General features: G+C 40.3%; 3 protein-coding genes across 3 annotated transcripts; all 3 read right to left on the bottom strand.

The window, feature by feature from the left end:
- Positions 1-35,805: 35,805 nt before the first annotated feature.
- LOC133799371 (uncharacterized) lies at positions 35,806-38,101 on the bottom strand. Its single transcript, XM_062237395.1, has 2 exons — positions 36,940-38,101; positions 35,806-36,722 (listed from the first exon to the last, which is right to left on the bottom strand). Exons 1-2 carry the CDS (start codon positions 38,099-38,101, stop codon positions 35,806-35,808), a joined length of 2,079 nt encoding a protein of 692 aa, XP_062093379.1.
- A 6,274-nt stretch (positions 38,102-44,375) lies between these two features.
- LOC133800808 (WRKY transcription factor 28) lies at positions 44,376-46,744 on the bottom strand. The gene is made up of 3 exons (XM_062238872.1): positions 45,835-46,744; positions 45,573-45,740; positions 44,376-45,134 (listed from the first exon to the last, which is right to left on the bottom strand). The coding sequence occupies exons 1-3, from the start codon at positions 46,599-46,601 to the stop codon at positions 44,675-44,677; spliced, it is 1,395 nt and encodes a 464-aa protein (XP_062094856.1). The 5' UTR covers positions 46,602-46,744; the 3' UTR covers positions 44,376-44,674.
- Positions 46,745-57,322: 10,578 nt separating this feature from the next.
- Positions 57,323-57,935, bottom strand: LOC133799370 (uncharacterized mitochondrial protein AtMg00810-like). Its single transcript, XM_062237394.1, has 2 exons — positions 57,582-57,935; positions 57,323-57,427 (listed from the first exon to the last, which is right to left on the bottom strand). Exons 1-2 carry the CDS (start codon positions 57,933-57,935, stop codon positions 57,323-57,325), a joined length of 459 nt encoding a protein of 152 aa, XP_062093378.1.
- Between the last annotated feature and the right edge of the window lie 14,154 nt (positions 57,936-72,089).

Below are 72,089 nucleotides of genomic sequence, written 5' to 3'. Positions count from 1 at the left end.
GCTCACGCCATAAAGGTCTTAACCAATCATCCCCTGCGGCAGGTGTTACAGAAGCCCGAGTCATCGGGAAGACTCCTGAAGTGGGCCATGGAGCTGAGCTAGTTCGACATATCGTACGTGCCCAAGGTGCCCATCAAGGGACAGGCCCTGGCCGACTTCATCGTTGAATGTTCCGGGATTTCTCCGGAAGACAGTATTCCCGAAGCCCCCACGGCGCCCTTGTGGAAATTCTTCGCGGATGGAGCCTCGAACGAGAATGGGGCCGGAGCCAGGATCATCTTGGTGTCACCACAGGGGCACCAACTGCAAAATGCCCTCCGCTTCCAGTTCAAAGCATCGAACAACGAGGCGGAGCATGAAGCTGTCCTAGCCGGCCTGCGCTTGGCCCGGGAGGTGGGGGCGGCGAACCTGGAAATTTACAGCGATTCCCAACTAGTCGTCAGACAAATCTCGGGGGAATATCATACCAAAGGAGAAAGAATGGTGGCGTACGTGACTCAAACGAGGGAACTGCTACAAGCGTTCGCAACACATTCCATCCGCTAGATCCCCCGGGAGCAGAATGTCTTCGCGGATACCCTGGCCAGGCTGGCCACCGATGTCGAATCAGAATTGGCCGGACTGGTTCCCGTCAACCATCTCCCCGTCCCGAGCATCATGGTTCCCGCCGTCCACGCCGTTGACCACTCCGCTTCCTGAATGGGACCACTGATCCGCTATCTGTCTACCGGGGAAGTTCCAACTGACCGGGCCGCTGCCAGAAAACTCCAATATCAAGTCCACCATTACATCATGATGGATGGAAAGCTCTATCGCCGGGGTTTGTCCATGCCTTACCTGAGGTGTGTGTCCGGGACTGAGCTGGGCGCCATCATGCATGAGGTGCATGAAGGTTTTTGCGGAGATCACACTGTCGGGCCCAGTCCGTCCAAAAAGATCCTGCACCAAGGATACTTCTGGCCAACCATGAAGAAAAACTGTATAGACTACATCCGCAAGTGCGAACAGTGCCAGAGGTACGCGAAGATCCCACGGGCCCCCCGACAGAGATAACCGTGATGAATAGTCCCTGACCCTTCGCAGTGTGGGGGATCGATCTTGTTGGATCCCTCCCGACCGGGAAGGGAGGGGTTAAGTATGCCATTGTGGCTGTGGACTATTACACAAAATGGGTCGAGGCAGAGCCCCTGAACACAATCACTTCCAAAAAGGCCTTAGATTTCGTCATCAACAACATAGTGTGTCGAAATGGCCTCCCCTACAAAATCGTGTCTGACAATGGGAAGCAGTTCGACAGCGCCCACTTCACGGATTTTTGCGAAAGGCACGGTATAGTGAAGAGCTTCTCTGCGGTTGCCAGACCTCAGGCAAACAGGCAGGCAGAAGTCGTGAACAAAATCCTAAAGGGGACACTGAAGAAAAATCTCCAGGCCTGTAAGGGCAAATGGCCCAAGGAACTCCCCCGCGTACTATGGGCTTACCGGACGACCGAGCGGACGTCAACCGGCCACACCCCCTACTCTATGGTCTATGGATGTGAAGCCGTCATCACGATCGAAATGACCGTCCCGTCCCACCGACGTGACACGTATGATCCCGCCCAAAACCACGCCTTACTCCAAGAATCACTAGATCTCATCGAAGAGATCCGGGAAGAGTCGCAGGTGCAGCTGAAGATGTACCAAGGCAAGATCGCACGACACTTCAACTCCAAAGTCAGGAGCCATAAGTTTGAAACCGGCGACTTGGTCTTGCGGAGAGTCTTCCAAGCCACTCAAGATCCGAGAGTGGGGGTTCTGGGGCCGAATTGGGAGGGGCCGTATGAGATCCAGCATGAGGTGTGCCCCGAAATGTACCGCTTAAAGCGGCTCGATAGCTCGGATGTCCCGCGAGCCTGGAATGCAGAGCATCTCCTTTCCCAGTGTAATATTTTCGTTGTAAACAATTTACGCCTCAGGGTGAATTTCTTTCAAACAATGGAAATGACGTGTGCAAAACGTCATAAAGGGTTATTGTCAAAACGGTGCTAATCTTTCTCAAGTAACCCCAGACCTGTCTCCGCTCACTTGCGGGGGTATCATCCCAGGTATAAGCAAACACCTGGCGGGGCGCAAGCTTAGGCTAGTCCCGGCTTGGACCACAGTCCGGGATACACAAACCCCAAGGCAGGTCCAGCCCCGGACGAACGATGTCCGGGGGCATAAAAGAGGACCGACCTAAAGGTGGTCCCACCCCGGACGAACGATGTTCGGTGGTATAAAAGAGGACTGACCTAAAGGCAGTTCAACCCCGGACGAAGAATGTCCAGAGGTATAAAAGAGGACCGTGCTAAAGATCGGTCCAGTCCCGGACAAACAAATTCCGGGGGTACAAAAGAGGACAGATCTAAAGGCCGGTCCAGCCCCGGATGAATGGTGTCCGGGCGTATAAAGAAGGACCGACCTAAAGGTCAGTCCAGCCCCAGACGAATGGTGTCCGGGGTATAAAGAAGGACCGAGCCCAAGGCCGGTCCAGTCCCGGACGAACGATGTCCACGGGTATAAAAAAGGACCGTGCCCAAGGCCGGTCCAGCCCCGGACGAACGATGTCCGGGGGTATAAAAAAGGACCGTGCCCAAGGCCGGTCCAGCCCCGGACGAACGATTTCCGAGGGTATAAAAAAGGATCGTGTGCGAGGCAGGTCCAACCCCGGACGAACGATGTCCGACGGTACAAAAGATGATCGACCTAAAGGCCGGTCCAGCCCCGGACGAATGATGTCCAGGGTATAAAAAATGACCGTGCCCAAGGCCAATCCAGCCCCGGACGAACGATGTCCGGGGGTATAAAAAAGGACCGTGCCCAAGGCCAATCCGGCCCCGGACGAACGATGTCCGAGGGTATAAAAAAGGACCGTGCCCAAAGCAGGTCCAGCCCCGGACGAACGATGTCCGGAGGAATAAAAGAGGACCGACCTAAAGGCAGTCCCACCCCGGACGAACGATGTCCGGAGGTATAAAAAAAAGGGGACTGTGCCCAAGGCCGGTCCAGTCCCGGACGAACGATGTCCAGGGGTACAAAAGAGGACCGACCTAAAGGCGGTCCCACCCCGGACGAACGATGTCCGGGGGTATAAAAAAGGACCATGCTAAAGGCCGGTTCAGTCCTAGACGAACGATGTCCGGGGGTACAAAAGAGGACCGACCTAAAGGCGGTCCCACCCCGGATGAGCGATGTCCAGAGGTATAAAAAAGGAACTTGCTAAAGGCCGGTCCAATCCCGGACGAACGATGTCCGTGGGTACAAAAAAGGACCGTGCTAAAGGCCGGTCAAGTCTCGGACGAATGATGTCCAGGGGTACAAAAGATGACCGACCTAAAGGCCGGTCCAGCCCCGTACGAATGGTGTCCGGGGGTATAACGAAGGACCGTGCCCATGGCCAGTCCAATCCCGGAAGAACGATTTTCGGAGGTATAAAAAAGGACCGTGCCCAAGGCCGTTCCAACCCCGGACGAACGATGTCCGGGGGAATAAAAAAGGACCATGCCCAAGGCCTGTCCAGCCCCGGACGAACGATGTCCAGGTGTATAAAAGAGGACCGACCAAAAGGCAGTCCCAACCCGGACGAACGATTTCCGTGGGTATAAAAAAAGGGGACCGTGCCCAAGGCCGGTCCAGTCCCGGACGAACGATGGCCGGAGGTATAAAAAAGGACCGTGCTAAAGGCCGGTCCAGTCCCAGACGAATGATGTCCGGGGTACAAAAGAGGACCGACCTAAAGGCCGGTCCAGCCCCGGACGAATGGTGTCCGGGGGTATAACGAAAGATCGTGCCCAAGGCCGGTCCAGCCAGGGACGAACGATTTCCGGGGGTATAAAAAAGGATCGTGTGCGAGGCAGGTCCAACCCCGGACGAACGATGTCCGACGGTACAAAAGATGACCGACCTAAAGGCCGGTCCAGCCACGGACGAATGATGTCCAGGGTATAAAAAAGGACCGTGCCCAAGGCCGATCAAGCCCCGGACGAACGATGTCCGGGGGTATAAAAAAGGACCGTGCCCAAGGCCAATCCGGCCCCGGATGAACGATGTCCGAGGGTATAAAAAAGGACCGTGCCCAAAGCAGGTCCAGCCCCGGACGAACGATGTCCGGAGGAATAAAAGAGAACCGACCTAAAGGCAGTCCCACCCCGGACGAACGATGTCCGGAGGTATAAAAAAAAGGGGACTGTGCCCAAGGCCGGTCCAGTCCCAGACGAACGATGTCCAGGGGTACAAAAGAGGACCGACCTAAAGGCGGTCCCACCCCGGACGAACGATGTCCGGGGGTATAAAAAAGGACCGTGCTAAAGGTCGGTTCAGTCCTAGACGTACGATGTCCGGGGGTACAAAAGAGGACCGACCTAAAGGCGGTCCCACCCCGGATGAACGATGTCCGGAGGTATAAAAAAGGAACTCGCTAAAGGCCGGTCCAATCCCGGACGAACGATGTCCGTGGGTACAAAAAAGGACCGTGCTAAAGGCCGGTCCAGTCTCGGACGAATGATGTCCGGAGGTACAAAAAAGGACCGACCTAAAGGCCGGTCCAGCCCCGTACGAATGGTGTCCGGGGGTATAACGAAGGACCGTGCCCATGGCCGGTCCAATCCCGGACGAACGATTTTCAGAGGTATAAAAAAGGACCGTGCCCAAGGCCGTTCCAACCCTGGACGAACGATGTCCGGGGGTATAAAAAAGGACCATGCCCAAGGCCTGTCCAGCCCCGGAAGAACGATGTCCGGGTGTATAAAAGAGGACCGACCAAAAGGCAGTCCCAACCCGGACGAACGATTTCCGTGGGTATAAAAAAAGGGGACCGTGCCCAAGGCCGGTCCAGTCCCGGACGAACGATGGCCGGAGGTATAAAAAAGGACCATGCAAAAGGCCGGTCCAGTCCCAGACGAATGATGTCCGGGGGTACAAAAGAGGACCGACCTAAAGGCCGGTCCAGCCCCGGACAAATGGTGTCCGGGGGTATAACGAAAGATCGTGCCCAAGGCCGGTCCAGCCAGGGACGAACGATTTTCGGGGGTATAAAAAAGGATCGTGTGCGAGGCAGGTCCAACCCCGGACGAACGATGTCCGACGGTACAAAAGATGACCGACCTAAAGGCCGGTCCAGCCCCGGACGAATGATGTCCAGGGTATAAAAAAGGACCGTGCCCAAGGCCGATCCAGCCACGGACGAACGATGTCCGGGGGTATAAAAAAGGACCGTGCCCAAGGCCAATCCGGCCCCAGACGAACAATGTTCGAGGGTATAAAAAAGGACCGTGCCCAAAGCAGGTCCAGCCCCGGACGAACGATGTTCGGAGGAATAAAAGAGGACCGACCTAAAGGCAGTCCCACCCCGGACGAACGATGTCCGAAGGTATAAAAAAAAGGGGACTGTGCCCAAGGCCGGTCCAGTCCCGGACGAACGATGTCCAGGGGTACAAAAAAGGACCGACCTAAAGGCGGTCCCACCCCGGACGAACGATGTCCGGGGGTATAAAAAAGGACCGTGCTAAAGGCCGGTTCAGTCCTAGACGAACGATGTCCGGGGTTACAAAAGAGGACCGACCTAAAGGCGGTCCTACTCCGGATGAACGATGTTCGGAGGTATAAAAAAGGAACTTGCTAAAGGCCGGTCCAATCCCGGACGAACGATGTCCGTAGGTACAAAAAAGGACCGTGCTAAAGGCCGGTCCAGTCTCGGACGAATGATGTCCGGGGGTACAAAAGAGGACCGACCTAAAGGCCGGTCCAGCCCCGTACGAATGGTGTCCGGGGGTATAACGAAGGACCGTGCCCATGCCCGGTCCAATCCCGGACGAACGATTTTTGGAGGTATAAAAAAGGACCGTGCCCAAAGCCGTTCCAACCCCGGACGAACGATGTCCGGGGGTATAAAAAAGGACCATGCCCAAGGCCTGTCAAGCCCCGGACGAACGATATCCGGGTATATAAAAGAGGACCGACCAAAAGGCAGTCCCAACCCGGACGAACGATTTCCGTGGGTATAAAAAAAGGGGACCGTGCCCAAGGCCGGTCCAGTCCCGGACGAACGATGGCCGGAGGTATAAAAAAGGACCGTGCTAAAGGCCGGTCCAGTCCCAGACGAATGATGTCCGGGGGTAAAAAAGAGGACCGACCTAAAGGCCGGTCCAGCCCCGGACGAATGGTGTCCGGGGGTATAACGAAAGATCGTGCCCAAGGCCGGTCCAGCCAGGGACGAACGATTTCCGGGGGTATAAAAAAGGACCGTGCCCAAGGCCGGTCCAGACTTGGACGAACGATGTCCGGGGGTATAAAAAAGGACCGTGCCCAAGGCCGGTCCAGCTCCGGACAAACGATGTCCGTGAGTATAAAAAATGACCGTGCCCAAGGCAGGTCCAGTCCCGGATGAACGATGTCCAGGGTATAAAAGAGGACCGACCTAAAGGCCGGTCCAGACCCGGACAAACGATGTCTAGGTGTATAAAAAAGGACCGTGCCTAAGGCCGGTCCAGCCTCGGACGAACGATGTCTGGGGGTATAAAAAAGACCGTGCCCAAGGCCGGTCCAGCCCGGGACGAACGATGTTCGGGGGTATAAAAAAGGACCGTGCCCTAAGCAGCTCCAGCCCCGGACGAACGATGTCCGGGGGAATAAAAAGAAGGGGACCGTGCCCAAGGCAGGTTCAGTCCCAAACGAACGATGTCCGTGGGTATAAAAGAGGACCGACCTAAAGGTGGTCCCACCCTGGACGAACAATTTCCGGTGGTATAAAAGAGGACCGACCTAAAGTCGGTCCCACCACAGACGAACGATGTCTGGGGGTATAAAAAAAGACCGTGCTAAATGCCGGTCCATTCCCGAACGAACTATGGCCGGGGGTACAAAAGAGGATCGACCTAAAGGTCGGTCCAGCCCCGGATGAATGGTGTTCGGGTGTATAAAGAAGGATCGACCTAAAGGTCGGTCCAGCCCCGGACGAATGGTGTCCGGGGTATAAAGAAGGACCGTGCCCAAGGCCGGTCCAGTCCCGGACGAACGATGTCCATGGGTATAAAAAAGGACCGTGCTCAAGGCCGGTCCTGCCCCGGACGAACGATGTCCGGGGGTATAAAAAAGGACCGTGCCCAAGGCCGGACCAGCCCCGGACGAACGATGTTCGGGGGTATAAAAAAGGATCGTGTGTGAGGCAGGTCCAGCCCTGGACGAACGATGTCCGACGGTATAAAAGAGGACCGACCTAAAGGCCGGTCCAGCCCATGACGAATGATGTCTGGGGTATAAAAAAGGACCGTGCCCAAGGTCGATCCATCCCCGGACGAACGATGTCCGAGGGTATAACTGGTCCAGCCCCGAACGAACGATGTCCGGGGGTATAAAAAAGGACTGTGCCCAAGGCCAATCCAGCCCCGGACGAACGATGTCCGCGGGTATAAAAAAAGACCGTGCCCAAGGCAGGTCCAGCCCCGGACGAACGATGTCCGGGGGTATAAAAGAGGACTGACCTAAAGGCAGTCCCACCCCGGACGAACGATGTCCGGGGGTATAAAAAAAAGGGGACCGTGCCCAAGGCCCGTCCAGTCCCGGACGAACGATGTCCGAGGGTACAAAAGAGGACCGACCTAAAGGCGGTACCACCCCGGACGAACTATGTCCGGGGTATAAAAAAGGACCGTGCTAAAAGCCGGTTCAGTCCCAGACGAACGATGTCCGGGTGTACAAAAGAGGACCGACCTAAAGGCGGTCCCAACCCGGACGAACGATGTCCGGGGTATAAAAAAGGACCTTGCTAAAGGCCGGTCCAGTCCCGGACGTACGATGTCCGGGGGTACAAAAAAGGACCGTGCTAAAGGCTGGTCCAGTCCCGGACGAATGATGCCGGGGGTACAAAAGAGGACTGACCCAAAGGCCGGTCCAGCACCGGACGAATGGTGTCCGGGGGTATAACGAAGGACCGTGCCCATGGCCGGTCCAATCCCGGACGAATGATTTCCGGAGGTATAAAAAAGGACCGTGCCCAAAGCCGGTCCAACCCCAGACGAACGATGTCCGGGGGTATAAAAAAGGACCATGCCCAAGGCCGCTCCAGCCCCGGACGAACGATGTCTGGGGGTATAAAAAAAAGGGACCGTGCCCAAGGCCGGTACAGTCCCGGACGAACGATGTTCGGATGTATAAAAAAGGACCGTGCCCAAGGCAGGTCCAGCCCCGCACGAACGATGTCCGGGGGTGTAAAAGAGGACCGACCTAAAGGCAGTCCCACCTCGGACCAACGATGTACGAGGGTATAAAAGGGGACCGTGCCCTATGTCGGTCCAGTCCCGGACGAACGATGTCCAGGGGTATAAAAAAGGACCGTGCTAAAGGCCGGTCCAGTCCCGGACGAATGATGTCCGGGGGTACAAAAGAGGACCGACCTAAAGACCGGTCCAGCCCCACACGAACGATGTCCGGGGTATAACGAAGGACCGTGCCCAAGGCCGGTCCAGCCCCGGACGAACGATGTCCAGGGATATAAAAAAGGACCGTGCCCAAGGCCGGTGCAGCTCCGGACGAACGTTGTCCGGGAGTATAAAAAAGGACCGTGCCCAAGGCAGGTTCTAGCCCCGGACGAACGATGTCCAGGGTATAAAAGAGGACCGACTTAAAGGCCGGTCCAGCCCCGGACAAACGATGTCCGGGGGTAAAAAAAGGACCGTGCCTAAGGCCGGTCCAGAGTCGGACGAACGATGTCCGGGGGTATAAAAAAGGACTGTGCCCAAGGCCGGTCCAACCCCGGACGAACGATGTCCGGGGTTATAAAAAAAAGGGGACCGTGCCTAAGGCCGGTCCAGTCCCGAACGAACGATGTCCGGGGGTATAAAAGAGGACCGACCAAAAGGCGGTCCCACCCCGGACGAACGATGTCCGGGGGTATAAAAAAGGACCGTGCTAAAGGCCGGTCAAGTCCCGGACGAACGATGTCCGGGGGTAAAAAAGAGGACCGACCTAAAGGCGGTCCCACCCCGGACGAACGATGTCTGGGGTATAAAAAAGGACCGTGCTAAAGGCCGGTCCAGTCCCGAACGAATGATGGCCGGGGGTACAAAAGAGGACCGACCTAAAGGCCGGTCCAGACCCGGACGAATGGTGTCAGGGGGTATAACAAAGGACCGTGCCCAAGGCTGGTCCAGTCTCGGACGAACGATGTCCGGGGTATAAAAAAGGACCGTGCCCAAGGCCGGTCCAACCCCGGACGAACGATGTCCGGTGGTATAAAAGAGGACCGCGCCCAAGGCCAGTCCAGCCCCGGACGAACGATGTCCGGGGGTATAAAAAAGGACCGTGCCCAAGGTAGGTCCAGCCCCGAACGAACGATGTCTTGGGGTATAAAAGAGGACCGACCTAAAGGCAGTCCCACCCCGGACGAACGATGTCCGGGGGTATAAAAAAAGGGGACCGTGCCCAAGGCCGGTCCAATCCCGGACGAACGATGTTCGGAGGTATAAAACAAGACCGTGCCCAAGGCAGGTCCAGCCTCGGACGAACGATGTCCGGGGTGTAAAAGAGGACCGACCTAAAGGCGGTCCCACCTCGGACCAACGATGTCCGGGGGTATAAAAGCGTCCGGTTTACCCCGGGGCTAAGCCAGAGTCTAAGACTGATAAAAGGAGAACAAAACTCCAGGTTAACCAAGCCCCGAGGGCCCTGGATAGGGTGCCAGGATTAGAAACTTGGAAAGTTAAGCCGTTTGGTCTAGTCCAGGCCGTTGGAACCGGAACTAAACCCCTGCAATCGGTTAGTCGCGGCAACAAAATGAAATTTCTACTGAACAATGGAAGGAAGCCTTCATAAAAACCAGAGAAGGTAGCAGTGTTTTAAATTTAAGTACAAGCCAAAAACACAAATAAAAACTACAAGGTCGGTGTCTAGGCCTACAACGCATCCGCCCGGAGGTCTGCATCCTCCCTCTCCTTGGCCTCGTACTCGGCCCGCTTTGACTTAGGATAGGGGAAGACAAGGAGATTCATGCTCTTATCCTTGCACCAGGCCATGTAGATGGCCTCGTCAAAGGTGACATCTAGTAGGCCTTCGACCTCCTTCTTTTCTCGACGGGTCGTTTCATGGGCCGCCTTCTCCTGGAGAAGAGAATCGCCCAGCTCACAAACTCGGGTTTTCAAGGCCTGGATCTCCTCCTTATCCAGGGCGAACTGAGCCACGGCCGTCTCCAAGAGCGTTGCCCGCTCATCGATCTCCTTTATCTTCCGGGACAGCTCCTCTTCCAACCCGACCTTGGCGCGGCCGAGCTCCTCGCTCTCTGCCTGCACTCGGGCCACCTCCTCCTGGAGGCGGGCCGTCTCCCGGCCAAGGGTCTCCTTGGCGGCCTCCCTCTGATTCGCGGCCGCCTCTAACTTCAGCTTGGCCATCTCCATCTTTATGGCAAGCTCGGCCACCAGATCGGCACTTCATTGGGACAACAGATCAACCTGGAGCAAAGAAAAGTTAGAAAACAAAACCATCATCAACAAGTGAGGTAAGGTAAGGAGTGTAAGAGAAGTGAAAGTTACTGCGGTGGCCTGGTGGCGAAGAGCCTGAGAGATGAACAGTACGCCCGGGTTGGCTATCGTGGCGTACCTCTTGAGCTGAAGGTTGGACATGGTGCTCCTGACCTGGTCCAGCAGGTCAGCCGCCAGGGGGGCCGTGTCCTGGCCAAGTTTAGGGCGGAAGCCCGCTTCGGCGACTAGCCGGTCCACGATCGGCTGGGGAGCGCTGAACTCGGCAGGACGATCTGAGAATTCAAACTGGCGACGGATCGTCAGGGCCTTGTAAGTGTCATCTCTCTAGCACCGGCCGTTTTCCCAAGTCTGGTTGATCAGCCGGGACTGCTCATCCCGCAGGGCTAACTCCCCCTCCTTCAGAAGAGTCGGGCGTAGGGGAAGAACTGGAGGTGGGGGGATTTCCTTCGCGGTCGGCCGACTCTCCCCATGTGACTCTTCAATCGAGCCGGCCTGCATCTTCCGGGGCCTCTTCCCGGCGTTACCTTCTCCAGCGTCAGCATCCGGGCCCCTCTTCCCGGAACTCCGGCTGGCAGTCGCGCCCGCCTCCAAATCAATCACGGGGGGCGGGTCGGAGGCGAAGTTTGCAGCAGGCTCCACGCCTTGGAAAGGGACCACGGCCAGAGCTCCTTCACCTGGACGGAGCTCCGTCCCAGACAGTTCCTCGGTAAGGTGGGGCTCCGGGCCCGTCTCCTCGTTTCTCTTCCTGTTCGCCTTCTTGGGCGCCCTATCCTTGATGAGCTGCCTCATTTCACTGGCCGGGTTTGACATGTCGGTGTCCTCTGCAAAAGTACAAAAAAAAGGAGTTAGGGCGGTAAATCAAACAGATGAAAACACAAATCAAAGTTAGAAATGGCCCGGGACGAACCCTCATCTAGGCCCCGGGCGAGACTCAATTCCCTTAAAGAAAATGAATGGACCTGATCCCCTATGTCGTCCGGGTTCAAGAAGCCCCCGTACTGGAGGAACCCGGGTAAGAACATGAGGACCTCTGAGCCTACGAGGACGGGAACTGAAGGCCTCATCTCCCCATCGGCCCCAAACGCGGGGCCCGGGGGTACTAGCCTGTCCCTAGCTAAGTCCCCGATTCGGGGAGCATAAGTTAAGATTAAAGGGGAGTTACCTCGCCCCGATACGCTAGCCCCGGGAGTCCCGACGTTTGGTAGGGCATCTTCGAAAAGCTCCTCCAGCTCTTCTGAGGAGGCCACCTTCGCCGGAGGCTGGTTCTTCTTTCGCTGGGCCGCGTCCGCCCACGCCGCCCTTACCACAGTGGCAATGTGGTCGAGGGCCAACTGCTCCCAGACGTCGACGTTCTTCTCACAGGGGATGCCCCGAAGATTCGGGATAACAATGGTCTGGGTGGCCGCGAGCATCCCAACCAGCCGGAGGTTATCGTTCGTGACGTAGCCCCCTACATCCAGATCCTCTGCGGTCAACTTCGCATAAAACCTCCTCTTGTCCAGGATGAACTCGGTAAGGGGGGTTTAAGCGAAGGGCCCTGCCACTCGGAAGACATGATAAGAGACGAGTAGAAAAGACGAATAAAAGAGAGGTCCAGGGAAATACTTACCCACTCGCTGGAAGTCCAGCAACAGTGTGGGGTTCTTGTCTACGAGGAACCCGGATGTCATAAACCAATAATGCCTGACGTCCGGGGGGTGCCTCTAGGAGCTGGTAGGAGCGGGATAGCTGCTCCGCGGCTTCAGCCTGTAAAAGCCGTCCAGGGTCTTGTCCTTGACGTTAACCTGCAGCTCCAGCTTGTAGAAGTACAAGACTTCCGCAGGGGTGGGCTCCGCGATCTCCTTCGCGGCACAAAACACCTTCCACCCAGCGAGTAGACGGTACGATTGTGGCAAAAGCTGGAACGTTGCGATTCCCATGTACGTCAGGAACCGCACGAAAAAGTCATGAAGCGGGAGCGTAGCTCCCGCGCTGATATGGCCAGTACTCCAGGCTCCGAATCCTTCCACGGGCGTATGCGCCCGCTCCTCTAGCCTGGCCAGCCCGTTGTGAAAGAGGCCCGGAGTTGATTCGATGCCCAGACGCTGCTCCAGAAGCAGCATCATCCGGTAATTCCGGAACGAGTTGGTCGTCACGTCCATTTCCCACCTGTTGCCCTTAGGCGTCTAGGATCCGAGAACGGTGATTGGGGCCCTATTGATCTCTTCTTCGGAATGGAGCGTAACGCCCGTTGCCATAATTGACGATCTGGGAACAAAGAAAGAAAGACCAAGCAGTCAGTACCTAAACCCAAGAAAGTCGGTCAAGGTACGGGGAGTCTCCTAAGGACTGCTTGGAGTCCCGTCGGATCAGGCCCGGGACTCCGAAGAGCCCCGGGACCCTGATCGGGAGAGGAGACTACTAAGGCCCGCCCCTCATCCGGGAGGCATCCGGATACAAAGCAACCCGAACCAGGCAGCCTTCCTAACAATTTCTAAAGCACAGAGTCTAAACGCACGCATCAAAAGAACATAAGTTCACAAAGTTACCAAGAGAGTTAAAAAGACTTACTGTGTGGTGTCGATTGTAGAAGACGATGGCTGTCTGACTGTAAGGATGGCAGAACCTTGTTCTTGAAATGGTGCAGCCGATGTAGTAGCTCGTCGGCAGGGCAAACCCAAGTTACGTCTTCAGGTGGAAGAGCGGAAATTGGGGTTCTGGGGAACAGGCGGCGGTGCAGAGTGAGCAGGTGGCGATGTATGTCGTTGGCGATGTCGGACATGCAAGGCTCGAGTAGTGGTTATCGGTTCTTAAGCTGGTTAGAAGAGGTAAAAGTGCCAAATGTGGTTTTCGTGGGGTATTTATGCTGGCCACAAGTTTTGGCCCACGATCCAACGGATAGGTATCTCTTCATCAGACGGTCAGGAGTCGCGCAGAGACATTTATGAGTCCTGTCAGGTTGGATCCTCGCCGTCTCAGATCTGACGGCCCAGGTGTGGCGGATGCCAAGGGTCACCCCATCCTACGGTCCACCTCATTCCAGGGACATTAATAATTACCCCCCCCCCCTCCCGGTGCGGATGGGACGCCTCGAGACGTGCACTGACACCCTAGTCTAGGCCTAGCTACCCTTGGGAGGCCTAGGCGACCTTTCAAGACCCGTGCAGCAATCACCTGAAGACACGCATATCCTTGCTCTAAAGCGGGACAAAGGTAAATGCCCCCGAATCGTGGTAAACAATCCGGGCTAAGCACCCAACCAATGCCACGGCCTTCGGCCCGGACCCACGAATTCGGGCAAGAACTGGGGAGGCAACCAAGCGAGCGTCGTGGGGACGATGCAACCCTCCTCCTGTCAAACCCAGGCAAAGGCTTGGGGGGTAAATATTATCCCCATTTCCTGCCTGGGCTCGGGGCCTTCATCAAGGCCCATCGTCATGGCCAGGTCAGCACGCGGGCCCAGTTCAAGGCCTCTTTGTATGAAGAGTGCCCGAAGGGAAGGGTATGGACCGGGGTTTCGTGTCTGGGCCCATTGGAGGGGTCCGAAACGTCTCTCCGGGTCCATCCTCCGGGACAATAGTCCGGGCTGTGTGCAGAGCGTTCGAACCACCGCGACCTATGCGTCCCGATCCCGGACCCCTGGCACGGTCCGGGCCTATGGTAAACGAAGCGGGACGAAGGTAAATGGACCCGGGTCACCTCGCCCCCGGTTGAAGGGCCAGGCGTCCAGGACCCTGACGCCGCCTCGCTCCACGTGGGCGTTGTCCCCCACTTTTCACCTGCAGAAATGACCACCTCGGGATTGCACGCCGATGTGTCAGGACTACGTAGCCAAGAACTCTGACTGGTCTTGTCTCCTGAATCGGCCTCGTGACTCGAAGTGATCAGACCAAAGTGTCGTTTTTTCGGGCGAGACATAGTTCTAAGGTCAACCTATTGAGCCTTGGCTGGCTTGGACTTCATGTATTAAGTACCTTTTGTATTGGGCCTCCACTAGAAAGGCCACTTATATCCATTTTTCTGATGGGCCTGGGTCGGACCCGATCCGGACCCGGTGTTCCCATAAGCCTATAAATATAAGCTACAGAACACTGTAATAGGGGTCTCCTTTCACCAGAAGAACATAAACTCTGTCAAAATATAGAGAGAAAACTCCACCGTAAAAGGTTCTTCAAGCTCTAATAATATAGACTCGTGGACTAAGGCTAATTAATGCCTCAACCACGTAAAATCCCCGTGTTAATCTTCTGCTTTCATTATAATTGTCAGTAAATATTAGTCATTAAGAGAGTTACCGAAAATCTCGGTTAACAGCGCCATATCGAGGTAACGGCTCATAGGTCAACCAAAATTGGCCTTCCAATTACAGCATTATACGCTAAAGGACAATCAACTACTATGAAAGTAGTGAGTGATGTCCTGTTTGTAAGTGCAGCTCCTGCTGTAACTCGGAGCCTAATCGATCCCGTCGGGGCGAGCCCTTCGCTAGAAAAACCATATATGGTTTGGTTGCATGGCTCCAGATCCTTGACAGACAACTTCATCCTTTCCAGTGAAGACTTATACAAGATGTTGACTGAGCTTCCTGTCTCAACCAACACCCTTTTAACCATCATGTTGGCGATTTTGACGTCAACGACCAGTGGATTGGAGTGTGGGAATCGAACATGCTGAGCATCGTCTTTAGAGAAGGTTATAAACTCCTCCTCTATTTGAGCTTTCTTTGGTGCTCGATCCTCCACACTCATCATCTCGATGTCCTGGTCGTGGCGTAAAGTCTGAGCATATCGCTCCCTTGCTTTCCCACTATCCCCTGCAATGTGTGGGCCGCCACAGACGGTGAGTAACGTTCCTGTCACAGGAGATGGCTGTAAAGGTGGTGAGCGTTGGCGTGCAGGAGCCTGCTCGTTGCCGCCTAGAGCCTCTAGTTGAGAACCTCCTGTGGCTCATACGTATCTCCTTAGGTGTCCCTGCCTGATCAGGAACTCAATCTCATCCTTCAACTGGTTACACTCATTGGTGTCATGTCCGTAGTCGTTGTGAAAACGACAGAATTTTGTCGTATCTCTCTTGGAGATATCCTTCCTTATAGGTGTTGGTCGCTTATGAGGGGCATTAGAGTTGGTTGCCTGGTATACCTCTGCTCTACTTTCGACAAGGGTCGTATAGTTTATTTTCAGATGTTGACGGCTCATTGCCTACCCTTTTTCCACCATTTATGCCATTTCCGTTCTCGTTGCCTTTACCATTGCCATTGGGTTTATCCGACCTGTTGGCAGCCTTGGCGGGATCTTCCTTCGGTCCCTTATCTTTTGTGGGTGACTTCCCTTCGTTGGTGATCGCATCTTCGAGCTTTATGTATCAATCAGCTCGATCTAGGAATTCCTGGGTACTCCTTACCCCATTATTTCTCAGGCTGCTCCAGAGAGGGGAATGGCGTCTAACCCCGACAGTTAGGGCCATCATCTTTCCCTCACCGCCTACTGTTTTGGCTCCAGCCACTGCTTGCATAAAGCGCTGGACATACTCCTTTAAGGGCTCTCCCTCCTTTTGGCGTATCTCGACCAGCTGGTTGGCCTTAGTGGGGTGTACGCGACCTGCGTAGAATTGCCATAAAATTCCTTCACTAACATTTCCCAGGATACTATACTAGCAGGAAGGAATATAAAGAACCACTCCTGGGCGGTGTCAGATAGTGTGGCGGGGAAGATCCTGCAGCGGGCATCGTCCGACACCTTCCGAATATCCATTTGTATCTCAAATTTGTTGACATGAGATACTGGGTCCTCGTAGGTCGACCAAAATTGGCCTTCCAATTATAGCATTATACGCTAAAGGACATTTGAACTTGTTGGGGGTTTCTGCCACAATAATCCTCTGCACAAACGGAGTGCCTCTCCTCTGGTCGTACTCTATGTGGGATGTCTGGCTCTCGACCAGCTGTTGTACTTCCTGGTTCAGAGCATCAATTTGGGCCTGAACTGCGTCTAGTATTGCTGGGACAGCTGGTGCTGGAGGAGCGTACTCATTGTGCCTCTCGCGCCTGCCATTTAGTACGTCTCTCAAGTCATCATCCCTACGCCTTTGCTCGCTAACTTCTAGCCGATCAAAGACGTTATGCTGTCTGGGTTGCCCCCCAGCATTATGGCTTACATGCCTATTGTCTCTTGGTGGGGGGTTCCTGTCTTCACCTCTTTCTTCATGTCTTCGACCAGCATTCCCCCTGCCGGAATCGGCCTCATTGTATTCATAGCCATCTTTAAATTGCGGCCGACTTTGGCACGATCGGCTGGTCACGCTATTTCCTCCTTTGGTTGGCATTTCCCGAGCGTCAGGGGGAGGCTTGCACTGGTCGGTGGGTCCTTGTGCATTATTATGCTGTGGGGGGCCCCTGACCACAAAGCCTAACTTGTGATGCCTTCTGTGGGCAGAAGGACGTTGCCCCTACTTGATGGATTTAGCTCATCGTTCCTTGGGCGTCTAGGGCTACGGGGCGGCTGCCCAACCCTATTTTTCCTCTGGCGCTGAGGATTGCTGCGACCAGCTTGAGAAGGTGCCTATTGCTCAGGATCTCGAATTGGGACATCATCCTAAGCAATAGGTGGCTGCTTCGGACTTTGTGGGCTTGTTGGTTGGATCGGAGGACTCGCATTAGGGGCCCGTTGCGGTGGTGCACTCGGTGGATGGTCCGGTTGAGAGGCCGGCGCAGCATGCCCTCTAGCCAACTGAATGGTTGCTTCAAGAGCGGTCGTGGCATCTCTCTGTTGACGGTCCATTTCTGTCTGCTGCTCATTTAGCTCCTGGCACTGACGTTCAATCTCCCTTTGTTGCAGCGCCAAGGTCTCTGCCGCATTTTCTTGATTGGCCCTCAAACTGGCCAGCTCATCCTGCAGCACGCCTAGTGTTGCTCTCATCGTCTCAGAGTCCATTTCCTCCTCTTTAAAATCTAAATGTGATTCATTTTCAGCCACATTTGGAGGGGGAGGTTGAGGTGACGTAGCGCCAGCGGCCTGTCCAACTCTCTTGGATGTCTTGGATGCCCTTAGATTTTCTTTAAGCTTTTTGACTAATCTCTCAATGAAAGCACCAGAATGTTGACCCTCGATTTGGCCAACGACACGGAGTCAGAATAACGAAAAAGAAATAAAAAGGAAATCAAGAATGAAATCAAATGGGAAGAAGGTGACACAAATGATTATAGTGGTTCAGCCCTAACTGTGTGGTAATAACCTACGTCCACTTAGCGTTCTTATTGATGTTGAATTCCAATGCCGTGATCAAAGAACTAGGGTTCTTGAGTTTCACAAGCTCCAGGAGAATTACAACTTTTTTTGTGGATAATCACACTATGCTCTCTTTATGAATCTCCAAGTTCAAAATTCCAAAAGTCAAAAGTCCCTTCCTTGAGCCCTCTCACGTATATTTATAGGTTAAAGGAGGTTACATGGGCCAATGAACCTTAATTATCCTTAATATTAGCGTATCAAGGCAATAAAAAGAAAAGATCATAAATGTAGTTATTACAAGATTACATATCTTAAAAGAATTAAACTGAAGCATGCAACCAGACTGGTCGCATCTAATCACGAGATTTGATGAGGCAAGAAACATCTGGTCAATAGGCGAACAGCACTCCTTCACTTTGACGCTGCCACATGCCAACCACGTGTCATAAATTCTTGCCACATTATCAGGAGTCATTTTTTGGATAAACACATTTTAAAGGCACAATTAGGTCACTTATTTAATTTAAAAATTAATAAAATAATATGTAAATACTGCCCTTAGGTCGAAATTCTCATGGGCTATAGGCCCATGAAATTTCTCATTTAATTATAAGCCTATTGGACTTAAATTCAATACCCGTATTATTTTCTATTGATTAATTAATTAATTATTTAAATCATTTATCAAATTAATTATTTATAATTTGAACATTGATTTAAATATATTTATTAATTTAGACACCAATTTGTCTTAATTAATAAATTTGCCCTAAAATCTATTTTCTTCTCTAAATTGCATAACTCTGTGAAATTGTCCAAAATTGACCTAGTCAACTTTGGTAATTGTAATTGATAATTAAATCAATTAATTGAGACTATCTAGATGATTTTACCCAATGTATTGTGGGGACTATGGGCCTATGAAATCAAGCTCCAATAAGTTATCATCAATTTGACAAATAAATTTAGTAACTTATTAATTCATAATGACTTCACTAAAGATTCATAATTGCACTCTTAAATTCATAGAAAATTCTATAAGCAATATAGATACGTTATTAGTTATCCATTGTTACAACCATAATTATCACTTAATCCTCTATAGACAGTCTACAATGAGATGAGACTAAAATACCATTTTACCCATCATTATATTTTATCCTTAAAACACTTAGTTCCTTGTCAATGATATTTCAGTAAACTAATATCAATTACTGAAATGAGATCTCTATCATTTAACACCTCAAACCAAACTAAAAGCAAACCATCGTTTTACTTTCTCATCAGAAACTATAGATGTTCATATCTATGATTAACTGTAATGCCTCGGTTAGCCAAGACCGTTACATTGTGTATTTTAAATAGTGCTAAACTCGCTAAACGTGTCATTTGTCCATAAACGTGCAACTAAATGTGATTAACGGTCCAGGATTAAAATTTTCGGTTAAAAGAAATGTATATTTCATTAAAACGTTAAGTTGTACATGGGATCCCATAATAAACATTTACAAAGTTATTTACAGTTCCAAAAGGTAATCACAACATCAAAAGTTACAACCCATCGACCTAAGCGGCAAAAATAGGGTTTAACCCTAGTTCCTCTAAGAAACCTTGGCCATGGTGGTCAAGCAGCCGCATATGTACACGTTACCACCTAAGCTCTCCAACTCATGGCTGGTCCAGCTTTCCTTTCCCCTTACCTGCACCACATAGCACCCGTGAGGCATGGCCCAGCAAGAAAACTTAAACATGCTCATAAGCAGTAATTAACACATTACCAAATCATAGCAAACATGCCTTGCAATAATAATTCTACTCATGCATGCATACTATTCATATAAATGAATACAACGTCATATGGGGCCAGATGCCCTAACTAAAGGGTTAACTGAATCATTTTAGGGGCCGATGCCCAAGTTACATGATTAATAAATCACACTGGGGCTAAGCGTCCTAGGATATGGGACTAAAAAGTCACCCTGGGGCCCATTTCCCTATCCTTTGGATAACCAGCCTTGGAACTAGCCCAGCGTACCTGGCGCTTAATTTTCTACGACCATTGGGTCGAGCAAATGTATGATGTGCTCCCGATTAGATCTAACCATAACGACTAGCGCTTAGCCCGCTAACGCTGCTCTTGACTCATAAGTCAATGCTTTTCGACCAACACTCAGCGCTATTTCCATCCTTGACTCATAAGTCAAGTCTTTCTCAATTATATAATGCTAACAGGCATTCATCATATAACAAATATCCATATACAGAGCACTCAACATGCTTAATCAATCATTCACAGGCACAATCATAATCATGTACATTTATAGGGGCCCACGCCTAACCAAGACTATATTCAACGTTTGGGCCAAGCCTTGAACATGTATACCACGCATTGGGTGAAGTTTTCTTACCTTGGGTCAGAGTGTAATGTAAAATAAGAACAACCCTCGAGCACGATCCTGATCCCAAGCCCCTAGCGATAACCTAGTCACAACCAATTATAGAATCTCGTCAATAATGAGTAAATAAAGGCTTCCGGACCAAGTCCTAGCCTCCGGGATCTCGAATTCTACTAAATCGGGTAGTAGAATCGATCTCGAGCCCTTAGGTTTGAACTCCCATCATTAAAACCTAAGGTGGCCAAAGCTGCCTAGGCAAGCCGCAACTTGACCCTAAGGGCTGCAGTGCGCCTCCCAGACAAAAATGCCCCTTGTCTGGAAAGGAGACATGGGCCGCGACTTGCCCCTTAGAGTCGGGGCGCACCTCTGAAACAGATCCCCCTTCATCTCCTTTGTCCAGCTTGAGCCGCGACGCCCAAGAATAGGGTCGCGGCTAGACCTGGAACTTAGCCTTTTTCCTCCATTTTTCTCATATGAAATCCCTTCATAAACCTATCCAAACATAGCCAAATCCCAAAAACAAAGTCCACAATCAACTCAGCAGCCCAAAACCACCAAAACCTAAGTTTCAAACAAAAAACTCATCAAAACCATAAATCCAATTCAAAACTCAAGAAACTTAAGAAAACGAAAACTCAAAATTTCAAAGCTTAAACTACCTCTGATTATGTCATTTTTCCACTAAATCCTTCGGCTATCAAGCTTCTAATCTTCTCTTGAATCGTTATGACTCTGACCTTGCTTGAATTTGATCCCTAAAACTTGAGTTTCCTTCAAAAATGCCAACGACGTCAAAAAGAGAACGAGAGAGAAAGAGAGAGTGTTTGAACGTACTTTTTGCTTCTGTCAGGTTACTTTGCGCTTAAGTAACCTTAAGCAAATCCCAAGGCTCGGGGTACCCCAAAAACGTCCCCAAGGGTAAAATAGTCAAAATCCCAAAAATTCCATCATGATCTCACTAACTCTAAATATATTCTCAAATATTTATTCACATTACCCAATAACTCAGTAATGTACTAAATACCCAAAATACCCATTGACTCACCCCGAGTCAAATATTGGTCCCATGTGACTTTCTTGCTAACTTGCTCCCTAAGATCGCCTCGTGCTGAGTAACTAAAATATATCCACATAATAATGTGGTCTCACACATATATCACATATATGTCAAATATACCCATAACGGGCCAAATTACAAAAATTGCCATTCTGATAAGAAACGGGCCCACATGCATATTTAATACACCTAACACATGCATATAAAGTCATATCATAATATAATTCACATAATCATTCAATGATTTACATAAATATCACATAAGCACATAACTTCCATAATTTGCCATCCTAGCCCCTTAATCAAGGCCATAAGCCTTATTAGGTAGTTTTGGACGATACATTATCACTCCTACTCAATTATACTATCGAGTTCCCAAGGTGTAAGTATGGGCTAGTCTGTAGGGTAAGCTGGTAACGAAAGAGTCAAAGAACTCAAGTAATACAATCAGTTAGAATACTAACCACTCAGAATTGAGATTGAATTGACCTATTACAAACTATATGATATGACAAGAATAGATAATAACAATATGTCTTCTTATCTTATCTATTGTCAATATCGGTCCAGTTCGATGCAACAAATACATCCGATCTTATCTACTTTGCTAATGTTCTGGGAAAAACATAACACTACAATGTGTAAGTAGATCATATCATAGATTGGTAAGTCAGTGTAAATCTTGTGCACTGACTCATCTTAGGACTATCTTATTTTGAACATATAATCATATTTATATTCCACTGTGATTATGTCACTATAAATATGATTAGCTATATGTTCAGGATTTAATAGAAGTTTATATTAAACAAATAATAATGAAAATAAAACATGTGAGCAAAGTGATTGACCAAGTCAAAAATGATTTCTATTCTTTTATTGATAATAAAATGAGATTACAAAGAAATTGAGTTTTAATTAGGACATAAAACCCCAACAATCTTTTCTTTCTTTTGAGGAGTCTACAAAGACTGCTACTTAGAAAAATAAATTTCATGTCAAGACGTTGAACATCCTTTCTCGGAATTTGTTACAGAGTAATGCCCAAGCACCTCACCTAAGTAGGTTGCTTGAGTTAGAGCCAAAATTTACTTATTTCTTTCCTTGATGATCTAGATACCTAGAACACGACTTGTTACAACAAAATCTGTAATTTCGTTTCTAGCCAGTTCTTTATGTTTGATTATTTCTTGACATTATTTCCAAAGAGTAAGATATTATCTACACAAAGGATTAAGAACACCACAATGTATTTTTGTTGGAAATGTGCCCTGAAAGCATATGTAGTAAACATTGTTTTTATGAAATAAATAAATAAATTGAATTTGTTATGCATATATTTTATGGACTATATTATTCTATGATAATATTATGTAAATATCAGGAAAATTCCTAAGTTCATGAATGTAATCTCATACACGTATTAGTACGAGAGGATTGTGTTTGAGATAAATGAACTTGAATAGTTCGCAGTAAAATCAAGTTATGGAATCTTTAGATTAATTACTGCAAGTACGGTCCACTAGTATTATGAATACATGTGATCTAGATCCGGATCACTAGTGTGGTAGGACACTTTAGTGGAAGTGCTTTATATATTGAGAATATATAGAACTGGACCAGATATGTTTATTAATACTTAGTTAAATACCGTTTCGAAGTATTAATTAAATGTATCAACTGATGATCATATACAAATTGATCTTAATCCTGAAGTTACTATGAACTCCTGTTTATATTATATGAGTTCTTTGATTCACTTGTTAGGGTCTGTCAGAATGATCAGGCTAAAAACTTTTGTTTTGGGAACTCATTAATATAGATGGCTGGGGACATAGTATACAGATATGAAATCTATACCTTCTCGCAAGAGATTGAATGATGGTTCTCTTAAGGGTTGACTTTTGGGACTGAAAGGTTATTGAGCTCAAATTCATAATTTAGTTATGAATTAACCTTCACTAGTAGAGTCAATGGTACTTAAGGAAACAAGACATAATTAAAAGGGTAAAACGGTAATTTTATTCCCGATTAATTATGAACCATTATTAGAGGGTCAAGTTGTATGCAATGATTAAATTAATAGACGCTTTGTGATTATAAAGTACTCAGTAAATGAAATGTCTATAATTACAAGAGTTCAATCTCATATTTATAGTGGAATAATCACGAGATTAATAAATTAAGATTATTTAATGAAAGAGTTTAATTAATAATCTCAAATTTATTGGAGCTTGGAATTATAGGTCCATAGGTCCCCATAGCGGCTCTATCAACATTGTTCAAGGTAAGAGTTGATATGAAGGGAAAATAGTTTAAAGACATATTTAGGAAGAAATTTGTTCTTCAGGCCAAATATGCAATTATATGATAATAGTGATTAATTCATTAATTACAAATTAGTTGTAGTTAACCAAATTAATTAATATTTAATTATTATATAATTTTCGAAATTATATTAAATAATTAAATTAATTTTCGAAATTTAATTAAATAATTAATTAATTGTAATTTTCGAAATTATGATTAATTAAATATTTATTTTCAAAAATTTTGGGTTTAATTAATTAGTATAATTAATTAAATATCTTTATTTGAGTGGGAGAAAATAATCTGATAAGTTCAAATTGGATTTGAATTTAAAAGATTAATATTTATTCAAATTATTAATTATATTTGATAATTAATTAAATAGATAGTTAATTTGAATTCAAATTTGAATTAGCTATCAGGTTGTTAGATCTTATCTGACAAAGAAATTTGAATAAATAATTAAATAAAATTTGAAAAACTAATATCCCTAGAAATTAGGAAGCTACACGTTCACACACAGTCCAGGACTGTGTGTGGCGTGTAAGGGCTGGCATTTTCAGGTATGGGATTTTCAATTTTATTTGTTTAATTAATTAATTAATGGATAATTCAAAAAATTGGTTTTTGGATTTTTTCATTAATGGAATAATTAATTAATTAAAAATTAAATTGTAAAATGGTTACATATTTAATGTTTAAATTTTGAATTTTTTCTGTTAGGTATGACTGATCAGAAAATTATTCAGATAAGAATCTCATGAGTTGAGTACATCAAGAAGAATCACAAATAAACTATCCTTCATTCTCTAAGTGCCCACACATTTCTTGAGGTGTAGAGAACGCTTTGGAAGATCTTGGTGTGAGTACGTGGGAGCAGCTTGGATAGGAAGATCGTTCTAAATACGAAAAGATAGCAAGGACACTTGATAGGCTTCAAGAGGTATGATTTCTATCACTATCTTGCTTATGATTAATGTATGTATATTAATGGATCCGCATATTTAAAGGTAGTTTAAATATGTTACAAAATTTTTGTTGTACACTGGGCCAACCACACCACCTTTCTGCTGCGTATTAGGAAACTCGTTCCTAACAATTTTCCCCTAAGTTGTTAAACACAAAGGGTCAACTACATTTTGTTCAAAACCACAGGTTTTAATGTTTCTATTTAACCTTAAGTTCCAGGAGCGCGAAACTTGTTTAAGTCCATAGATTGACCTCTTCAGCTTGCCAACTTTCTTGTCCTACTACTTTAAATCCTTCTGATTGATCCATGTTAATGGTCTCATCAATATAGCCATTCAAATTCTTCTTTGATTTCCATTTTCCTTATCTCTTAATTAAGAGTTGTGGCTATGGATAAAAGTATACTAAATGAATTTTAACATGGCTACCAGAGAAAATGTTTTCTCTAAGTTAACTCTCTCTCTCTGCCTCGAGTCAAGCCTTAAATGTCTCAACCTTTCAATCAACTCCCCTCTTCTTCTTATAGATCCACTTGCATGCCATGGGCCTAAAGTCCAATGATGCATCTACAAGATCTCAAACAAATTTAGAGTTCTTAGACTCAATTTCCTGGTACTTGGCTTTAATTCAAAGATCTCTTTCAAACCCACCCATTTCTTGTTTAAAGGCCAACATATCATTGTTACTTGTGTTCCCAACCAACTTGTGGGCTTCACTATCCATCTCATAGGTATCGGGTTCCGAGAAACCCTCCTCTTATGACGAGGCACCGCAACCTTATGACTTGGATTAGTGGTTTCTAGATCTACCTTGTTTTCATCGACTTGCGTCGGTGAGGATGGAACAATAGTTTATCATTTTTCCATCAAATATTATTTTGCTATGAGGCTTGAAATTCATTATGTATTCATTATCCAGAAAAGTAGAGTTTGTAGAGCCAAACACTTTCTTGTCTACTGGACTATAAAACAAACCACCCGAGTACCTTTAGGATAGCCAACAAACAAGCAAGCCTTAGTTCATTATTCTAGATTTCCTACCTTTTTCCTCAGGACATAAGCAGGACACCCACAAATTCTATAATAACGTAAATCAGGTTCACGACCATTCCATAATTCTAGTGGTGTCTTGGAGACAGCTTTGAAACAACACAACATTTAAAAAATGCCACATGTGGTCTAGGTAGTATGTCTCTAGGAAAGATTTGGGTAAGAAGTCAGTAGAGTTGAATAGCTTATCATAGAACACACACTTTTCATAAACGCGTGATTCACGCTGCTCAACAACACTGTTCTGTTGTGGAGTCTTTGGGGCAGTTGCTTTAGAAAATTCTCCAAGTTCAATTAAATGATCTTAATCCTGATTATCCAAATATCCTCCACCCAATCAGATCACAAGATCTTTAACATTTTACTTAATATGGTTTTAAAGGCATGGCAATGAATTCTTTGAACTTCTTAACAAATTCTCAGAATTCCTATGCTTTAGGTACTTACATGAGTCTCTAGAGCAATCGTCAATGAATGTGACGAAACACTCATAACATGAGTCTCATATGATCAAGTCTAAGATGCCAAAGATATGTGTCATCCTCATTTGAATTTTTTTGTCTTTTTTTTCATTGTAGTTTTTCTACTTTAAATAATTCCGAGTTATTTAGCGTTCCTTCATTAGGTTTGAGCATATACATTCTGTTTGATTGTTCTGCTTGACAAATTTTGAAACCATTTTTTGAAATAACAATCGCATTATTATTAAAAGAAATATAAAAAAAATGTTCATGCAACATAGTTAAAGAAACCAAGTTTTTAGAAAATGCATGAATAAAATAAACATTGTTCAAAACAAGATAATTGTTCCCAAAATATAAACGGATTGTTCCCTTTGCTCTAGCTAAAACAAGCGCTCCACTTCCAACTCGCATTGTCACCTCGTCATCAGCTTATTCCCTTGACGACTCAAGTATCTGCATAGAAGAACAAACATGGTTAGTGACTCCTGAATCTAAAACCCAGGATGACATATCGTTTTCCACTACACAAGCTTCAAGTATAAGCAAATCATATTTACCTTTCTTTTTCAACTCAGTGAGATACTTTTTACATTTTCTCTTCCAGTGACCTTCAACTCCACAGTGGAAACATTTTTCTTTTGGTTCTTTCTTCTTGAAGTTGTTGTCATTCTTGTTCTCCTTGGCTTTTTGTGCCTTCTTGCCTTTGTTGGTGTAACGCCCTAAACTCCAGGGACCGTTACGGTGTGCATTTTAAACAGTACTAAACTCGCTAATCGAGTCATTTGGCCATAATCGTGTAACTAAGTATGATTAGCGGTTTAGGGTTAAATTTTTTGGTTAAGATGTAACGTTTCACTAAAGCGTTTAATTTATACATTGGGATCCCAAAAATATAATTTAAAGGTTAATTACAGCAAAATATTTACAACCAGCCGACCTAAGCGGCAAAATAGGGTTTAACCCTAGTTCTTCTTTAAACCATCGGCCATGGTGGTCGAGCAGCCACATATATACACATCGTCACCTAAGCTCTCCAACTCAAGGATGGTCCATCTTTCTTTTTCCTTTACCTACACCACATAGCACCCGTGAGCCGAAGCCCAACAAGAAAACTTGATATGCTCATGAACAAGTAATAACATGTTACTAAGTCATAATAGGCATGCCTAATAGTAATAACCCTACTCATGCATGTAAGCAGGTACAAATACATGTTTGTGGAGTCCTACGCTCTGAGTAGATGACTAATAAGTCTCCCGCTCTGAGGTAGATGACTAATAATTCTCTGGAGTAGATGACTAATAAGTCATTCTTTGAACAGTTAACTAATAAGTCACTCTCTAAATAAAGTCCGTCTCAGTCAGATGACTGATAAGTCTATCTCGGTCAGATGACCGATAAGTCTATCCCAGTCAGATGACTGATAAGTCCATCTCGGTCAGATGGCTGATAAGTCCATCCCGGTCAGATGGCTGATAAGTACATCCCAGTCAGATGACTAATAAGTCTATCTCGGTCGGATGACTGATAAGTCTATCCCGGTCAGAAGACTGATAAGCCTATCTCTGAGGTCCCATACCCTCCTAGCCATGTGACGTGTAGGTCACCTTAGCCTTTTTGGCTCTGGCTCTAAATAACTAGCCTTTAGACTAGACAAGCGCTTTTGGTTTTCATCGAACTTGAGGTCGGTCTGGCATTAATGCTCATGATGAGTCATTCAGTGCAGATGTCGATTAGATCTAATCTTTATCGGCTTGCACTAAACATGCTAAAATCGTCCTTGACTCATAAGTCAATGCATACGACCAGTGCTCAGTGCTACTGTCGAACTTGACTAGTAAGTCACAACTTCACACTTAATACTGACACCATTGCCGAATCTGACTAATAAGTCAGTGCCATTCACAAGTGAGCAAGATTTGATAAGCATTTGGTATGTAATCAATGTCCACATTTAAACACTCAACATGCCTCATTTATAACCATGCATGTCACATATGGGGTGCAGTTTTCTTACCTCTGGTTCGAGCGAGTAATAACAAATGAACGACCCTTGAGAACGATCGATCCTTTGATTCTTTAACGGTCACCTAGTCATAACCAAATACAATCTCTGATTAATGAAATCAACAATAAAAGGGTCTTGACCTAAACCTCACTCTTGGGACCCTGAATTGTACCCAAACGGTGAGTAGATTCGATCCCGAGCCTTAGGAATCGAAACCCCAAGTCAAAAACCCTCAAAAGTGCCTAAAACATGCATCAGAGAAAACAAGGTAGCGCTACAACGTTGTCCCCCTAGCGCCACAACGCTACAACCAGAATGAAAAACCCCTATCTAGCACTAGGACCAGGCATATCACCCTGGTTTTTCCCCTCCTTCGAATCCTCCATTTCCAACCTGAAACTCAAGCTTCCAAACCCCATTTAAACCCCCAATTGAACCCAAATATCATATACACATAACCTAGGCATCATAACCCAAGCATCCCTTGCCAAAAACTCTCATTGAAACTCAACTTTCCAACTCAAAAAACCAGCTGAAACTCAAATAGAAAAACATAGAAAGAACAAGAGTTTTAATGGCTAAAAACTCACCTCAATCTCAAAATCACACCCTTTTCAATGGTGAAACATAACCCAAAACCCTCAAGGCTTGGTTCCTAAAAAAGAGCTTAAAAAATCAAAGAGAAATGAAGTACGGGAGAGAAGATAAATGGTGCTCTATTTTGGTTCAGCCTTCCACAACCTTCTAATGGCTAAGTACAACCTTAGGTGAAAAGACCATATTGCCCCTAAATCTAATTAAAACCCTTAACAGCCACCAAAGGGGAAAATCGTCCTTTCGCGCTTATCTCGTAATCATAATTAACGCCCTCAAATTCCTGTTATTCTCAATATTCTCAAATGCTAATAAATCATATCTCATTACCCTTTAATTCCCAGTAATGATCTAATCCTCAAATCACCCCGAGACTCACCCCAAGCTCCGAAATTAATCCCATTATGACCAAACTGATAACTTGCATTCAAAGATCGTCTCATACTAAATGGCCCGAAAAAATCCACATTATAATGTGGTTTTATTCAAAATTCACCAACATGCATGAAAATACACAATTACGCCATCGACGGGCCAAATTACCAAAATGCCCTTATAATAAAATGTGGACCCATATGCATGCATTTATCATCATATATTAATATAATTCACATAAACATGCATATAGTCATTTAATGGCATGATAAATCAATTATGGCCCTCCCGACCTCCTAATCAAGGTCCTAAATCTTATTAGGAATTTTTGGGCATTACAGTTGGACTTCTTGTCCTTGTCATTGTTCTTCTTCCTCTTTTTGATTTTATCCTTAGAGGTTGAAGGTTTCTCCTCTGCCACATTTGCCTCAGTCTCTTTGGTTATGGTATTGTTAAGAGACTCAAATGTTTGCAGTTCATTCAATAGCTGGGTCATGTTGAATTCCAACTTATTCATTATATAGTTGGTCGTGAACGCAGAGAAAGCAGAAGTGAGCGATTTAAGTATGATGCTTACTTGTGTATGCTCATCAATGACGACCCCATGTATTTATGCTTCATGCATCACGTTAATCATGCTCAAGACATGTTCACGCACAGAAACACATTTCTTCATCTTACTAGTCATGTAGGTTCTAGTAGCCTCATGTCTCAGATTGCTGCCCAAACATGACCTGCAGAGATTCCATTATCTCAAAACCAGTTTCAATGGGTTCATGCTTTGTTCTCAGAACATCATTCATGCTCACAAGCATGTTACACTTATCCTTGTTGTTGGATTGAATCCAGGCATCATATTTGTCCTGAATATTCTTCGGGGCATTGGTAGCAGGCTCTTCAGGACATTCCTCAGTTAGGACAAATTTATGGTTCTCACAGATTAACATCAGATTCAGATTCGATTTCCATCTTAAAATTTCCATCATATTCAGATTTGAAACCAGACCCATAATTTGACCAACACAGGAACTTCCAGCAAGATTTTGACCACAAAATACCCTATACAACCTTAATAGACTATCAATAACACCAAAACACCACAGAAATACAACAAAAACCCCTTAAAACCCGAAATCAAAACTTTAAAACTCAAGAACATTCAAAGCCATATAGAACTCTAAGAAAATTCCAGAAATCCATACCCCTAATCCCTTGAATGCTCACTAGCAGCTTCTATGCCCAACAAATCCCTTCTTTTCTAAAAAAAAATCACAAGAACTTCAAGAATTCTTCAAGTGTTCTCCAAAGTATCCAACAAGTGAGAGTGAGAGAGAAAGGGAACGTAAATGCTCATCCCAAAGGTTGCTTCCTATTTTGCTAACTAATGTAGTCAAATGACCACATTGCCCCTTGCCTCACTTAACCTCAAAGCTTACTCCTAGAGGCAAATTAGTCATTTGGCATTAATTTTCATTGAACCTCGGGTTTCACTTCAAATCCCCACCTAAATCTACCAAACCCAAATATTCAGAAAATTAATTTCCATTACTCAATAAATCGCGGTAATTTACCACATGACCAAAATAACCCTAAGCTCACACTGAGCCAGGTATTTTACCATGTTGTGATTTTTCCGCTAAATTGCTCACTAGGACCGCCTCGTGCCAAGTATCTTAAATATATCCACATAATAATGTAGTCTTAATCATAAGGCATATATAATTACAAATATACCCTCAGTGGGTAAAAATTACGAAAATGGCATTTTAATAAGAAATTGGTCTACACGCATATTTAATACACTTAAATATGCAAAAACAGTTATATCATAATATAACTCATATAATTCACATAATCATATATATATATAATCACAAAATACACGTAATATCCATTTATGCCCTCCCTTCACGCTAATCAAGGCACTAAGCCTTATTAGCAAATTTGGGACATTACACATCTTCTGATAGAACTACAAAATGTGGTCAACTAGATTTGAATTCCCATCAAACAACGTGAGGTTTGGGAGAACAAAGTCTTTAGGTTTCAGTTCGTTGGCGATCCAATATGCAAATGGGGACTTGTAAATGCCTCTGATGGCCGCCAAGGCCCATTCTACGGTGCTCGGAGGTTGGTTGCCTGCCATCTTTTCTAGAACTTCTTTCATCATCTTCTCCTTCCAACCAACTAGTACCTCCGGGTTTTGTTTCTTCCTCGCTGGCTTTTGGGGCATTGTGACCTATGTCTTTTTGTTTCCTAATCCATCATTGTTTTCTTTGTCTTTTTCATGATGCTTCTCGGTATCTCTTTCACCTTTTGTTTCAACTCATTCATTGTTACTTTCTTCATGTTCTTCTACGTTATGATTCGTTTGAGGGGTGCCCTCATCTTCTCTCATGTTCTTTTTCTTTTGATTGTTAGCATCTGCTTCCTTCCATAGGCGTGCCATTTCCTCAGCCATCTTTTCCTGCCTTCGAGTCATTTCTTCGCCCATCTGGTCTTGCTTCTTGGCTAGATCTGCCATGGTGCGCTCATGTTGAACTATCTTCATGTACTCCATCAACTTGTGGATTTCCTGCGAGAAATCATTTTGTGCCGATGGGTCACTCATTTGCTTTTTTGCTCCTTCTTTTCTTGGTGGCATGGATTTCAACTCATTTCTTTTCGTATCTTTTTCCTTTCATGTAACAAAAAGGTTTAAGAAAACAATGAAATCAAGAAGTTATGTTGTCTTTTCCCACAGACGACGCCAACTGTTCGGGTCAGTTTTCCCGAGTACGTGGAGTTTCCTAAAATAGAAACTCTGAATGTGGTTCTCCCTCTACGTCTTCTCTTTACCATCCTCTATCTTTACCTCCCTGTTGACTTAATCAACTTTTGGGAGAAGCTTTTTTCACGATCGATCTTTGACAAGAACAATCTTTGACAAAAGTAATCTTTGGCAAGAACAATCTTTGGGTGGGTACTTGCAAGAAAACTCTCTGATGTTTAAGTCAGCTCTCACTCTCTTGAGTAACAGTATAGTGAAGACTCGAAAAGCACTCCCTTTGCCTTGAAGGAAATCAGTTATTTATAACTAAAGAATGGAAGGAAGGGTTAAGAATTACTTATTGTTATTGGTCCACGTGTCGACCCCAGATTCCATTTACTGCCAAGTTCAATTGAATTCCCCCGAGCCTACTCAAGTTGGTTTTCTTTTGTGCAAAGGCCGAAGTTTCCGCCTCTGCTTCGCTTCCAGCAGGCAGTCCTTTAACTAATTGCTTTAACGAAACACGCGTTTTGACGTTTCTCTGCACATAAACAAGCACTCTTTCTCTCACTGTTAATCATGTAATTTGTCACATTTCTTCTAACATTTAATATACAAATATTTAATAATACTTATAAATGGAAAATAATTAATCAGATGACAAAATACCCTCACATTTTGTATGTTTTAAAACTTAGAAAAAAATATTTTCAAGTTATTACAAGAAAGAAAAAAAAAACATGTAGCCTTCCCACTCTCTAAAACTTTTACCCCTTCATTATATTTCACTATGATTTATATTTATTTTGATATGTGTATTTATTTGAGTATATGATATATATATTATATTATATGAACAATAACAAAGACAATGATAGAATATAATATAAGTTCATGTCAAGATGTAGACCGAGTACATTTTTCTCCATGACTAATTACATATAATTAATAACGTATATTTTTTTTGCCAAATAATTAATAAATTAAAGTATATATTTATTAGTCAAATAATTAATAACGTATATATTTGTCAAAATTTATCACTTTTGTAAGTACGGAAAACATGGTTCGTATGATGTCTCCCTCAATAATTATGAAGTTGTTTTAGCCCAAAAATAATAATAATAATTAATATATATTTTTCTTTTTGAAGCAAGAGACATATAATTAATAATTGATACACTATGGATGACTGGGATCTCGAATCAAGCAATACCGTGTGAGATTTGACCAAGTTCAAATAGTGTTTTTCTTTTGCTTAGAAATTGTCGGTGTTTATTATTTTATCTTTTTATAATAAAAGAAAAAAAAAACATTTAACTTCAATTATAATAATTATTAAGAATATTTTCGGCAAAAACAATTAAATTATTATGTTGTAGCACTACTATATCCAACTTATCTTTTGGTGGCGAAATTATATTTGGTCGATCTTCCAAATTTTACTTATAATTTGGGTATTTTTGTCTCAAATATATTTTTAATTTAATACTTTTGTTGTAAATATCATTTTAATTTGGTACTTTTGCCTATGTATTGTAGACAATCTTAATAATAGGACTTAGAGGTGTACATTTGACCCGCAAAATCAGAAAATCCGCCTGATCCGAATCCCGAGAACCTAGTTTTTCAAAAAACCCATTCATTTCCAGCCTAATCCGATCCGAACCCGACATGTATCGGGTCGGGTTCTAAATTTTAACATACACACCCAAACCCGACTGAGTGTATTTAAAAAAAATGAAACCATAAAAAAATCGCCTTTCTATTCTAATTTCTAATTTTCTATAAACTTATGAAGATTATATTTTTAAAATTTTTTTTTACCAAGGTTTAATTTGTAAAAAAATATTATTTTTGAAAAATGTGTACCAATGCACATTTTCAGCCCAATTGGCCCAGCCCAATCCGAAACTGACCCCACCCGATCCAATTAAACACGAAATCTGAATTTGAACATAGACTCGAAAAATTCAGACCAGATTCGGTACCACTTTTCTCTACCCGAAACTCGCAAAACCTGACTCGATACACTCGAAACCTAAAAATCCAACCCGTGTGCACCCCGAATAGAACTAGACAGTTGTACTAATATGTAATAAAACATGGATATAAAATATTTTTCCATAAAAAAATAACTTAATTCCTTAAATGCTAAAACCTAATAATCAAAAGTGCTTATTACTATGATAAATTATTTTTAGAGAAGATAGTGAGAGATGCTTATTGAAAAAAGTTATTTTACAAAAGCAGAAAAATAAAAGCACAAGCCCGGCTAATTAACTATGATTGTAATATTTCATCTAAAAAAAAAAAAAAACTATGATTGTAATAACTTTGATACTTCATCACAAATATTATTATTATTATTATTAAGCAATAAATAAATTTTCATGCAATAATAGCAGCATAAATTATTAAGAGTACATTCAAAGAATCAAAAGTACATCTAGTTAATAGGAAGTTAAGTTGTTGTCCTAATATTTCTCTTAATTTTGTAGAGCAATCTGGACGAAGAACTCAACTACGGTTCAGATATTATTTTCTTATATTAGACCTTGTGTCAAAAAATTAATTATATATAATAAAAATAATTAATACACGTAATAGATATTTGACTCATTAAAAAAAATTATGATATAGTGACAATTTTTTAATTATAACATAATTTTTGTGGGACTAAAAATCATTTTTAATCACAGTAACAAATTGTTTGTAATTAAAAGATAACATTTAGTTACAAGTTGCTACTAATATAATTTTAGTCTCAATCTATTATATATATATAGATAAAATTTGTTGTGATGACTAAAATCATAACAACAAATTTTAATTTTTATAACTAATACTTTTAATCACATGACATTTGAGTGACAACCTAGATATATATAATGATGATTTTTTAGTTACAATTTTTTCACTTTTAGTTACAAATTTTTTTTTTTTTTATCAAGAAGAAAATTACTTCATTAATCAACCAACAAATTACACCCTCACCTCACTAAAAACCGAACCAAGAGGAACAACAAGCTGAACCTCCAAAACCAAAAAATATAGGCACTAATTACATGTTAATCTATGTATGAGGTCTCTCTCTTGTCTAGACATTTTTCTGTTTTTAATAACAAATAATCTATAAATCACTATACTCTTTACATCTAAGGCAATCAAAATATCAGTTTTGGAGAAACCTTCAAAGACACATCTATTCCTGTTTAGCCATAGACCATAGCAAGTTGTTGCACTAACTGCTATGCTGATAAGTCTCACAATACCAGAAGCTTTCAGCGAAATCCATGATAACCAGCCATCAAACTCCACCAACCACCCTCTGAAACCTAGCCATTTGAACACTAACTCCACCACTCGTCGAGACAGGCAGCATTTAAAAAATAAATGTTGATGTGATTCAGGCTGGTCTCCACAAACAGGACAAAGAAATGAATCTAAGACTATGTGAAATTTACTCAAGTTGTCTTTTGTTAACAGATGAGCATTCACAACTTGCCAAAGCATAAATCGATGCTTTGGAAGATTGAGAGTACTCCATATGGCTCTGTGATAGCTAACTTGAGCAGGTGGAAGAGAGCTGTTATACAGAACAGATGAACAAAACTTACCCGAACAACCTGCCTTCAAAATCTCAGACATGGAAATTTTTTGTCTAAGTCGACATAGTTTGCGCCAATACCAACTAGAGTCCAACTTTAGCTCATAAGACCAAAAGGAAACCCCCTTAAGATAGATAGTGTTCACCCACTTGACCCACAGTAAATCTCTCTTCTCAGTGATAGCCCAAATGTATTTGGCTAAGATAGCTTGATTCCATTTGGTCCCTTCTTTAAACCCAAGACCACCAAAAGACTTGGGAAGACAAACTTTCTCCCAAGAGGCCACATGAATTCTGCTTCTGTTCCCGTTCATTCCCCAAAGGAAGCCTCTACAAAGTTTCTCAATCTCTTTAGAAACACTCTGAGGAAGGATGAAAGTACTCATCCAATAATTTCGAAGACCAAGTAAAATTGAATGAATTAATTGAACTTTGCCAGCAAATGACAGGTGCCTACTTCCCCAAGAATGAAGTCTCATTTTGATTTTTTTAATGATAATCCCACAGTTCTCAGCTTTCCATTTTGTTGGTCATAAAGGCACCCCTAAGTACTTTAAAGGGAAATCACCTTCAGCCAAACCTAGATCCCTAATGATCTCCTCTTTCTCCCTAAGCTCAACCCCTCCAAAGAATATTTGTGATTTATTAACATTGATATGGAGCCCAGTAGTATTGCTGAAATCATCCAAGACCTCTCTAAGAACTTTAATGGACTGCTTGGACCCTTTACTAAGAAGAATCAAGTCATCCGCAAAGCATAAGTTTATTAACTTCAAACTTTTGCAAAGAGGATGATATCTGAATTTAAAGACTTGAGCAGCGTGAAGAAGACTTCTCGATAGATAATCCATAATCAGAACAAATATCAAAGGAGATAAAGGATCACCTTGACGAAGTCCCTTAGCCCCATGAAAACCACCTTGAATTCTACCATTCATAAGGAGAGAATAGGAAGTGCTTTTGATACAAATCATTACCAGCTGAACAAATCTACTAGGAAAGTTTAAAGCATTAAGAAGATCTTCAATAAAATTCCAATCCACAGTGTCATATGCCTTACTGATATCTATCTTGATAGTACAGCGAGGAGAAGTGTTTTTCCTCTGATAGTTCTTCAAAATGTCTTGAAGAATCATCACATTGTGAGCAATTGACCTCCCTTGGACAAAAGCACCTTGGTTTTGGTGAACCAGAGAAGGGAGAACTGATGCAAGTCTAGAGCATAACAGTTTTGATATGCATTTGTATATCGTTGAACAACATGCAATAGGTTTGTAGTCAACTGCTTTAGCCGGGTTCTCTTGTTTAGGGATGAGAGAAATCATCGTATTATGTAACTCAGGTGGCATGAGACCTGTTTCAAAATAGTTAGTAACATCAACACTAATTTCCCCCCTTATAACAGACCACATTTTCTTGAAAAATCCAGATCCAAACCCATCAGGTCCTGGTGATTTTGTGTCAGATACTAAACATTGCTCTTTTTATTTCCTTGTACGAAAATGGTTTCAGCAAACCAAGTTGATCATCTAAAGAAAGCTTAGATCCCTGCTCAATACAAATCAAATTCAATCTGGTTTTGACAGTACTGTTACTGCCCATATAGCTTCGAAAATGATTGAGAAAATGCTGAACTACTTAAGGAAAATTCTCATTAACTTTACCTTGGTCTGTCATGAATGTTGTAATTCTGTTTTCCATTTTTCTCTTCTTTAGACAGGCATGAAAATAAGAGGTATTGGAATATCCTTTTTCCAGCCAAGTAATTTTACTCCTTTGTCTTAGAAACTTATGGTACATTTTCTCTTGAGCATAAAAATTAGCAGCTGCATTAGTTTCTTGCTCCTGATAAATCTTTTCTCTCGGGTGAGTTTGAACCTGTAATTTAGCCTCACTGTAGCAGGCTTTAGCTTCCTGATAACTCTTCCCAATATCACCTATCACTTCATGATTAAACTTCTTGAGGCAATGCTTAACTCTCATCAGTTTTAAGTAAACCCCTTTTAGACCTCTAGTAGATAACGGTTTCTTCCAATTTTGCTCCACTAAGCTCTTGAACTCAGGGTGATTAGCCCAGAAATTGTAATACCGAAATGGATTAATCCCAATAGCCTCTGTAGTTGTAGTTGAAACAGCACAAGAACAATGATCTGATATGGTTTCCCAACTAAAACGAGTTGTTGAGTTAGGAAAGTGATCATGCCACTCCTCATTGACAAATATATGATCTATCTTGGAATAGATTCGATTGGTACCAGCTTGGTTGTTAGTCCAAGTGAAAACCGACCCATGACTTTTGAGAGCTTCAATATGAACCTGAGATAACCAGTGATTAGAGTCAGCCATTTCATTTTGCGTTATAGGATTCCCCCAATTTCTGTCATCAACATTAAATACTGAGTTAAAATCCCCAAGAATTAACCAAGAAGAAATAGGAAACTTCAGCTGCACCAGATTATACCAAATAGTCTTCCTCTCTTCAATGGTGTTAAAACCATAAACAAATGTGAGACAAAATGCAGTAGCTTGCCCAGCCATTTTTACCACACAATGAACATGTTGAGGTGATTCTGCAATTACTATAACTCTAACATAACCTTTTCTCCATATAATCAATAACCTGCCCTCAACAGTAGAGCTATTAAAGAAATCCCAATTAGCAAACTTTTTGTCCGTCAACTCCTGAACTTTATTCCCTTTCAACTTAGTTTCTAACAAACCCCCTACTCCAATTTTATTGACATTGTAAAACTCTACCACAGAATCTTGCTTATCCTTGTTATTCAAGCCCCTAACATTCAAACTTCCTATATTGCAACTATCCATGATTAAGTAGAAATTAAACTAGGACCCTTTGGCTCTCTGCACTCTACCTTCTCAGCCACAAATTCCTTCTCTTCCTGTAAAATACTAAATTTATTCACAAATCTATGCCCAACATCTTGGCCACGATCTATATTAGGACTTGGGACAGGTTCCTTCATTCTTGACCGAGCAGCTCTTCTAGGAGTTTTCCAAGCAGCATTAGGCAGCGATTGATCATCTGTTTTTCCTGAACCAGATGGTTCCAACGGAGAGGAAACAGGAACTGAAATGGGGGGATTTTGTGTGTGGTCCTCTGGTTTAGTTACAGGATCCTTCTTCTCTGTGTTCCTCACTTTCTTCTCAATATACCCTTTCCTACAGTCGGCCATTATATGGCCATAACCCATACACGATTTACATTTCACAGGCAGCCATTCGTAGTCTATCCCCTGCTCCACCAACTGACCATTTTCATTTAGAAATTGAATCACTCTTGGTGGTGCATCCGTGATGTCCATTTCTACCAAAACCCGAGCGAATTGAATCCTGATACGATCCCTAGTATGCTGGTCCACCATAATTGCTTCCCAACAGTACTGACCAAAGCACTTAGGCATTTGTTCCCCCAGTATTGAAGACCTAAATCATGAAGCCGAATCCATAACGGAACAGAACAGATTAGCTTCACCGCATCAAGATCTGATGACCAGGGTCTGACTATTACTGGCTTTCTATCAAACTGAAGAACACCATTCTCTAAAACCAGATCCCTTGTCGCCTCATCATTAAATTTCACCATTGTTAAACCCATGGTCATACGAGTTATCTGCGCAATCCCAAGATGGCCCCAAATTCGCTTAATGTATCCCTCAAACACCGCCATTGGAGGGTTCGCACCTAGTACCATACAAATTACAGCTGAGCTCCAGTTCGCTGCTTGAAACTTCACCTCCTCAAGGTCAACTTGCGCAATCTTAATGCCATTCTTAAGCAGAGGTTCCTGATAAGTAAGATGAGGATCACGAGCAAATCTGTTTTCCTTCGCAAAAGAATTCCAATGCTTACGTGCTGAATCCTGGAGTGTCTCCTGACCTTCACTAGCATCCACCTCTTCTTCCACTACCCGAGCCCAATCCTTACTCAGTCGCCGATATTGAGTCGGAGACGGAGGGATCTCAAAATCACCATCATTAACCACTTCTGTTATCGTTTCTTCTTGCACTGTTTCCCCATCTGTTATAGATTTTGCTATTAGATTTAAACCTTCCGTAGACATCACACCACCAGCTTCTTCCTTCTCATTATTCTGATTACTACTGGAATCATGCTCAAACAATCGAGGTGCAGACTTTCGGACCACTCGCTTCTTCTTCGCCATGGAAGAGAGAAAATCGGGAGAGAAAGTCTTTAGTTACAAATTTTGTTGTGACTAAAAATAAGAATTTTTATAGTGACACTTGGTCTCAAAATCATTTTCAAATTTGTATATAGGTTTCTTTATTTCAGTAGTTAGGTACGTAAGAGATAGATTTTACAAGTGATTTTATGAAGTGTGTTTGTGTTTTTAATATATATATATATATATATATATTGTAAGAGACTGAAAAAAGTTGGTTGTGTTACTTATCTTGTTATTATGATTAAATAATGAGGTATATAAAAGTCATTATTTTTCGATTAATTGACATTTTGTTTTATGTTTATCATCTCTAAACAATATCAAACAAGTTAATATGGGATAAAGTATGCGCAAATGAAGATAATGTCATTATTATTTTGGAAAATATTAAAGGCTTATATATACATCACCAAATAATTAATATGAGATTTCTATATAAAAAATTTGTAGATAATGAATTTTTTTTGTTTTAACCGTTTATTTTGTTAATTTTAATGAAATATTCTAAATGTTTAACGGAATATATTTTTAAAATTGATTAAAAATAGATATTTATTAATTATATTAATATAAATTCAAATTCAAGTATTATAAAATATCATTATTATAATAATATATAATACAATACTAGATATTTACTAATTATATTAATATGAATTCAAATATTATAAATTATTATAATAATAATAATATTGGCTAGATATTTAATACTTATATTAATATAAATTTAAATATTCTAAAATATCATTATAATAATAATAATAATAATATATAATACATAATCTTATTTTTTTTAAATTATCATTTATGTTTAAAAATGTTATCATATTATATATATATATATAGATTTAGAAGTTATAAATAATGTTTTGGAAGTTTTCTCTCGTGACCTTTCTTCTCCCATGGCGAAGAAGAAGAAAACTGTGAGGAAAACGGTTACTAGAGCTGATGATCACGGTCTTCCTTCAATCCAAAGTTTGAAAGCTCCATCAGAAGAGGTGAGGGACGAGGAAGTCGGCGATGAGGACACCCAGATTTAGGGTAAAACTGGAACGGAACTAGATTTGGGGAAGGCTGCGAATGAGATTGTTCAAGATGGGGAACCGATTATGGCTGGGTCATCTTCTACAAGCTGGGCGGATAAAATAGAAGGTGGAGACTATCAATCGTCGGCACAAAAGCACTGGAATCAATTTAAAACGAGTAAGCTATCCTTCGGTGATCATAAATTAGACTATGCAGAACATCTTTTTAAGGATGGGAAGAGGATTGCAATGATTGATGAGGATGAAGTAAGAATTGAGTCAGCTAACTGGGACTAAGCTGTCATTTGTATGGTGCTTGGGGCTAACCCTCCTCTGCCAGTTTTTGAAGGTTTCATCAAGAGAGTTTGGGGTCACTTGGGGATTGCTCAAATTGCTAGAATGTCCATGGGTCTAGTAATGGTAAAATTTAATGATGAGGCTACACGCAGTCATGTATTGGAAAATGACAGTCTTCATTTTGACAGAAAATCGGTGATTGTTCGACCTTGGACAACAGATTTGAATGCGATTCAATTGGTCCGCTCAGTGCCGTTATGGATCAGATTGCATGACCTTGGTCTTCAATATTGGGGCAACAATTGCCTTAGTGCTCTAGTGAGCACTATAGGTAAGCCGATAATGGTTGATAAATTTACTCAAGAGAGAACTAGAGTACAGTTTGCTAGAGTGCTGGTGGAGATGGAACTTTAAGATAATCCTCCTAGAATTATTCATTACATGAATGAATTTGGTCAACTTGTGGAACAAGGGGTGGAGTATGAGTGGTTACCAGTCAAATGTAAAAATTGTGGAAATTATGGACATGTTATCACTGACTGTCGTAAGAACTAGAAGGGCCAGTTGGATCCTAAGGCTACTGAACCTAGCTGTTCTCAGGTTCGGGAAAAAGAGAAGACTAAACAGGTAGAGTCTTCAACCCCAAAGCATCATAAAGGAAATTGAGAGACTTTGTCGTGGGTTCCTTTGGGGAGTCAATGAAAATAGATGTAAGATTCATGTAGCCTCTTGGGATAAGGTTTGTTTGCCTAAGGCTCTAGGGGGGCTCGGTTTCAGAAATGGTAAAAAATGGAACCATGCTATTTTGGCCAAGTTTATTTGGGCTATATCTGAGAAAGTTGACCTTCTGTGGATGAAATGGATAAACTCCATTTATCTAAAAGGAGCTGACTTCTGGTCCTATAAGGTGCCCCCAGATACCAGCTGGTACTGGCGCAAGTTGTGTAACCTTAGGAGCATTTATAACAGGGATGAGATATTGGCTGCTGGTGCTTCAGGAAAATTTTGTCCTGCCAGCATATATTCCAGCTCTCTTCAGGTTCAGAAGGTGGATTATTACAAGGCTGTTTGGTGTAAGCTATCCCTACCTAAACATAGGTTTCTGCTTTGGCAAGTAGTCAATTCTCATCTACTTACCCTTGACAATCTGAGTCGATTCAAAGTGCATATAGATTCTCCTTTATGCCCTGTTTGTGGGGAGGTCGATGAGAGTCATGCCCATCTATTTTTTGATTGCTCTTTGTCTAAGCAGGTGTTGGCTCATGTTTGTGACTGGTTAGATGGGAATGGTTGGCCTGCTGAATTTGACAGTTGGAGAGTTTGGTTAGCCAGCAGGAAGTCTGTGTTCTTGCATTAGATTGCAGCTATGATTCTAGCTGTTTCTGTTTACAGCATTTGGAGAAATCGTAACAATTGCATATTTGAGTTAGCTTCTAAGTCTGCAATGAGCATAGTTGCGGAGATTAAGGCTGTTCTTCATCATCGACTGTTCAGTATTCAAAAGCTTAAACTTTCTGCTAAGGAGCATCGTTTCATAATTCAGTTTGCTGCAACAGTTTGATTTTTTATCTGGTCTGTTAGCTCCTCAGTGTTTCTGTTGTATTGGCTAGTTTGGTGAGGCTTTTTTGTTTCGCCTCTGTAGTTAGTGGTACTGATTTGTATTGTTTTTGGATTGCTTTATGGTGTTTAGCTGTTTTGGAGTGGCTGTAGCTTAGCCTCTTGTAGCTGTTTTGCTGATGTATTGTTTGTACTGTTGGTTTGATTAATGAAGTTATCCTTTCTTCTTGATAAAAAAAAAAAAACAATGTTTTGGTTTAATTTTTTATTTAATATGTTTATTTCATTCTTTTATATATAATATTATTTTTTATTTGAAATTTATATCACAATAATACACATTTAATAAAAATAATTAATAAATTCTATAAATAAAACTAAGCAATTATTATCTAGCTTGTATATATATGTGTGGTTCCTTGTAATAATAATGTTTTATTGTGTTTGTTCTCAATTTAAAAAAAAATCATTATAAAAAGTAAATTGTTATTATTTGGTCTTTTAAGTACTTATTTTCTTATCTTGTTTAATATCTTCTTATGGAGAAGTATTGATTATATATCTATTGGGGTTATGAAAATTAATGGCTGTTTAATGTTATATTATTACCTGGTAATTAGTTATGATAACATCAAGTAGTATATATAAAACACTGGTGATTACAGTAACTTGGAATGCAAGGCTCTCCTGATCATCAAACAATTATGTACACAATATGCTTATATATATTTAGATACTAAAATGTACTTTCTTTCATATTATATAATTATAGATATACTCTAATAAATGCTGAAGAACATCATAGATTTTAGTATGCATCTACATATATAGGATTATTTGAAGGAAAAAATAAACTTAATTGATGTGAGTACCAAAATTTTTGTAGTAATTAATGTATGAGAGCAAGACCACCAAATTACTTCTTACTAATTAATAAATATAGTACTATAATATGTAGCACTAGCAAATTAATGCTGCTACCTTAATTGATTAGCTTAAAATAATCTGAAGCTAATAATAACACACACATATATATATATATATATCTATTAATTGTCTATATATATAGGGAAGAACAACTCCAGGAAAGGGACATAAAAATGGTGCTCTGATCTATATAGCTATATATATATATATATATATAGCAGCATTAAGCTATAGAATATCATTTCAAATTCTATTATGTACATACATGTAATAATAGAAGTTAAAAAGAATATTATTCATTAACATATATATTAAACACACATGTATATATATACATAAAGAGCTTATTATTAGATATATGGACATTACTTTTGCTTCTACTGTGTGAAACGTTTTCTATTTTTCGGTATTTGGATAAATTATAACCTAGTTTTTTTTATGACAGCGTACATGATAGTTATAATAGTAATCTCACTAAATTTTCGGGAAATTCTGAATAGTTTCCAGTGCTGAAATAAGAGTTTAATAGTCTGTTTTCTACTCATATAAAAACAATTAGACAAACGTGCAACATACCGTTTGAAAACTCTGACTTTAGCAGCGTAAATTATTTGAAATTTTTCAAAAATTGGACAAATAACTGTTATAACTATAATGTACGATATCATTGATATCATGAAAAAAAAAAAGTTATAATTTCTCCAAATACTAAAAATAAAAAACTTTAAAAAATATACTCCTACCTACAAAAATTCATATATATATATATATATATAACATCACCAATATATTGAATCCCCCTTCTGATCAAAATTCCCCAAGAATAACTTTTGATTAATAACTTCCATATTTTCCAATCCACAACAAAGGCTACAACAATATATGACAAGCAGTAGTTGATATATATTGTGTGTATATATATACTAAGTTTCACAAAATTAAGAAGATGAAATGACATTGAAACCACCATAATTATATGTATATATATGGACAATATAACAACCTAATAATTAATTAAAGCGAGAAAAATAATCTACGAAATTAAGATTTGTAACAAATAAAGTACTAATAACAAATAAGTAAAAAGTAGTAACAAAAAAAGAAAGAAAATGTCTCTATATATTTGTAAAATTGTCTAAAGTACGTATAAGTACGTACAAACTTAGTGCATCACAATTAATATCCATCATATCAAATGATGAATAATCCATCGATCGAGATCGATCTCTCTAAGCCAAAAGTCATTATTATTAATTACTACTACTAATAATATATATTTACAAGAAGAGATTACCAGAACTAATAAAAAAACGCTTTACGATCTTCATCATCATCATCATCACATATATATATATATATGATCATGCATATATATATATATATATATAATCATGGCTCTTGTTTGAGGAACATGGTACCAGGAACCATATCTTGCAAAAGTCCAAAATCATCATCACCACGACCATGTTGTTGATGATAAGCAGCCTGAGATAAAATCCCAGCCGTTGATGCTGTTATAGTTGATGATGATGATCCTGATCTGCCACCACCACCTAATAATATGTTATTATTATTGTTAATCATGTAATTATTAGGCATTTGTCCGAACAGACTATTGTACTCCTGGTGATGAGGGAAACCGGCAGCGGCGCCGCCCATCAGCGATGTCATGGAAGGTGGGAACATGGCGGCGGCTGCGGCTGCGGCGGCGGCGTTGCCACGGAGGGCGGAGGGTAGTGGGTGGTTGTGAGTGCCTTCGTAGGTGGTTATGACGGTGGAGGGGTCCTGGTATGACCTTTCTACGCGTTTCTTCACACTACATTTTTGAGTTGTGCACCGGTAATAGCTTCTGTGTACGTATTGAAAATAATTATATATAATTACAACACATATGAGCTATATTAATAATTAAGAAAATTTTAACATTTTGTAGTGTAAACATACAAGATTGGGAAACCAAAAAGTTGCTGAGACGAAAAGTTGGAATCTTCAGAAGTAAGAGTAGTACACAAAAAGTTTTTTCTTTTCTCACGTTTGTCTGTGTGTTTATATATATATATATATATGTATATAAATTCAATATAGTTGTTCAAATTCCACGACTTGATTAGTTTATTCCTTTTGCATAAGAATGAGTTGCACAAATGGAAGTTTTTGGGTTTTTACTATATTTAATAACATGAAATTTTCATTTTCGATGATCTTAAAAATATTATTACACATATTTGTAATTGAACCAAATCAAATCTAGAGCTAATATAACATATATATATATATGTATATATACCTTGGATAAGGGCTGTTTTTGACAGCTTTTTGACCATATTTTCTCCATCGATAGCCATCTTCAAGATGATCAACCTCACTTTTTGTCATGAAAGCAAATCGTGGCTCCTTTTGCTTCTTCTCTCCTTTCTTACTATTATTATTGTTCTTATTATTATTCCCTTTGCTCCTGTTCAATCCAAACAAAATTATATATCAAAAACACATAAAAAAAAAACCTAAAAAAGAAGAAGAAGAAGAAAAACCCATAAAAATTCACTTACACTTTCTTAGAGTTACTATCATCATCGTCGTGATCCAGATCCTTCTGATCTCGATCTTCGGACCCTTTTCGCTTCTGATCTCGATTATTATTATTATTAGAAGAGTCATGATCTTGATCGTGATTATCACCAGTGGTAGAAGAAGAAGACAGCGAATTAATATTCGAGTGATTATTATTATCATTACAATTACTCACCACCGCTGCCACTTGTGGTGGCGATAATGGCGGCGATGGCGTCGTCATCATCATCATCAACCCTAGCTTCTGATCATCGGAGCTGAGAGCGGCAGCTTGGTCGGAAGAAGAGGACGACAGCCCAAAAGCCGTGGTGGTAGTGGCGTTGTTACTAAACGACGACGAGTTGTTGTAGTAGTAGTAGAAATCTTCCATAGTAGGGCTGATGAAACCACCACCACCACCACCAACACTACCACTGTCAAACCCTAGGAAACCGCTAGGGTTAGTGGGAGTGTTGTGCATGGTGGTTATGAAGGGCGAGGAGGAAGAAGAAGATGAGCCCGCGGAGCTGATGAAATCTCGATCAACGGTCATGATTTGATGATGATCATGGCCGAACGGTGATGATGAGTAGTAGTAGAGGTCTTTGGGTTCAATATCAGACATGTTCGATCTTATGGAGATAAGAAAAGAAAGAAAGAAAGGAAAGGAAAGGAAAAGAAAGGTATATGAGAGAGAAAGAGTATTTGTGGTGAGGGGTTTCGTCTGAAGACTGCTAAGGTTTAATACTTGTTTGTTGTCTTTCATCTACTACATGTGGAGGGTTTGAAATTGTTATATATGGAATTATTATTGTGTGTGTATATATATATAAATATATATATAGAGGTGTGTATAGAGAGAGAGAGAGAAAGAGAGAGAAAGAGAATAAGATAGGTGAAGTCTTAAGTTTGAATTTGGACTTGCTATCATCACTTTATAAAGCAAGGTTGACAAAACTCACCTTCCAATCACAGGACAAAAAAGTGGCTTCTTGTATGGAAACATTTATTATAGTAAATAATAAATAATAATAATAATCTTCTTCTAGTTAACTTGCTATGTAGTTAGCTCTCTTTTGGAGACTTAGTTTGGTTTCTCTTTAAATTTTTATAATTTGTTTTAAATTAATAAAATAAGAATTGCTAAAGGGTATCACCGGTGTTCAACATCACAAATATGTGATACTGATATTGGTGTAATTCAATATCGGGTCACACACATTTGAATTTAATAACCAACTATAGAGTGACACCTTATGTAGTGCTGGACAACTTAAGAGTGTTTATTTTGAGTAGTTGAGTTGTATTAAAAAGTGTAAAGAGACTTAAGATAGAAGTAATATTAAAACTCTTATGTACAAAAGAGTTCACTTTGTCCTTAAAATACATATGAGACCACATAAATTATTAACTTTGCCTATTAAAATTTGAATAAAATATTCTCGTATATTATTCTATTATTCATCACGGATCCCTAAATAATATTATTAATTAATGGGTATATATCTTGATATTATAATCTATTTGCTTTGTTAGAATCAAGAGGATAAGAAGAATATAATTACATCACTTAATATATAGTTCATCTCTTATATAGTTAATTATTTCCGTGTAACACACAATATAACTTTTTTTAAAGAAAAATTTGGTATATATATATTACGTGTTATGTATGGAATGTGTCAGTTATTATATATATAAATATACAGTAGCAATTATTGTGTTTAAGAAAATAAATATATAAATATCCCCATATACAATAATTCAATCAAAATTAATTAAATAAATAATGACAAGCATAGTAGTACTATATATAAATATCACATCAAAATGTCTCAAAGTGTTTTCACATGGAGAGATTATATACATATATATATTCCATATTATTATTTTTTATAAATAAATAAAAAAAATCAAATGGTATTTTCAGTATAACATAATCGTTTTGGCCTAATAAAGGTGAGTCTCAGCCAGAGTTTGAATGTTAAAATGTATTTATATGCCTAGCACAACAACTATAAACACACATATATATATTTATATAAGAGATAAAAGTCAACGTAGACTGTTTTAGAGAGAGCGAGAGAGATAATAAATGTGATGAAGATGAAGTATAATGAAAAAGAAGAAGATGTGGTGGTCATTAGGGTCAAAACGGTGTCGTTTTGTTCAAACCTTGTCTACACACATATATATGAATGGGGTAGTGTGTTTTTTTTTTAAAAAAAAGAAAGAAAGAAAGCATTTTTTTTGGCGAATTGGAACAATAATGGAATATTGGGCTTACACGTGCCAAGACTGGCACCGGCTTTTGACCGTAGCCGAAACACGACCCGGCACGTGGGATAGATAGCCTTCTTCTCTATACTCCATCCTACGTGGCAGTCTCTCTATTATTCGGCATGCTGATGTGAACCCCACGTCACCGTCATTCTCTCTCTCTCTATCCTTGACTCTTGTCGACATCTCTCTCTCTAGAGCCATATCTATCGTTCAATCACAGCCGTTGGATCTCCGTACACATGTCACTTGATCACAGAATTTTGCTCGGCATAGAATGCCATTTTATTCAACTATACTCACACTAATTATCAACGATTCTAATTTAAGTGTACAATTCTTTTTTGTTGAAATGGAATTTTAGTCCAAAGATGCTAATTAAATTTAATTAAGACACTAAATATTATGTTTGTACTTAACGTGACATATACTATGAATTACTAATTAATTAATAGGAGAGATTTATTGATTTTACAATAAATGTCATGCATTTATAATTGCTATATCTTTTTTATATAATATGTATGTAGATAACGAAATTTTTAAATTTTTTTTTTTAATGTTAACTTTAACGAAATATTCTTATATTTAAAAAAATATTCTCATATTTAACGGTAGTTTGTAAACATTTAAACTTAAATAAAATATGATATTTTTGAGATATTTTACAATAATAATTATTTAAAAATAATAAATAATTAAACAAATTAAAATATGATATTTTTTAGATATTTTATAATAATAATTATTTAAAAATAATAAAATCATACTTTTTATAACTTAAATAAAATTGAATTATACTTAAACTCACTCATTAAAACAATATCATATTAAACATATAATATAATTTACTGTTAATCAGCAACAATTTAAAAAAAAAAACTAGCAAGAAATTTAAAATTCACCTATAATATTTAATATTACATTAAACATATAATATATAATATCTTATTGTCACTCCTAAATTAAAAAAATAGAACAAAAATAAACTTAAACAAAAAAAAATTATTTAATTAAAATAGGGTACTTATTTAAAATTTATATGATATTAATATAACTTTAATAAAAATAATTAATAAATTTTACAGATAAAAAGTAAACAAACATATCTATTACACTTTATTTGTATCTACTATATATATATATATAAATAAGTAGTTAATTAATTAATTATATAACAACGGTCGTCTTCATGTACTTACTTTTCTTGGCTTTTTCTATTTTCTAATCTTCCTATTAATTGAGCACACATTAAAACCACCTAGAAATCTAACACTTGAAAATTTTCAACTAATTCATAACTTATTAATTTTGATAGTTATTTGTTTTAATATATTGATATAGAAGATTTTCCCAACTAATTAATCATATATGTAATGAGGCAATCAGTCTAAATATATTGTAAAATAATAATAATAATAATAAGAAGAAGAAGAAGAAGAAAGGGGTTAGACTTTTGAAACATGATGAAATGAATAAGGGGTACGACTTTGTTTGTGAATTGAAAAAAAGTAGGGTTCAAGTGGTCGAAATATTGACCGACTTCTGGTTGATATCCAAACAAAGTATTAAGCGGTACCCATTAATTCCATTTATTATTGTTTTTGTGTGGCCATTCTTTTTAATTCTATCTCCAACTGATACAAAATGCTATCAATTTCTTCTTCTTTTTTCTTCCATATAAATTAATTAATGCAAAACGTTGCAATTTGTTAACGTGTGAAAATCGTTAACTATGTGAAAATGATCCTCAACTGTTACTTTGGAAATACATCTAAAAACAAATATATCTCTTTCTCTTTGTACGATCATGATCAATATATAGGTCTGTGAAAGTAGTGGTCATCGGATAGTATATAGTCTTTGACATGTTATATTGCCATTATGACATGATTTTTCAAAATTATGGTCATACGTGTGCGTTAGACTTCCCTTGGAGAGTTTTCAACTATCCAACTCTCACTTGATGTGGGGATCGTTATCCTTCTCGCTTCCATATAGAGTTAGTAGCGGGGGACGAGTTGACCGTCTCGCGAGCCTTTTGCTAGGTGCTCGCGAGGAAGGAGTTGGTCGTCCCACGAGCCCTATGCTTTTGGGCTTGCAAGCTTCTTCAAGTCGCATACCTTGATCAACTTGGGAGCTCATGACGAGCCTTTGCTCGTTAAGTCCTTCATGCTCCGGACACGGGACCCTATATATTTTCAGGGTCAACTACAATATTTATTGTGCTACTTTTGCTTTTGGGCTTGCAAGCATCTTCAAGTCGCATACCTTGGTCAACTTGGGAGCTCATGACGAGCCTTTGCTTGTTAATTAGTCCTTCATGATCTTGACACGTGACCCTATATGTTTTTCAGAGTCAACTACAATATTTATTGTGCTATTCTTCTGCTTTTGGGCTTGCAAGCATCTTCAAGTCGCATACCTTGATCAACTTGGGAGCTCATGAAGGGTCTTTGCTCGCTAAGTCCTTCAGACCTGACACGTGACCCTAGATGTTTTTCAGAGTCAACTACAATATTTATTGTGCTACTTTTGCTTTTGGGCTTGCAATAAGCATCTTTAAGTCGCATGCCCTGATCAGCTTGGGAGCTCACGAAGGGTCTTTGCTCGCTAAGTCCTTCAGATCTGGACACGTGACCTTAGATATTATTAGGGTTAACTACAATATTTATTATGATACATAAATACTATTTTTTTTCCTAATACGTATAATATTTTGGACTTTATTTATACTAAATATTTGTTTGGACCCTCTACTTTGAAAAATATTTTTTTGAACTCAATAATTTGTAAATTGGTTAATAATGGTCATCTGATGAATTCGATTTTGATCAAGATACTTTTGAATATGATCTTTTAAATAATTAATGATGCTCGTTGAAGATTCAATATTTCCAGGTCAATGATCCCATAAATTAAATCTGAAGGCAAAATATTATGACCAAAATCAAGTTTAGCCAAACAATTTTTAACCAATTTACAAAACTATAACTCTAAAAATATTTTTCAAAAGAGTGGGTAGAAAGGGGTATATCAAACAAGAGTAAAAGTTCTCGGATGGTATTAATCCCATTTTGTCAAAAACAAAAGAAAAAGTATGGGCCCGTTTGGTAAATTTTTTAAACACAAAAATAGAAATATTATTTTATTTTTGTTTCTTTATTTTTAAAAATTAAAAATATGTTTGGTAACTATTTTTGTTTTTTATTTTTAAAAATAAAAAATAATAAAAGCGTTTGATAACTTTTATTTTTATTTTTTATTTAACAATATAAGGTATTGATTTGAAAAAAAGAAGAAAAAAAAAAGGAAAAATTAAAAACTGTTTAAAAAAAATTTAAAAGTGAAAAAATTCTATTTTCAAAATTTAATAAATTTAATTAAAATTAAAAAAAATAATAAATAAAAATAAAATTACCAAACACATTTTATATTTAAATTTTTAATTAATTAAATAAAAAATTATTATTTTTTAAGTGTTACTAAACAACACCTATATATTCATCCCATTAATTAATGATGCTTGGATACGTGGGTTTTTTCTTTCTTTACTTTATTATATAAATTAAAATGTTTATATATACATATATCAACTCTACTAATTAATGGAGAAGTTCAAAAAGAAAAAAAGTAATATCATTAATTACAAAACGTATTTTACGCATGTCTTTTTTATTGACAAGTCGTTGTGCATGTATATAATTTTCAAAATATATATCCAAGAAAATACTCTTTTTTATAAACAAAATTTAAAAAAAAAATCGTTTTTATTTTATAAGAACAAATTGAAAGAAATATAGTTAGAAAAAGAGCTGCAAGACTAATTATAAGAAGAATAAATGAAACCCAAATTAAATTATGAAGTACTTGTGAATAATTTGTAAGAAGAATAAATGAAACCCAATAATTTAAAATTAAATAAAAATGAAAGAAGATTAATAAGGCTTTCTTTAAAAACTATATTTAGAAACATGAAAGATTGGATTTAGTCTACTTTGTGAAGCTTCTTATAGACATCTATATATATATGTGTGTGTGTGTATAAAATTAAAAATTTATATAGATGGACAACCACACTTATCACGTTTTGTGTCAATCTTGACTCATATAAATTTAAGGTAAATTTTTATTGTTATCATTAGAAAATGTGTTAATCACTTCTGCTAATTCCAATTATGTATATGGAAGTACATACTAAATATGATATTATAAAAGGAAATATGTGAAAGTTTCACAAAAGAAGGTAACCATATATATATAATTAATTAATCATCTAAGTGTTATCATATTTAATAATAAGATTTTCACTGCCTATATTTTAGAGAAAACTTTTCTTTATTCCTCTCAACTTTTATTTTTTGTAAGTTTATAACCTTTATAATAATAATAATAATATTGTGTAGTCAATTCAATAATAATAATTATTACAACTTTGTAGTAAACACTAAATGCCAAGTTAAAGAGGAAAAGGAGCCTTGAATGACTTTTTTATAGTCAAATTAAAAATAAAAATTCGAGGAAAAGAAAACTTCAAAGAGCCTAAATAATTATAATGATTAATTATTTTGAAATTGACCCTCTTCAACTTGGTGAGAATGAATGAGAAATATGTTTTTTTTTTTTGTATTCTTCTCACATATAATTAATAAGTATATTAGCAAATTGCAATGGAATAATATTGTGTTAGGAGAAGACTAGCTAGTAATAAACATTTTTGTGATAATATATCACATCATATATTATATTTATAATTATATAAGATATATGATTGAAAAATATTAAAGGATATATAATATTTTTATACTTTTTGATCTTAAGATTGATGATATGGCGAGTATATATATATTTAGTTGAAGGATATATAATCTTACATAGATTTAGATATTGTTTTAGAATTTTGATAATTGATGATGATCAAATTGTTATTTTATTTTCTAATGGCACAAAAATTTCACGAGACAATATGAAAAATAAATAAATAAACTCTTGTTTTACTTTATTGATGAAATTGCTAAATACATCTATGAATACGGATACTAATTCAAAGATAGAATTGAGTAGTCATATTTATGTATAGGCAAAAAAAAAAAAAAATTAATGTAGGAAAAAAAATATTTATTTATTGGTGATTTGTTATATACAAAATAACTATATTATCATATTATTATAATTGTTAGTACTCGTAAATGGGTAGTAATCATTCAGAAGTCTTCAATATATATTCAAAGTAACTATTATGCTCGTGATAATTAAACATATTTGTTTTTTTTATAGTATGTTTGGTATGATGGGTTTTTTGAAGAATGAAGATAGGATGGAGAATGATAAGAAAAGAGCAATAATTAATAATTTTTTACAAGAGAAAAATGTTAGAAAGAGAAGAGAAAAAGGGGAGAGGTCATTCTCTCCCAATCCTAAAAGCTCAATTTCTTCACAATGAAAGAACAGACAAAAGAAATATATACGAAAATTACTCAAATATCCTTCAAATAATTTAAATACATATATATATATTTATAATTTTAGTATAATAATTTTGGAATTAAATTTTATATCCATCTTTCTCATTGTCCTCTTAATACAAAACATCAAACAACAAAAATGAAAGAAATTATCCTCTCCATTCTTCTTAAATTCTCATCTAAATCTCTATCATTCCTTCCAAACATATAACAAAATATAGTTATGGTTGGCTGGGTTTTTAAAAACTGTTTTTAAGCTTCTGAAACTCCAAAAGTACTTATGTTGTTGGTTGGCTAATCACTGAGTTTCAACTTTTATTTTTAAAATTTTTTTTTAACAAAAATCAGATTTAGCAGCTTTCTCAAAAATAGCTTCTTGAAAAACTAAAACAGAAGCAGAAATTCAACCAAACATAACTTATATATATTTATAACTTTTAGTGTAATATTATTATAGGGAAGTAATGATTTTGACACGATCACACAAAAATATTAAATTATCATGACTTACACTTATATTAGCAAGTAGCTTAACATCACATATATCTTGTAACATTATTCTAACTTTTAACATTATGTTTGGCATGTTTGGCATGAATGAGAATAAAATATAGAAGAGTAAGAATCATAATTTGTATTAGTCACTTCATGTTGTTTACTAAAGAACATAATAAAATACTTTAGATTGATTGAATATTTGTCCATATTAATAAGACAATAATAGAGTAATATTTTTGTGAAATACATTTTTATTAAATGACAATTTATTTTTTATTTTTTAAAAAGTCATTAAAGATAATGATATTCCTTATATGATTAGGGAGAGAGGTAATCCTATTCCTTTCCCCATATATTTTATGTAGGCCCTACTAATTAAGTTCTTTTCTTTTTTATTTTAATTTAATAAACATATAAATAAAAATCATTACCATACAAATAATAATTTTCACTCCACCTAAGTATATGCCATCATAGTAGTACTATGTTGTATATTTTTGCTAGACAACATAAAAAAGCAATAGTTTAAAATGCTGAAAAAAAATCCATCTATGTGCATGAAACCGCAATTTATGGCTAATAATACTCAGCTAGCCTTGCTCCCTAAAAATAAATAAATAATAATAATACAATTATTATGCTGTTTTTCACACATCTACATAAGATCATAATCATTAAAGTGAAGAAAACTCATATTTTTGCATTTTTAATTGTAATTACACTTTCTGGACTAATTAAAAGTACCCAATTGACCAAATCAAACTTATTATTTTTATTATTTATAAAGGGGGCTACATGAGTATTCATACTCATATATTACATATTTATTTGATCCACTAATCATATCATGACAAGTATTTACTTTTTTTATTTACACTTTTGAGTTGGTGTTGTCAAGTAACGAAGGCAGGAGGCATTTTATATCCACCAAGCAATCTTATTTGAAAAGCTCTACAATTATGAAGGAAAAGCAAAATTTGAAAAGTTATCTTATATTTTCCTGAAAAAGACATCCACTTTTATCTCATTTATTCCAACAATTAAAGAAAAGAAAAGAAAAAACCCTTAGTTTCTATAAAGATAGTTGAGTGAGATAATGGTTCATTGGTGATCATATATATAATCAATACTACGTAATTATTTCATGTTTTTATAAGAAAAAAATAAAAAATTAATATTTTATATAAATATTGATCCGACACGGTAAATTATTATTAGTGTAATTTAATATCGGATCTCATATATTTTAATTTAAAATAAATTACACCCATCAATGCGCGTTGGGCATACTTTATAAAAATGCTCATATATATATATATAAATACATATATATATATAAGATGCTTCTATGATGCATACTTCATGTGTTTACGGCTCGTGAACAGTTTTTGACGTTATTTTTTTTTATCGTGTTTATTGTAGTTGTTTGAAGCATCCTGCAAATTTTTAGAAAATTCTGAATAATTTACATTGTCGAAAATTAGGTTCAAACAAGTTGTTACACATGTGATTAATTTTTTTTTATACGCGTGAAAAACAGTATGTTTGAACCTAATTCTTGGCACTGTAAATTATTCAAAATTTCCTAAAATTTTACAGGATACCCTGAAAAACTATAATATACACGGTCATAAAAAAATCACACTAAAAGCTGTTAACGACCCAAAAACTAAAAAATACAAAATGTATGCACCATAAAATTATATTATATATATTATACAATTCGTCATACTAATCGAGTAGCTCTCTCATTCTTTAATAAAATAGAATAGCATAATTATAATTGTCCAATTTGATAGGAAACTCGAAGCTAGAGCTTCGGTGCCATCATGAAGGAAATGAAAAGAAGTTGAAAATTTTGCCCATATATAGTTAATTACTTGTTTTTCCTAAAAAAAGCTAATTAATCTTTCTAGTGAAAGAATTCAAAAAAATATAATTATAATAAAGCGTGTTTGATAAAATACTTATATTTTTATAGTCACTTTGCACAATAATTTTATTATGAGTAATTACTTATTTTGGACTGTATTTTATCAAAATACACATTTGTTATCCAATGTTTATAATAATGATCATTTGATACCATCTGTTTATAATTCGTATTAGTTTGATACCCTCTGCTGCAATATGGTCAATGCAAATTTCAAATATGACCATATTGCCTGTCCTTTTAATGATTTATTTGATATTATTTTGTTTTTTTAAATAAAAAAAATAATAAATGATTAAAATAAGAGGCAATATGATCATATTTAAAATTTGGTTTGACCAGATTTCCACGGAGGGTACCAAACAAGTACGAATTACAAACAAAATGTATCAAATGATCATTATTATAAACATATAAGAACAATTGTGTATTTTAATAAAACACAAGTACCAAATGAGTATTTACCATTTTATTTTTATAAAATAAACTTTGTGAACCCAAGCGCCTTTCGATACCTTATCAAAAATTCTTGATTTCTTGTCAAAATTTCTTAACACCCTATTTAAATCCTCCATTCTATAAAAAATTATATCAAAAATATCATTTTATAAAATAACATTATAAAAAGGAAAAATACCAGTTTGGCCTTGTGTTTTTCCCAAATACGTGATCGGCTATTGTGTTTTGTTAAATGACAATTCGAACCCTGTGTTTTACAAAATATATCAAAATAGTACCTTATACCTAATTTTTGTCAAAAAAATTCAAATATAATATTTCATTCTCAGCTCATCGATCACTTTCTCCACTTCTCTGTGTTAAGAAACGATTTGAGAGAGAAAATGACAATTCTCATTATTAGAATTAGTTAGTTTTACAAGCTATAAATAGCAGAGTTAGTTACAATAGTTAATTGAGAATGAGCTGTCCTAACTAACTTCTAACAGTAAGCTAACTTACACTAACATTCCCCCTCAAACTTAGGGTAGAAGAATTTTATACTCCAAGTTTGTTCCTCAAAAGGACAAATCTAGAATAAGTTATTGGTTAGAATATCTGCCACTTGATCTTTGGAAGGCATATGCTGAATTACAAGCTGCTTGTTCAGGACTTTCTCTCTAACAAAGTAGAGATCAAGTTCTATATGTTTAATCCTTTGATGCAAAACAGGGTTGGCAGACATAAGCACTGTGCTTAAGTTGTCACACCACAAGATTGGAGGTCTGGATTGAGGAACTTGCACTTCAGAAAGGAGGGATTGAAGCCAGGTGATTTCAGCTGCAAGAAGAGCTAAACTTCTATATTCGGCTTCTATACTAGACCTTGAAACAGTCTATTGTTTCTTGGAGGACCAGTTGACAAGGTTGTTGCCGAGATAAACACAGAATCCTGAAGTGGACCTCCTGTCATCAGGATCTGAAGCCCAATTAGAATCATAATAACTTGTCAAATCTAGATGTGTAGACCTCCGAAGATGTAAACCATGCTCAAGGGTGCCTTTAAGATATCTGAGGATCCTCTTAATTGTTTTCCAATGAGATTCCAATGGATTCTACATGAATTGACTTACTATGTTGACTGCATAAGCTATTTCAGGTCTAGTGATAGTAACATATTGAAGAGCACCTACCAGACTTCTATAGAGTTGTGGAGATTGAATAGGATCACATCCCTGAGTTGAGAGTTTTTCCCCACCTGTCATAGGTGTTGGTAAAGGATTAGCATACTGCATTTTGGCTCTACATAGCACATCTGTGATGTATTTCTGCTGAGTCAAGATAATCCCATTCGAGGTAGACTGCACTTGAATCCCAAGAAAATATTTCAAAGGACCAAGATCCTTGAGAGAGAACTTGGAATTCAGAGGGGAAATAAGAGCAGTAATCTCTGTTGTAGAACTCCCAGTGATGAGGATATCATCCATATAAACTAACACATAAGTGGTATGGTAAAAAGTGATTCGAATAAACAATGACTGATCTGCTTTAGCATTAATGAAACCAAGGGAAAAAGAGTAGATTTTAGTCTGTCAAACCAGGCTCTAGGGGCTTGCTTCAAGCCATAGATGGTTTTATGAAGTTTGCAAACCAACTGAGGTGTAACGCCCTGGTTACCCCAGAACAGTTACGGTGAACAGTGAACCGGAAATTTGACTCGCTACCCGAGTCCTTTGGTTAAAAACGTGATCTAAGTGTTATTATCAGGTTAAGGTGAAAACCAGTAGAAAGGAAAGGGTACATTTCATTAAGTAAATAAACTGCTCATGAGCCTTTCAAAATGTTTACAAGTAGTTCGTAATACAAAAGAGTTGCTACAGTTTCAAATTTACAATCCCCGCCGGCCTAAGCGGCAAAAATAGGGTAAACCCCTAATCCCTCTGAGAACTCCTTGACCGTGGTGGTCAAGCAGCCCTGTATGTACATCACATCGCCTAAGCTCTCCACTCAGGGTTGGTTAAGCTTTTCCTTCCCTTTACCTGCACCACAAAGCACCCATGAGCCAAGGCCCAACAAGAAAACACAATATAGCATGATATAATATCAACAACGACCATAATAACCATTCAGGACTATCAGTCCAACAAGTGGGTGACAATAGCCAAAAGTCACAATAATGAGCATCGCTCCCTCTAGCCATGTGACGATAGGGTCACCAGGGCTTAACTGTTAAGTGATTCTTTCATAAGCTTGGTCAGGACAGGTGTATGGTGATTAGTCACCAACATAACCTTCCTCACGACTCTGGAGTCGAAACTATGGACAACGTCCCTTAGCCATGTGACAAACGGTCACCGGGGTCATATACCTTGGCTATATTCATCTGGTTGTAGACCAGGCAAGCGTTTATAAGTTCTTCGACCCTAGGGTCGGTCTAGCATTAATGCCGTAGAGCCATTCAATGCGAGATTCTCGACTTTAGAGTCGGTCCCTAACTAGTCAGTGTCTTAAGCAAGTAATCAGTGTTCAACAGCATTTAATATGCAATCCACGTCCACATATACTAACCAACATGCTCCAATATCAAGCCATGCATGTCATATACCTATACAGGGTGCAACTGTATTCACACACCGTTTTCTTACCTCCGGTTCGAGTGAGAATTATTATATGAACGACCCCTGAGAACGATCAACCTTTAAATTCCTTGACGGTCACCTGGTCATAACCAAATTATTGGATTCATCAATAAAAATGATAACCGAGGGTTCCCAAACCAAATCCCAGCCCTCGAGACATCAAATACTACCCAACCGGGTACTAGGTCCAACCCCGAGGCCTATGGTTTGAATCCCCAAGCTAAAAACCACATTTTAGAAAAATTGGCCTTAAGGGCCGCGACCCTCCCCTGCTGCGCCGCGGCGCGCCCTTCAGACAGAGGGGCTCCCACCTGACAGACGCCAAGGGTCGCGGCGCACCCCTGCTGCACCGCGGCGCCCAGCCCAGACCAGCCAAAACGCCTTAAACGAACCAATTTTTCCCCTATGCGATTTCCTCTCAAACCAGCCCTTCAAACCTTCATAAAACCTCCTCCAAACATATAATTAAACCCCCAAACAACACCCTTAGCTCACTCTCATCAAACCCCAATCAAACTAACACTAAAACCCCCTTTGATTCACACTTCCCACATCAAAACTCTAAGGCTGAAACTAACAATCAAAACAGAGCATGTATAAAAACCAGTGGCTAAAACTCACCTTGGAACCGGTTTTGGACCTCCCTCACAAGCTAAATCAAGTCTCCAATCCAGCCCTTAAGTTTCCCTAGCTTGAATCTCCACCAAGAACTCAAAACCCTCAAAGGAGAAGTGAAGAAGATGATGTACGGGAAAGGAAGAGGCAAACCCCTGTTTTTGTTCTGTTTATTCCACCACCTTCTACAGCCACTTAAGTCTCATATATCCTCCCAAAAAGACCAAAATACCCTTGTGTCATCTTAAGCCTCTAAAGCCACCTCAAGGGCAAAATTGGTACTTTCCGCCTATCCCGTTAATTATAATTAACGCTTCCCAATTCCCGCTAATCTCAAAATCCTCAAACACCAATAATTCATATCCCGTTACCCTAAAATCCCCGGTAACACTATAGTCATTAGTAACACCCCGAGACTCACCCCGAGCCCCGAGCTCAAACCTGTTATGACCAAACCGATAAATCCCGTTCAACGATCGTCTCATGTCGGAATACTCGAACCAATCCACATTATAATGTGGTCTCACAATATATCACTGATGCACACACAAGTATACAATTATACCCTCAACGGGCCAAATTACCAAAGCACCCCTGTAAACAAATGTGGACCCACATGCATGCATTTAACATCATATTATAATATAATTCTCATAAACATGCATAAACACATTTAATGAAATAATTAAACAGTTATGGCCCTCCCGGCCTACTAATCCAGCCATTAACCATAATAGGGAATCCGGGGCATTACAACTATCCCCTCCTTACAGAAATTTCGTCCTCAAAATTTCCTTGAACAGCTCGGGATACTGACTCCGCATATCAGACTCCAGCTCCCAGGTCGCCTCCTCGACCTTGCTGTTTCTCCACAATACCTTAACCAAAGGTATTGTCTTGTTCCTGAGGAATTTATCCTTCTGATCAAGTATATGAACAGGCTACTCCTCAAAGGAGAGATCTGGTTCAAGCTCCAGATCTTCATAACTCAAAATATGTCTCTCATCAGATACATACCTCCGAAGAGCGGATACATGGAATACATTATGCACGGCCGACAACGCCGGAGGCAAAGCTAGCCTGTAAGCCACTTGACCAATCCTCTCCAGGATCTCAAATGGACCTACAAACCTGGGACTCAGCTTGCCTTTCTTCCCAAACTTTCTCACCCCTTTCCATGGCGAGACCCTAAGGAAGACATAGTCTCCTGCCTGGAACTCCACGTTCCTGTGTTTAGGATCTGCATAGCTCTTCTGTCTACTCTGAGAAGTAAGAATCCGAGCTCTAATCTTGTCAATAGCCTCACTGGTCCTCTGAACCGCCTCAGGACCTAAGTATCTCCTTTCACCTGTCTCATCCCAATGAATGGGAGATCTACACTTCCTACCATATAACATTTCATAAGGTGCAACACCAATGGTAGACTGATAACTGTTATTATAGGAGAACTCTATCAAAGGCAGATACTTACTCCATGACCCACCAAAGTCCAACACACATGCCCGCAGCATGTCCTCCAATATCTGGATCGTCCTCTCAGATTGCCCATCTGTCTGAGGATGATAAGCTGTACTGAACTTCAGTCGTGTACCCATGGTTGTCTGTAAACTCTTCCAGAACTTGGAAGTAAACGTAGGGTCCCGATCTGACACGATCGACCTAGGAGCTCCATGGAGGCGCACGATCTCTCTCACATAGAGATCTGCATACTGGTCAACAGTATAAGTAGTCCTCACTGGCAGAAAGTGAGCTGACTTGGTATAGCGATCCACTATCACCCAAATGGAATCATGCTGACCAACTGTCCTGGGAAAGCCCACCACAAAGTCCATCGTGATGTCTTCCCACTTCCACTCTGGGATATCCAGAGGCTGTAGTAACCCTGCCGGCCTCTGATGCTCAGCCTTGACCTGCTGACATGTCAAGCACTTAGCCACATACTCTACTACGTCTATTTTCATCCCTGGCCACCAATACAATGATCTCACATCCTGATACATCTTCGTGGTGCCTGGATGCAAAGAGTAAGGTGTGGTATGAGATTCATCCAGAATCTCCCGCCTCAACGCAGTGTCCAACGGAACACATATCCGCCCCTTGTATCTCAACAACCCCAAATCAGACACTGTATAATCCCTGGATGCTCCAGCCAAGACATCCTCTCTAATCTTGATCAGCTGTGGATCACCCATCTGACCCTCTTTAATCCTCTCTAGTAGCGTAGACTGTAGCGTAATATTGGCCAACTGGCCCACTAGTAACTCTATACCAGCTCTGGTCATATCATCAGCTAACTCTCTGGCTATCAGCCTAATACCATGAATCTGTCCCGGACCCTTCCGGCTTAAAGCATCAGCTACCACGTTGGTTTTCCCTGGGTGATACAGAATCTCACAATCATAATCTTTCACTAATTCCAGCCAACGCCTTTGTCTCATGTTCAAGTCCTTTTGGGTGAAGAAGTACTTCAGGCTCTTGTGGTCTGTATAAATCTCACACTTCTCTCCATAGAGATAGTGCCTCCATATCTTTAAAGCAAAAACCACCGCTTCCAACTCTAGGTCATGAGTAGGATACCTCTTCTCATACTCCTTCAGTTGACGAGAAGCATAAGCTATTACTCTCTCTGATTGCATCAAAACACAGCCCAAACCCTGATGAGAAGCATCGCAGTATATCACAGACTTCTCTTGGTCTGTAGGAAGACTCAGAACTGGAGCCGTAATCAACCTCTGCTTCAACTCTTGGAAGTTGTTCTCACATTTGTCTGACCACACAAACTTCTGACCCTTGCGTGTCAGCTCAGTCAACGAAGTAGTAATCTTTGAGAACCCCTCCACAAAACGTCTGTAATACCCTGCCAATCCAAGGAAACTTCTAACCTCAGAAGCATTCTTTGGCCTTGGCCAATCTCTGACCGCTTCAATCTTTGATGGATCCACTTTAATCCCCTCCTTACTGACAATGTGCCCAAGAAAGGACACCTGAGACAACCAGAATTCACACTTCTTGAACTTTGCAAACAATCTGTGTTCTCTCAATCTCTGCAGAACCAACCTCAGATGATGCTCATGTTCTGTCTCAGTCTGAGAATATACCAGAATATCATCGATAAAGACGATCACAGACTGGTCTAAATAATCCTTGAACACCCTGTTCATCATATCCATGAAAGCAGCAGGGGCATTAGTCAACCCAAATGACATAACTAAAAACTCATAATGCCCATACCTGGTACGAAAAGCGGTCTTCGGTATGTCTCCCTCCTTGACCCTCAACTGATGATAACCAGAACGAAGGTCGATATTAGAGAATACCGTCTTACCCTGCAATTGATCAAACAGATCGTCTATCCTTGGCAGAGGATACCGGTTCTTAATTGTTAGCTTATTCAGTTCCCTGTAATCTATACACATCCTCAGAGAACCATCTTTCTTCTTTACAAACAGAACCGGCGCACCCCAAGGTGAAAAGCTAGGTCTGATAAAACCCAAATCCAACAGCTCTTGCAGCTGTACCTTTAGTTCTTTCAACTCAGCTGGGGCCATTCTGTATGGTGCTCTAGACACTGGCTCCGTCCCTAGGGCCAGTTCTATAACGAACTCAATCTCTCTGTGTGGTGGCAACCCTGGCAGATCTTCTGGAAACACATCCAGAAACTCACATACGAGTCTAGTACCCTCTGGTCTCACTGGCATAACCTGGGTGATATCAACCACACTGGCTAAGAATCCAATGCAACCCCCGTGCAATAAATCCCTAGCCCTCAATGCAGAAATCATAGGAATACGGGGTCCATGCACAACACCAACAAATACAAAAGGATCCTCACCTTCAGGCTCAAAGGTGACCATCTTTCTTCTGCAGTCAATGGTTGCCCCATACTTTGCTAACCAGTCCATACCCAGTATCATATCGAAGTCAGTCATAACCAACTCTATAAGATCCACTGACAACTCTCTGCCCTCCACTATCACTGGCAAAGATCTGACCCACCTCCTAGATACAACCAGCTCTCCAGTGGGTAACAAAGTACCAAACCCCACAGCATAGAAATCACAAGGTCTACACAATCTATCAATAACACTACTAACAACAAAGGAATGTGTAGCACCAGAGTCAATCAATACATTATAAGCAGTTCCTGCACTAAGAAGCTGACCTGTAACAACTGAGGGGGAAGCTTCAGCTTCTGCCTGAGTCAATGCAAACACTCGCGCTGGGGCCGAGCTGTCTGCCTTCTTGGGCTCTTCCTTTCTTGCCTTAGGGCAATCCCTTTTGAGATGACCCACTGCTCCACAAGAGAAGCAGGCCCTTTCTTTACACTCTCCCAAGTGATGCCTCTTGCATCTAGGACACTCGGGATAGGACTTCCAAGCTTCACTGCCCCCAGGACGACCTATTGTAATACCACGAGGTCTCCTGTCAGGACCTGGAACTGGGAAGGTGTCAGGAACCTTCCTCTTCTGATCACTAGGGCCAACACCCCTACCAGAACCCATAATTGGAGGACCTGGCCTCCTGAATTCCCTTCTGACTGCATTGTCACGCTAGATCTTAATCTCTGCAGTTTCAGCTGTAAGTGCCTTCTCCACCACCTGTGCATAAGTAGTCACTCCTGCCACAGTGGTGATACGCACATCTCGGGCTAACCTGGGCTGTAGCCCCTGCAAGAAACACTCTCTCCTGGTCCCATCAGTGGGCACCAACTCCTTGGAAAACTTTGCCAAACGATCAAACTTTAGGGCATACTCGGTCACTGATAAGCTTCCCTGAAGTAGCCTCATAAATTCATCAGCCTTCGCCGCCCTAATAGCGTCATTGTAATACTTTTCATTGAACAAGGTCTGAAATTCCTCCTAGCTCAGGAGATTAACATCCTTGGTCTGACCAACCACCTCCCACCAAATCCGGGCATCTTCCCGAAACATATAGGCCGCACAGGCCACCCTCTCATTACCAAATACCTTCATAAAGTCAAGAATAGTGGTAATCATGCTCATCCATTGCTCAGCTTTGGTGGGATCAGCACTGCCTTCAAACACAGGAGGTTGCTGTTTCCTGAACCGCTCATAAAGAGGTTCCAATCTGTTTTCAACCCCAGGCAGCTGCCCAATAACTGGCACCGACACAGAAGGTGCCTCTGCAACACTGGCCACCACAGGCACTTGCTGCTGTCTTAGGAGACGAAGCTCCTCTCCCTGTTTTACCACTATAGCCTGCAAATCATTAAACATCTGCTGCCAGTTTGCAGGTGCTGGCTGTGGAACCTGAGATTGGTCATTCACTTGACCCTGACTATTGTCATTACTCTGACCCTGACCACTCTGGCCAGCTGCAGTGCCTGTCTGTTCTGGGTTCATTCTGTCACTGATACCTTACTGAAACAACAATCAACACGGCCAGTCAGGTAGTAATAACTAAACCTCTTGCCGCCTTACGGTCCAAGAACAATAGACAATTATCACATTCCACAGTCATTCAATATTCACAATCAGATACATGTTCATGGCATTCAGCACTCAACATGTATCACATAATAACTCATAAACAACCATACTAATAAGCAGGTGCCAGCAATCTCAGTACTAATCAGTACACATTTGCTGAAGATATGATATTTCAGGGCACAGGCTCAACACAGTACCTCACACACAGGTAAAGCATATATATCACATTTAAACAATTATACATGTAACCACGTAAATAGTTACCAAACCGTGAGTCGAGCTTGACTTCGGTGATGTGTGTACATACCCAGCCAGTCTACAGGAACCCTAACCTTGGCATTGCTCTGATACCAAGTTGTAACGCCCTGGTTACCCCAGAACAATTACGGTGAACAGTGAACCGGAAATTTGACTCGCTACCCGAGTCCTTTGGTTAAAAACGTGATCTAAGTGTTATTATCAGGTTAAGGTGAAAACCAGTAGAAAGGAAAGGGTACATTTCATTAAGTAAATAAACTGCTCATGAGCCTTTCAAAATGTTTACAAGTAGTTCGTAATACAAAAGAGTTGCTACAGTTTCAAATTTACAATCCCCGCCGGCCTAAGCGGCAAAAATAGGGTAAACCCCTAGTCCCTCTGAGAACTCCTTGACCGTGGCGGTCAAGCAGCCCTGTATGTACATTACATCGCCCAAGCTCTCCACTCAGGGTTGGTTAAGCTTTTCCTTCCCTTTACCTGCACCACAAAGCACCCATGAGCCAAGGCCCAGCAAGAAAACACAATATAGCATGATATAATATCAACAACGACCATAATAACCATTCAGGACTATCAGTCCAACGAGTGGGTGACAATAGCCAAAAGTCACAATAATGAGCATCGCTCCCTCTAGCCATGTGACGATAGGGTCACCAGGGCTTAACTGTTAAGTGATTCTTTCATAAGCTTGGTCAAGACAGGTGTATGGTGATTAGTCACCAACATAACCTTCCTCACGACTCTGGAGTCGAAACTATGGACAACGTCCCTTAGCCATGTGAAAAACGGTCACCGGGGTCATATACCTTGGCTATATTCATCTGGTCGTAGACCAGGCAAGCGCTTATAAGTTCTTCGACCCTAGGGTCGGTCTAGCATTAATGCCGTAGAGCCATTCAATGCGAGATTCTCGACTTTAGAGTCGGTCCCTGACTAGTTAGTGTCTTAAGCAAGTAATCAGCGTTCAACAGCATTTAATATGCAATCCACGTCCACATATACTAACCAACATGCTCCAATATCAAGCCATGCATGTCATATACCTATACAGGGTGCAACTGTATTCACACACCGTTTTCTTACCTCCGGTTCGAGTGAGAGTTATTATATGAACGACCCCTGAGAATGATCAACCTTTAAATTCCTTGACGGTCACCTGGTCATAACCAAATTATAGGATTCATCAATAAAAATGATAACCGAGGGTTCCCAAACCAAATCCCAGCCCCCGAGACATCAAATACTACCCAACCGGGTACTAGGTCTAACCCCGAGGCCTATGGTTTGAATCCCCAAGTTAAAAACCACATTTTAGCAAAATTGGCCTTAAGGGCCGCGGCCCTCCCCTGCTGCGTCGCGGCGCGCCCTTCAAACAGAGGGGCTCCCTCCTGACAGACGCCAAGGGCCGTGGCGCACCCCTGCTGCGCCGCGGCGCCCAGCCCAGACCAGCCAAAACGCCTTAAACGAACCAGTTTTTCCCCTATGCGATTTCCTCTCAAACTAGCCCTTTAAACCTTCATAAAACCTCCTCCAAACATATAATTAAACCCCCAAACAACACCCTTAGCTCACTCTCATCAAACCCCAATCAAACTAACACTAAAACCCCCTTTGATTCACACTTCCCACATTAAAACTCTAAGGCTGAAACTAACAATCAAAACAGAGCATGTGTAAAAACCAGTGGCTAAAACTCACCTTGGAACCGGTTTTGGACCTCCCTCACAAGCTAAATCAAGTCTCCAATCCAGCCCTTAAGTTTCCCTAGCTTGAATCTCCACCAAGAACTCAAAACCCTCAAAGGAGAAGTGAAGAAGATGATGTACGGGAAAGGAAGAGGCAAACCCCTATTTTTGTTCTGTTTATTCCACCACCTTATACAGCCACTTAAGTCTCATATATCCTCCCAAAAAGACCAAAATACCCTTGTGTCATCTTAAGCCTCTAAAGCCACCTCAAGGGCAAAATTGGTACTTTCCGCCTATCCCGTTAATTATAATTAACGCTTCCCAATTCCTGCTAATCTCAAAATCCTCAAACACCAATAATTCATATCCCGTTACCCTAAAATCCCCGGTAACACTATAGTCATTAGTAACACCCCGAGACTCGCCCCGAGCTCCGAGCTCAAACCTGTTATGACCAAACCGATAAATCCCGTTCAACGATCGTCTCATGTCGGAATACTCGAACCAATCCACATTATAATGTGGTCTCACAATATATCACTGATGCACACACAAGTATACAATTATACCCTCAACGGGCCAAATTACCAAAACACCCCTGTAAACAAATGTGGACCCACATGCATGCATTTAACATCATATTATAATATAATTCTCATAAACATGCATAAACACATTTAATGGCATAATTAAACAGTTATGGCCCTTCCGGCCTACTAATCCAGCCATTAACCATAATAGGTAATCCGGGGCATTACATGAGGTGCTGTAGAATCTTGAAAACCAGGAGGTTGAGTCATGTAGACCTCTTCTTGTAACATGCCATTCAAAAAGGCATTGTTAACATCAAGTTGATGCATAGACCAGCCTCTTTTCAAAGCCACTATTAAGATCACCCTAATGGTAGTAGATTTTACAAGTGGACTGAAGGTTTCATGAAAATCAAATCCATATTGCTATAGGAAACCCTTAGCTACCAGTCTGGCTTTATGTTTGTTAACTGAACCATCCGGGTTTTCTTTAAGTTTATACACCCACCTGCAGCCTATAGCCCTCCTACCAACTGGTAAAGGCACAAGAGACCAGGTGGTATTATGCTGCAAGGCTTGTAATTCATCTTGCATCGCAGCAAGCCAAGCTGGGCTTTGTAAAGCATCATTTAAAGTCAATGGCTCTTTGGATGCAATGTAAACCTTAGGTTTGTACACCCCTAACTTGGACCTTGTTACCATAGCATGGTCATTGACCGTAACAAGAGCTGTAGTGGTTGATGATGATGTTGGTGGTGAGTCATGAACAGGAAGTGCAGAAGCATAGAATGGAGGACCAGAAGAAGTAGAACTTGAATTGGAACTAGATGATGGGGAAGATAAGGAGGAAGAGATGGATGTAGCAGGGAGAGTGACAGGTGGAGGAACTGTAGGAATAGGAACAAGGGGAGTAGAGTGATGTAATGTAGGACCAGAACTGTGAGGAGAAGACAGAGTTGCAGAAGGAAAAGAAAACTTATTAAAAATCACATCCCTGGAAATATAAATTCTCCCTAATTTAGCTAAGCATTTATACCATTTGTGTTTAATGCTATAGCCTAAAAAGATGCACTCCTCAGACCTATATTGAAGTTTATGCTTATTAAAAGGCCTAATGTTGGGAAAACAAGAGCACCCAAACACTCTTAATTGAGAATAATCAGGTTGTTTGTGATAAAGAACTTCAAAGGGAGAAATATTACCTATGATAGTAGTAGGTAACTTGTTGATAAGAAAACAAGAAGCTCTAACAAGCTCATCCCAATACTTAAGAGGCAAGGAAGCATGAGCAAGAAGGGTCAAGACAGATTCAATAAGATGTCAATGCTTTCTTTCAGCCACACCATTCTGCTCATGAGTGGTGGGACATGAAACTTTATGAGAGATACCATGAGCAAGAAGAGTGCTTTTAAAGGCCTGAAATTCACATCCCCAATCAGACTGGAGAGCCTTCATTTTACAATCAAATTCATTTTCAACTTGGCTTTAAAATTGAGAAAGGTTGGTGTAATGCCCCAAATTTCCTAATAAGGCTTAAGACCTTGATTAGGAGGCCAGGAGGGCCATAATTGATTTATTATGCCATTAAATGATTATATGCATGTGTTTTGTGAATTATATTACAATATGATGTTAAATGCATGCATGTAGGTCCATATTTGATTATTGGGGTGTTTTGATAATTTGGCCTGTTGATGGCATATTTGTGTATTTTGGTGCATATTGTGAGTTATGGATGAGATCCCATTATTATGGAGATATATTCGAGCTATTCGGCATGAGACGGTCTTATTTTGTGAATTAGCAGTTTTGTCATAACGTGGTCATTTATTGGGATATTGAGTAATGGAAATGTTTATTTGATGATAAATTGGGAGTTATTGAGATCAGGAGGGAATTTTGGAAGTTTTGACTATAATGTTCCCGGATGTGTTTTTGGGACCCCGAGCACTAGGTTTTATTTGAGGTTACTTAAGCTTGAAGTAGCTTGTCAGATAGAACCGTACGTTAGAAAATACTTTCTCTCTTCCCATCAGTTCCTTTTATCGTTCGAGGCAATTTCGAAGGAATCTCGAGTTCTAGGAGTCAGAATCAAGCGAGGATCGAGGCATAGAGATCCTAGGAAAGATTAGAAGATTCTTGACCGAAGGATTTAGCGAGAAACAACCCAATCAAAGGTAATCTAAGTCTTAAGTTTTGAGTTTTTAGAGTTTCTAAGCTTAGAATTGGGTTTTGTGAATCGTTGAGTTTTTGGTTCGTTTGAACCTCGGGATTTGATGATTTTGGATCATTGGGAAGTTTGGAAACGTTGATTTTTGGATTTAGAATTGTTTAGGTATGTTTTTGGAAGGTTTGGGATGAAGAAAATTGAGTTCTTGGCTGGTTTCTAGGTGGGGGTCGCGGCCCTGTACTTGGGCGCTGCGGCCCAAGCTCGAAGAAGCAGCTGGAGGCAATTAGGCGTGCTGGGCGCCGCGGCCCTTGCTCCTGGTGTGGCTGGGGGTCGCGGCTCAGGCAGGATTTTGAGGCCATTTGGGTGTTTTGACCTCGGGAACTTGGTTTTAGGCCTCGGGATTATTCCTACTACCCGGATTAGTGGGGATTGATGTCCCGGAGGCTAGATCTTGGTTCGGAAACCTTTGTTGTTCATTTTATTTATGGTGTCCCATTTTTGGTTATGACTAGGTGACCGTTAAGGAACTTAAAGGTTGACCGTTCTCAAGGGTCGTTCTTTTATTCATTCTCGCTCGAATCAGAGGTAAGAAAACTGCACCATGTGTATATGTGACATGCATGGTTATTCTTGATGCATGTTGGATGCTTAAATGGGACATGCATGGTTATTCTTGATGCATGTTGGATGTTTAAATGTGACATGCATGGTTATTGTTGAGGCATGTCAAGTGGTTAAATGTGATGCATGTGTTGCACGAGAAACATGTGATTAGGGCATGCTATGAATATTGAGTATGAGATTGTTCAAAACTTGGGCCTCTGTGTTTATGCATGGTCCTAATTATGCTATTAGTTGTTAAGTAAGCATGCTGAATGCCCTATATTCAGATATTTGACATATGATATATGTTTTAGCATTGCTTACTTGTGTGTGTGGCACCGACTATTCAGGATCGGCACTAGTCGCGTATCACTGACCTGAGAGTCAGAAACGACATAAGCATCATGAACGCAGAGCCGATAAAAGATTAGATCTAATTGATATCAGCATTGAATGACTCATATGGGGTATTAATGCTGGTCTGACCCTAAGTTCGATGAAAATTATAAGCGATTGACTAGTCTAGGACTAGTTACTCAGAGTCAGGGCCAAAGGTCTAGGTGACTGTTTTGTCACATGGCTGAGGGAGTGGAATCCCCTGTTAGTGACTTGATGATTAGTCACTCGTTTGAAGGTACTGACACCCTGTTAGTGACTTGATAATTAGTCACTCGTTTAAAGGTACTGACCCCCTGTTAGTGACTTGGTAATTAGTCACTTGTTAAAAGGTACAGACCCCCTGTTAGTGACTCGTTGATCAGTCACTCATTCATTGTTTAAACTTATTTGCCTGCTTGAATAGGGCTGTATTTGCTAGGCATGTGCCTTATGATTTGATGACATGTTATTACTGTTCATGAGCATATGGAGTTTTCTTGCTGGGCTTCAGCTCACGGGTGCTATGTGGTGCAGGTAAATGCAAAAGAAAGCTGGACCATCCTTGAGTTGGAGAGCTTAGGTGACGATGTGTACATATGTGGCTGCTCGACCGCCATAGCCGAGGGTTGAAAGAGGAACTAGGGTTAAACCCTGTTTTGCCGCTTAATCGGCTGGTTGTAAATATTTTCTTGTAATAGACCTTTAAATTATATTTTTGGGATCCCAATGTATACAGTAAACGTTTTAGTGAAATGTTATATCTTAACCAAAATTTTTAATCCCTAAACCGCTAATCATACTTAGTTACACGATTTTGGCCAAATGACTCGATTAGCGAGTTTAGCACTGTTTATAAGGCACACCGTAACGGTCTGTGGAGTTTAGGGCTTTACAGTTGGTAAGGCCTATGATTTACTTTTTAAAAGAAAAACCCAAGTATGTCTAGAAAATGCATCTATAAAGTGCACATAGTACTTGTAGCCATTGGATGACAGTGTAGGGGAAGGACCCCAAAGATCAGAATGAATTAATTGTAGAGGCCTATCATGAACAATGTTAGAATGAGGAAAAGGTAACTTGTGAATTTTACCTTGACAACATGCATTGCAGAAATAAAACACTGTTTTATTAGCAAATGACACTTTACATTTATTGAGTACATTATGACCAACTCTAGCAGATGGGTGACCCAATCTACTATGCCAAAGTGAAAAAGGGGAAACAGTAGAAACAGTTGAAATTCTTGAGTTGAATCTCATATTGATCAATGTTCGCAGTAGTTTGAGAAGCAAAGAACTGTTCAAGAACTT

Source organism: Humulus lupulus, chromosome 9, assembly GCF_963169125.1.
Source record: "Humulus lupulus chromosome 9, drHumLupu1.1, whole genome shotgun sequence".
NCBI classification, from domain to species: Eukaryota; Viridiplantae; Streptophyta; class Magnoliopsida; order Rosales; family Cannabaceae; genus Humulus; species Humulus lupulus.
This window is presented reverse-complemented; position numbering and strand designations above follow the sequence as displayed.

What these genes read in the sequence shown, in the direction of transcription:
- LOC133799371 (XM_062237395.1), bottom strand. Translation starts at nt 38,101, where the DNA reads ATGGATAGTTGCAATATAGGAAGTTTGAATGTTAGGGGCTTGAATAAC. An exon ending in AACATTCATGACAGACCAAG is followed by an intron (nt 36,723 to 36,939) that starts GTAAAGTTAATG and finishes CAAAATCACCAG; the next exon opens with GACCTGATGGGTTTGGATCT.
- LOC133800808 (XM_062238872.1), bottom strand. Translation starts at nt 46,601, where the DNA reads ATGAAAGACAACAAACAAGTATTAAACCTTAGCAGTCTTCAGACGAAA. An exon ending in GATAGTAACTCTAAGAAAGT is followed by an intron (nt 45,741 to 45,834) that starts GTAAGTGAATTT and finishes TGGATTGAACAG; the next exon opens with GAGCAAAGGGAATAATAATA. An exon ending in AAAAACAGCCCTTATCCAAG is followed by an intron (nt 45,135 to 45,572) that starts GTATATATACAT and finishes ATACGTACACAG; the next exon opens with AAGCTATTACCGGTGCACAA.
- LOC133799370 (XM_062237394.1), bottom strand. Translation starts at nt 57,935, where the DNA reads ATGGATGATATCCTCATCACTGGGAGTTCTACAACAGAGATTACTGCT. An exon ending in TAGCTTATGCAGTCAACATA is followed by an intron (nt 57,428 to 57,581) that starts GTAAGTCAATTC and finishes ATTGGGCTTCAG; the next exon opens with ATCCTGATGACAGGAGGTCC.